Consider the following 72,089-nt stretch of genomic DNA (forward strand, 5'->3'; position numbering starts at 1 on the left):
TCGACACGCGATTGGCAGTACCCCTTCAGAATTCAATGAAACTTTCTGGGTGTGAAGACTATGTGAAACTAAGATACATACTTTTTTTTTTCAAAATCAATCTAGACTAACATTTGGAAAGGGTTAAATTTTTTTTTTTACTTTTTTTTTAAACCCGTCTAGCTCGAAAACGGTAAGACCTACAAAAAAGTGTTGTATGGGGGACTGTCGTAAAATTTCCTATCGTTTTAGAAAAAAAAAAAAAATTGAAAAAATAAAAAAACATTTTCTACTCTGAAAAATAAATGTTCAAAACTTTAAAGTCGATTTAAAAAAAAACGGCAATTTCAAATTTTGATCATCCTTAAGCAAAAAGTTTCGTAATTAAATTTACTAAAAGTCGTCCATACATTGCAAATTGGGCATGTTTTAGGGAAAAAAGTTTTTCTAACATCGAATTTTTTAAGTCTCAAAGCTTTTTTTTTACTTATTTTTATAAACCCGTATAACTTAAAAACAGTGAGACCTACAAAAAAGTGCTGTATGGTCGACTGTCGTGAAATTTCCTTGAGTTTTAGAAAAAAAATTGAAAAAAATAAAAACACATTTTCTACACTGAAAAATAAATATTCAAAACATTAAAGTCGATTTAAAAAAAAACGGCAATTTCAAATTTTGATCATCCTTAAGCAAAAAGTTTCGTAATTAAATTTACTAAAAGTCGTCCATACATTGCAAATTGGGCATATTTTAGGGAAACAAGTTTTTCTAACTTCAAATTTTTTAAGCCCCAAACTGATTTTTTTTTCAAAGATTTTGTTTTAAACCGTTAAATATGATTGCGTTTCCAAGCGATAAATGAGTTTGAATCAGAAGAGAGATTGTATTTTTTATTGAGAATAATTAAAAAACGGAATTTTACAGTGATTATGTTTTTTAAATGCAGGCAATCAATGGACTTCGCCTCTGCCTATGAGAAAATCAACTCCGTCTAACAATCCGACGGATTTTTATGGTTTGAAAGGTATCACAACAGTGTTGCAAACATTGAAAAGTAACAACCTTATCCATATCCCATTAAATTCTCTTCTAGAAAAAGTTTTGTGAAGAAAAAACTTACTAAACGTACCTGCGTTAAACGCCAGATGAATAAGAAATAATTAATATGTTTGTATTGTTATCTACCTAAAAAAAGTTGATAAGCTCATAACTCATGATTTTATTTGCAAATAACAGTCTGCTTTTCTACGAAACAAAAAAGACTCCTTTAAACAAGGTTAAATACTGGTCATTCGCGACTTTTCTGAAAATTATATCGCTGCTCAAGGATATCACTGGAATAATTCCCAAGCAACGATACACCAATTCTAGATTTACCATAAAAAAGATAATAAATTGGAAAATGTTAGTTTTATTTTAATATCAGACCCATGACAAAATAGCAGTTCAGCTATTTATTTCAAAATTGATAAATTTTGTTAAACAAATCAAAAGTTATTTTTAAGTCTGATGGAGCTGCAGCTCATTGTAAAAATAAAAAAAAATCAGCTTATGTAATTTCAAGAAAATGTATGGATTGGAAGCAGAGTGGCACTTTTTTGCCACATCCCACGGCAAAGGCCCCTGTGACGCTATTGGTGGCACTCTCAAGCGAATGGCAAAAAGAGCAAGTCTTGCAAAATACTACAGAAACACAATCGTAACTCCGCGAGAAATATTCGACTGGACAGTGAAACAAACTGATACATGTATCACCGAATTAAATTTCTGTTATATATCTAATGAACAATATGTTAAAATAACAGAGGAATTGGTGGAATTTTTTGATAAGGTTAAAACTGTCCCTGGTACCAAAAATATCATTGTTTTATGCCTATTAGTGATACACAAATTGCAGCCAAACGGTATACCAATTCAGCAGATGAACCAAAAATATTCAATTTATTCAGTAAAGCCTAAAAATAATGTAAATATTCATGCGCAGATACTACGTTTTAGAATGTATAGCAATAATAATAATAAAAAAAAACCACGACTTTTTTCATAAGCATAATATCGACCCTTTCCAGACACCTGTTAAGATTGGCTTTGACCAAATAAGAAATTAAATATTATTGTGATTTCTTTCCAACCATAAAAAAAACCATCGGATTGTTAGACGGAGTTGATTTTCTCATAAGCGGTTCGGTGCAAGATCAATTGAATTTAATTACAAAAAAAAACTCTGTATAATTCCTTTTTATTTTTTTTTAAACTACTCCCAATAAAAAAATATGATCTTTTTTGTGACTAAAACTCACTTATCACTTGAAAATATGATCATACTAGACTATTTGAAGCGAAATGAAAATAAAAAATTCATTTTGGACTTAAAAAAATCGATGTTAGAAAAACTTTTTTCCCTACAATATGACCAATTTGCAATGTATGGACGACTTTTAGTAAATTTAATTACGAAACTTTTTGCTTAAGGATGATCAAAATTTGAAATGGCCGTTTTTTTAAATCCACTTTAAAGTTTTGAATCATTTATTTTTCAGTGTAGAAAATGTGTTTTTATTTTTTTCAATTTTTTTTTCTAAAACGTCAGGAAATTTCACGACAGTTCCCCATACAACACTTTTTTGTAGGTCTTATCGTTTTTGAGTTATACGGGTTTATAAAAAAAGTAAAAAAAAATCTTTGATCCTTTCCAAATTTTAGTCTAGATCGATTTTGAAAAAATAAAATACGCAAAGTATCTTAGTTTTACATACTTTTGACATCCACAAAGTTTCATTGAATTCTGAAGGGGTGCTGCCAATCGCGTGTCGAGTTGGCGTGAAATCCGTCATATAGTTCGTTTATTTATATTTCAGTATACCGGACATTTTTTTTTCAGGTATCTCACTGTAATAAAAAAAAGTAGTCAATTTAATTTCGGATTAAGAGGTCTGATTCAAACCATTTACTTGATTATGCAATCTAGAACAAGTTTGTAAAAAGACATCTTATAGCTCAAATCTATTTCCTAACGCTCCATTTCCAAGAACACTCCGGGTTAGTTTGCCTTGCTTTGCTAAAATATCGGTATTTGAACACCCGCTAAGCCTATATCCAGCTAATGAACCACTATTTACTGATATCACGAGGCAACTACCGGCTCTACGAGGAGTGCAGCTTCCGCAGCACCAATTAACCGGAATCGGATCAGACCGCGGAAAATCATCCTAATTGAATGTTAACTAAACAGCACCGAGTAGACTGATGCTGCTGCTTTACCCGTAGCCACAGAATTATCTCATGTGATTAGCTGAATTCAGCAAACTTCGGACTGACATGCGTTTACGAACAGCGAAGTGTGGTGGTGTTTAGTTTCGTGGAGTCGCACAATTGAACATTTGAGCGTTTACACTCTGGGGGTACCCCCCAGGTTAAACGGATCAAAGAGCAAACGGATCCAGAACGCTTGTCGGAGGTACGGTTCGGTGCAACCAATATTGGCGTCGAGTTAACTATGCTTACACGAAATCGTTGCTATTTTGACGAGCAGTAAATTATCCTCGTCAAGCATTTGAATACTGTTGGAACCACAATGCAAATTTTCGATGGTAGAGAACTTACCGGTTACAGTAGGGCGATTCAAATTTTAGAAATGTTTGAAAATCCAATCTCCCTTATGCTCCTTACCATTCTTACCATTAACATAAAGTTTTGTGAAATTTTCAGTTTTCTAGGTGGTAATTTAAAGGTGGCCCAAAGATGATGTAGGTTTAGATAGAAATTACTATGGAGAAGTTTAAAAAAAAATCTAACCGTTTCTGTACAGTAATGTAAGTAAAAACTTGTTATCCCATATTGAAAACTCATACTACAAACCTAAGAGAAGGATGTCGCTGAAGAAACAAATCCCTTTGAGCTAATTTTGTTTGGAAATTTTGTACATGTTTGCAGAGCTATAATCCCATATTAACCTAAATAATAGCAAACAAACTCATGAATATCTCTTCTGCTATCCGTCGGATTGAATTTCTCTCTTGAGAAAATTTCTTTATAATGGTTTGAAGAATGAGTTTTTACTATGGGTTAATAAGTTTGTACTTACATTACTGTTCTAGCGTGTTTGGAATATATCTCAAAATTTCTCCTTGGTAATTTCCATATAAATCTACTTTGTCTTTAGGCCGCCTTCAAATCATCACCTAGAAAGCTCAAATTTTCACAGAACACTGTTTTTATGGTAAGGATGGTAAGGAAAATATGGGAGATTGGATTCTCAGATATATTCAAATTTTGAACCACCCCTGTCAGCACTGGTCTTACTGACGATCTGTTCCTTAAGATGTGCAAGTTCTTGATTCAATAATTGAACTCTGTGGAAAGTGTCCTGAATTTCTATGTTCAGCAGAGATTTTTGAAAACAAAAAAATGTGCTAAAAAAGTTTCCTATCAATGGGCTTTCCGATACCAGCAGTTGGTGGACACATTTAAGGGTTTGCACGATATCTTACGGAATTACTCCCGTTCTTCGACATTTAAGAAGAAACTCCTTGTGGCTCTGCAGGTTGCCCAATTTGGCGTTGCTGTTTGCGTATGCTTTCATAAGTCGTATTCAGGTCTCTTCATATCTTTCTTGGACGTGTGTGTCGAATGAGGTTCGTAGATTTATCGCCATTACAGATTTTAGTGATCTTGTCGGATATTTTGTGAACCTTTTTTTTTTTATTTCGACTTGCAGTCACAATCGAAAGTTTCATCTTTTAGATCGATACCGTATATTCGTCAATTAACTTCCTCGATTAAGAAAATGTTACAAAACAGTAACATAGCTATAGGTACTAATACAAAATACAGTCGGACGTCAATACAAAACAGCAAAAAGATCCTGTTGCAAATCTGAATAAAAGCATCGTGATATACAAGATGGACTGTAGAGACTGCCACTACAAATATACAGCGGGGACATAGCATAGCATAGCCTAGCATAGACTGACTGTACATGTCAATGGTTGCTACTCCGTGATTGATCGGAACTGGTAAGAATTGCACTACGATTCAAATGAATAAGGGATGGGAGTTTCCGCTTACTCTCGAAGTGCAATTTAGGCAGATCTAGTATTATTGATCAAAACCGGCGCCGGCAAAGTCATTACAGTCAATTGGGATGGGGAAGGAATGTTAGGGTGTAATGATTGTTGCTTCTAGAGACCGAGAATACCTCTGCTTCTCCACAATCACCACGGGAAGGGTGTTTATTAGTGAGGGAGGAAAAGATCTGGGAGTCACCTCTGGTCGATGATGCGATCCATGGACAAGGGGGAAATATACGACTATTTGTATTTTTGTCACGAGAAGGTGTTGGTAGAAGCTTCAAAAAATACGTCAACATCTATAATGTCGAACAATTCAAAAGATAATTTTATTAATAACGAAAACTGAAAATTACATACATATATTTTAAATTATATGAAACAGGAATAATGCGAACACTTGTAGTGATGAACTATACATAGTTTGTTTGAAAATTACATATGAGTATTACTGTGTATTTTGTCTCGCTATGGTAGAAGTTTTAAAAAAATACGTCAACATTCACAATGTCGAACAGTTCAAAAGATAACTATTAATAATGTCAAAAAGAGAAAAATATATGTATATTGAAATTGTATAAGAAAAAGCATGATGCCGACAATTATAGTGACGAACCATACAAAGTGCTAGTTAATTTCACATCAAATCTCTACCAAAACCAAATAACGAACATGTCACTTAATGTAATTACCTTTATGTTTCAAATATTTGCAACTGAGAAATAAGGAATTATTTGGTAATATTTTGTTGCTTCTTAATATTTTTTATTCCCCCAAATTAAATGTTTTTAGCACTATATATATATATATATATTTATATATATATATATATATATATATATATATATATATATATATATATATATATATATATATATATATATATATATATATATATATATATATATATATATATAGATACTGGAATGTCGTTAGATATCTTGTTTTGATGCTCAAAATAAAAACAACAACTATTTCATGTCATTCCTCCCACACTTTGGGAAGTCAAGTCATACATATTAGAATGGCTGTTATACCAATAGTAATCAAATAGGATTTTCTTGTCTCAGCGCCCTCACTAAAACTACTTGTTAAATCAAAATACAATGTTGTATGTGCATTCATATCGAATTGAAGTATGAGTAGTGAAAATTTCATTGTTTTGTATATTCATTCCAGTTAGCTACAAATATACTGGTATGTAATCAATTTTATGAATATTTTTACCATTGCCTTCATTGGTAAAAACTCACAATTTTGAAGGCACACTGCTAACTTATTTGCAAATCTTTGGAGCTAGAATCTTCACAGGTTCATTTTCCTATTCAAACATGATCATTTGGCGGTAGAAGTTTGATTAAATGTGATTAAGAACATATTTAAAAACGTACTTCAAATGAAGTGATGTAGTTACGAAGTGAATATATTCCTATCCTCATTACTCACATCAATACTGACTCATAGTTGTCAAATAACACTCTAAAATGTATGTGAAGTGATAGATATACATCTGTACTAATGTTCTGTAATCTAAACTGATTGAAAAATCAATTGATTTTGATTTGCGAAGACAACAAACAAAGTGCCGAAATTGCTTATTTTTTAACGTTTTTTTCACATATGAAAAAAATACTCAATTATTCGTTGCCTTACTATGCATACCATACAGGAACGTCTATAATGTTTCTGTTTTTACATTCTTGAGATCATAATTGATCCATGAAAAGGTAAAAGAATGACAACCAGGACATTTTGTTTTTCGATTTATGACCTATGGTCGGTACCACTGTGTAATGGTACATTGGGGGTAATTGAATTCGGGATGGTGCCATTCTGGGAAATGGCATTCGGGGTAATGGGGTAGAATCGCCCATAGCATAGCGTAGCATAGCATAAACGACTGTAAAAATCGTGGGTGGCTGTGCAATTCTCAACTCTTTTCGTTTTGAGAAATCCAATAAGTAGTGTCGCAAAAAATCGTTTTGGAGTTAACGCTTTTTTTTTCAACATATTAGAAATTAACAAAACAAGCATCAAATTGTACACCTGGCCACGTCCTCACAATCGCTAAGGGAAGGGAAGGAATGGGAGTTCAACGTCTACTTTAGAAGATACAGGGAACCCAAACTATCTTCATAGACATCACAGGATGAGGTAGTTGTGTTAGTAGGGTAGGGTGGTAATGACGAAGAGCTCTATTCGACAACTTAGGGCATTATTGGTAATATATAATCATAAATGAGTTGACATTGGTTTTGAATTAACCTAATCAATCTGAATCACTTCTGTAAGAGAACATTTTTATTATTAGTAATATGATAAATATAATTAAAAAATAAATGAATAATGGATGTTTGGGTATGAAATAAAGTGAATAATAAAAAAAAACTTCGGAAATTTCTTTTATTTGTCTCTGTATTTGTACATTTGGGAGTTGGTGTAGAATGATTAATTGCGTTTTACGAATGAATTACTGGTTAATACTTATATATACATTTATTTCCTCAAACAACGGTATTATCTTCAATCTTCTGAATCAGTGGATTCCGCTTTTCCATAAATTTCTTCAATTTTGTTTGTAACCTTTTCTCTGTCTCTTGCTAAATCTTCCCATTCCTGAAAACTCAGATCTCCATATATATCAACATTTTGTTTAATAACGTAAAGCCAAGTAAATTATGGTCTTCCTAATTTTCTATAGTCTTTTTTGTACCTAGCAGCTAATTTTAATAAATGATTGTCTTCCATCCGTACTATGTGACTCCAAAATCTCATTTGCCCAGTAAATTTTTTATCTAGCATGAGCCCTAGATACCTAACTTTATCTGACATTTATAGGAACCCCTCTCATCGTGACAACATGTCAAGAAGGTTTCAAATAAAGGGCTTTTGGTTTTTGTGGTAAATTTATAATTTTGCGTTTTGGAAACATAAGGCGAAATCTTCCATTTTTGCAAGAATGAAGAAAAGAAAACCCTTTTCAATCTACTACGGAAAACACGCAGGCTATGTCATCCGCAAACAAAGATTTTTGGCATCCTTGAGGTAGCTCAGGTAAGTCAGATGGAAAAATATTGTATAATATTAGTCCTACAATTACTTTGAGGAACGGCAGCTTTCACATGAAGTCTTAAGTTCTGATAATTAACCTAAATGTACGATTTGACAGATAACTTTGGATTATTTCAACAATGTATTTGTAAAAATTAAAGTTTTTTTTTTAATTTTCAATCAAGCCTTCATGCCAAACACTATCGAATGATTTTTCAATGTCTAGGTGAACAAGACCAGAAGAATAGCCTTCAGATTTGTTGGGACGAATCAGTTTTGTTACAATTAAGAGTTTATGATTGGTTGAACATGTCGGAATTCAAACTGTTCATTGGCAAAAAATGAATTTAATTGAATTTTCATTGATGTGAACCATCAAACTGTTAAAAATTACTTTTTTTATGTTTACTGATGAAAAAAAAGCTAATTGGACGGTAGCTAGAAGCTTCGACTGGATTGTTGATCGGTTTCAAAATTTTGACAACCTTAGATTTTTTCCACTTGTCAGCAAAGTATGCCAACTGAAAACATTGGTTGATTATTACAACCAAGAATGAAAAGCTGTTCTCTATGTTTTTAACAAAGATTAGAAAAAAAACATCATCTTCAGGGGCTTTCTCATTTTTTTAAATTTTCGCAAAGTATAATTTAGGATCGGCTGACGGAGTCCCAAGTAACACAGTTCGTCATTAATTAGGTCAAAATACACCTTAAATACATCGCCGCTGTTTTGGTTCGAATGTACAACACCTAACCCAAGTAACACCGAAAACATAAATCCAATTTCAAAAATATACAGTTTGTCCTACAATGGTTGCTAGAAAGTTTTTGAAACATGTCATTTCTCACGTAAGTCGCTATTTTGTTTTGTTAAACCTTTCAATATTGAACTTGAATGGAGATGTTCTACTAAGGCATATAACACAGCGTAACAAAAATGACACCTTTGCGTGTCTCAAGGATCAAATTATGTGTCTCGAGTAGGTTTGGGGTTGCTGAATCTGATGTCATTTTCAGAATTGTTCCAGCACGTCGCAATTTTTGCCTGCAGGTCGCCAAAGTTGTATGAAACACTGATTTTATTGATGTTTACACAAAATTTAAACTATAATTTATCAAACTTTTTTGTGATCTAATCCACTAAGCATGCTGTCTTGCACATGAACTTTCATTTTGGATTGAATTTGGTTGAAATTGCGCGATTAAATTTAGATTAAACCGATTTTTTCGACATGTTTGCTGTCCCCACACAAAATTCTTCGTTTCTCTTATATGGGAAAATACAATACTTTTTCAAACCATCCAAAAATAACTTTTTCGCATCGAAAGTATTATAAACTTTGCCGATAAGTATTGTTATATACGTAAAGTTTGAATTCTGTGGCAAATTAAGCAAATAAATTGCCTTACAAGCTGGTAAACTTGCATGCAAGTTGGCTGAAATAGCCAATTTTTAAATTTTCAACAGCCAATATCTCAAAAACTAGACGTGCTATGATATTTTTGAAAACGGCAATGAATTCAGCAACCCTTAAATGAGTGAATAGCTATATTTTGGTGCTTGAGACAAAAACGTGTTCCGCAGTGTAATTTGTTTTGCAATACAAATCTACCATTTTGCTGAAAATGTTCTAATTATATTTACTATGTTTCAAACATATTATTTTTTATGTTTGTCTTCTTATGTTTATCAAAACATATGTTTGGTTATATGTCTTATTTCGGTTGTTTTAGACATGTACGACAAATAAACAGTCTTAATATGTCCTATTCATGATACATGTATGTCATAATAGGGCGGTTCAAAATTTAAAAATGTTTCATAATCCAATCTCCCATATGCTCCTTACCATCCTTACCATAAAAATAGCGTTCTGTGCAATTTTCAGCTTTCTAGGTGATGATTTAAAGGTGGCTCAAAAACAATGTAGGTTCATATGGAAATTACTATGGAGAAATTTTGAGAAATGTTTCAAACACGCAAGCACTGTAATGTAAGTACAAACTTATTATCCCATAGCGAAAACTCATTCTTCGAACCATAATAATGAAATTTTACGAAGAGAGAAATTTAATCCGACAGATAGCAGAAGAGATATTCATGAGTTTGTTTGCTATTATTTAGCATAATATGGGATTATAGCCCTGCAAATATGTGCAAAAATCCCAAACAAAATTAGCTCAAAAGCGATTTATTTCTTCAGCAACATCCTTCATTAAGGTTTGAGGAATGAGTTTTAAATATGGGATGATAAGTTTGTACTTACATTGCAGTTCTAGCGTGATTGGAACATTTCTCAAAATTTCTACACAGTAATTTCCATATAAACTTACATTGTCTTTGGGCTACCTTTAAATCACCACCTAGAAAGCTGAAAATTTCACAGAACACTATTCTTATGGTATGGAGCATATGGGAGATTGGATTTTCAAACATTTTTAAAATTTGAATCGCCCTAATGTCATAATATATACTCTTTTCAAACATGTTCTGAATAAACAAATTATGTTTATTTTCAGTCAAATATAAGTTTTTCTAGTTGTCTATAAAACAGATGCAACAAAAGTGACATTTAATACTTTTGATAGCTTGGATAATACACTGCCGGCTAAGAAATTCGCCATATGGTATTCACTGAAGACTTTTAAGCAAATGTTTTGTGTAAATTATTATTTTTAAGGTATGCTCTAAATGCCGATTTATCAATTTATATGAATGAATAGAGTGTGGTGGTTGTTTGCCAAAAAGGTTCAATGGAATTACCTAACTTGCTTACAGTTGTGTTTATGCAGAGCTTACGTGTTTTTTCACTGCCTTGAATGAAACAATGGCAAATGATTGGCAATGAAATGTTTGTCTTATCCCAAAACACTCGTCATGCAGTGTGTTAAGGGGACCATCTTTAATTTTTGAATTTAATTTTGAATATTTACCATAACGATGAGATCCGAGATGAGCCAGCCTCGGGCTGCAAATCTCGTTAATAAAGATAATAATAATAATAATAATAATAATAATAATAACGATGAGATTTTTGTTCTGAAGCTTTGAAAAAAGTAATAATAGTTCAGTAAAAATCAGTGTATTAGTAGAAAACAACATAATGAACTAATTTGCAAAATGTGATGATTCCTTTTTGGAAATATTAACATGGCTTGATGTCGAAAAATGTATATTGAACAATTTATAAGGGCGAATTGATTTTTTCGAAGCAAAAGTGCATATTTCACCATAATTTTTGATTCGCATATTAATTTAGTGTTAAATAACAGTTATCAATCAATAACAATCAAAAATTAAGGCCTGTCAATGTTTGCACTTTTACATTTTTAATTGTCGACCATCCAATGCATTTCCACTACCAAATGTTCTCAGTATTTTGTTGCGTTAATGGTTTGTTGGACAAAGTATAATACATAATTATGTATACCTAAACCCATATGATACATTGTTCCAAACGAAAAGCGTTCAGTGTAGCAGCGCCGACTCGCATCGCCCAATGCTGAACGCAACGATGTGCGTTTGGAAAGGAAGGAGATAAACGCGCGAAAACGACGACAGAACGGAAGAAGGAAAGCGAGGGAAAAGCGAATGCGAACGCCATTATTAGTTCACCCGTCTACCGAACAGGCAACACCGCGACGCGTTCGAACAAGTTTTTCAATAAAGTTAAGTTTAATGTGATTAATTCCGACTCCGATTTATTTCCGACCGCGATCCGAAAGGAAACCCGAAATTCCGCCCGATTAGAACCGTACTCTGGAAGTCCCGAAAATACAGTCCACCGAAACACGATTTTTTCCCGACCGAACAAATGGTCCGAATCGAACCGGATTGGACTTCCCGAGTGCGTGCCGCCCCGAAACCGATTCCCGAAACGTGATCCTGCTGAGGCAGAACAGTGCAAAAAGTGAATTCCTGCTGCGGCAGAAAAGTGCGAAATTCCTGCTGAGGCAGAACAGTGCTAAAAAGAAGATTCCTGCTGAGGCAGAACAGTGAGAAAAAAAAAGGACGAAAACAAAATGTCGGAGAACGAATTCCGTGGTTTCGACGAAAACGAAATGGCTTCCGAAGGAACTGGCAAAGTTGCCAGCCAAATACCCGCCGTAACAGATCCCGCAATAGCAGCTCAGCTCAAATCGCTAAATCGCCAGCGCAATCTGGCAATGAACAAGGTTCTTCGCATCTACGAAAACGTCAACGTCCGGCTTCCGATCGATTCAGCTAACTTGAAAGTGTACGCATCGAAACTACAATCTGCGTATGACGAATACTCGAAATACCACAGCGAAATTATCGCCATAGTCCCGGACGATGCGGTGAGTGCGCAGGAGGACGAGTACATTCGATTCGAGGATTATTATCAACACACTTCCGTCGCAGTCGAATCTCGCCTCATGCGGCAACCTGCCAATCAGGTGGCCCCTCCAGCGCAGGTCATCGTTCACCAGCAGCCATTGAAAGCTCCGATCCCCACTTTTGACGGTGAGTACACCAAGTGGCCAAAATTCAAAGCCATGTTTCAAGACGTAATGGCACAATCCCGCGACTCGGATGCGATAAAGCTCTACCACCTCGACAAGGCGCTGGTGGGAGCAGCGGCAGGAGTATTGGATGCGAAGACCATAAACGAGGGCAATTACACGCAAGCATGGACACTTCTATCCGAACGCTACGAGAACAAACGAGTGATTGTTGAGACTCACATCCGTGGTCTACTTTCACTCAAGAAAATGGCAACCGAATCCCACAAAGAGCTGCGATCCCTTCTAGATGAGTGCATCAACCACGTCGAAAGTCTCGAGTACCTAAAGCAGGAAGTAACTGGTGTGTCCGAACTGATGATCGTCTACCTACTAACTGCAGCTCTGGATAAATCGACCCGAAAGCAATGGGAGCAGACTCTGAAGCCAGGCGAGTTGCCACAATACAAATCCACGATGGCCTTCTTGAAGTCGCAGTGTCAAGTACTGGAGAGGTGCGAATCTGCATACCCGCAGATAACAACGAAACCCGTTCCGAAACAGCAGAGTTCGATACCGAAGGTCACCAGTCAGCGGTCACATGCAGCAATGACAAGCTCCGAGAATTTCATCGAGAAGTGCGATTTCTGCGCAGCCCCGCATCGAAATTATCAGTGCAACAAGTTGAATTCGCTCACCAGCGCTGAAAAGTTCGAGAAGGTTCGATCGGCAGGCATTTGTTTCAATTGCCTCCGAAAGGGTCATCGTTCCAATGCTTGCCCATCTTCGAAATCCTGCCAGAAGTGTAACAAGCGACACCACACACAACTGCACGATGATGAATCAAAACCGAAACCGGAATCCACGACCAGCAACGTAGCAACTGAACCGAAACCAGAAGGTCAAGGACAATCGTCTACAGCGCCAGTCCCTCTGGCAATCCCATCGTCAGAAGCAAACGTCACGACAACTTGCCACGTGAACAACGCCCACGCTCCGAAGACAGTGCTACTGCTAACAGCGGTGATCCTTGTCACCGACAGTAACAACCAAATCCACCAGTGTCGAGCCCTACTCGATAGTGGATCGCAAGCGAACTTCATCACCGAAAGCATGGCCAACACCCTTGGCATGGAGAAGAAGCGAGCCAACGTACCGATTTCCGGCATCAACAACGTCAGAAGTCTAGCACGAGACAAGGTGGAAGTGCAATTCCAATCTCGATGCAGCGACTTTCGTGCCTCGCTGGAGTGCCTGGTGACTCCCAAAGTCACTGGAACCATCCCGACAACCGACATCGATGTTACCAGCTGGGTGCTACCAGACGGTATTCAGTTGGCCGATCCTTTGTTCTTCAAAACGGACAAGGTTGATATGCTGATCGGCGCAGAGTTATTTTTTGCGCTAATGACTCCAGGACTCATCAGACTCGACGACGATTTGCCAGAACTCCGCAACTCACACCTGGGATGGCTGGTCACTGGTGCCTACCGGCCAGTAAGCAACGATGAAGCGATCCAGTATTCCCATGTAGCATCTCTCGATTCTGTCGAAGGAATGATTCGACGGTTCTGGGAGACCGAAGAAGTTCCAAACGCAGCCACCATATCATCCGAGGAGCAGCAATGTGAAGACCATTTTTCGTCCACCTACTCACGAGACAACACAGGACGATTCGTGGTTCGATTACCGCTTAAAGAGAACGCCGACCAGATAGACAGCTGCCGAAACCTAGCATTGCGCCGTTTTTTCATGCTAGAAAATCGGCTCCAACGAAATCCCGAACTGAAAGACCAGTATGTGGAATTCATACGAGAGTATCTGCATCTTGGTCATTGCCGAGAAGTGGATATAGCCAACGACAATCCGAACCTGAAGCCATACTACTTGCCGCACCACGCAGTGATCCTATAACATTTCCCCGAATACCATTACCCCGAAAACCATCACCCCGAAAGTCAATACCCCGAATGGTCAAGTACCCCGAAAACATGTACCCCGAAAACAATTACCCCGAATAGTCCGTTACCCCGAATACCATTTCCCCGAATGGACCATAACCCCGAATTTTCTTGGCACGAAAAATTAAAGATCCGACAAATGAATCCCATATACCTATTTCATAGAATTTTGATTTTCATTTGAATTCATGTTCTTCATGCTATCAAAGATTTATTATTCTTTTAATCAACAGCTATTCTTCATGAGCGAAGTGAGAACCCAAATTTTACTCACAGGCGTGTACTTGATTTTGTGAGAATGATTGTGTTCACAGCAATAAATCATTTTTCGAACTGATGATAATGCTGACATGTTAATATTAGAGACCTTTCCCGCCCTCTTTCAAAAGCGTTATATTATTTGGTAATGCATAATTATATTTTTATATTGCTGGAGGCAATGCGAGTTCAACATATTCTAAAATGTCATTAGACTATGGTTTGAAAAATGTCAGATGAAAATGTTAACTGATATTAAACTGACCACTATTTCAAAAGTACATCGCTAAAGAACAGCCTATGATAAAAGAAGAAAAAATCACTGTTGAAAGCGTCAATGATTATGATGCCAACAATCACTTTGCTAGTGCAACTTCCGAAAGAATGGCCGATAACTAAAAGAAGGACAAATCTCTTGTTGGAAATTGTAATACTGACAAGATGTAATACAGCCAAGTAATGTAGGGGCTTATATTCATTTATTTTTTGAAGTCACTGTCAACTTTGAATTTCGCTCAAGACAATTTTGTCAGTGTATTTTTTTTACCGCTATCGCTCAAACTTCAACTCAAACGGTACAACTCGAAAGAACAGCCTATAACTCAATGAAGAGAAAATCATTGATTAAAATTTTTACACTGCCATTATACAACCTCCAAAGAACAGCCGATGATTTGAAGAATAAAATATCACTAATAGGAATAGTAGTAGTTACTAAGCCGAAAACTTTCAGGCTCGAATTCGCGAGCTTCCTTGAAGAATTTCTTGAAGTGCATAACTGATTTTCGGGGAAGTGTCGTATTAGGGGAACTGGTTTTCGGGGTAATTTACCATTCGGGGTAATGGTTTTCGGGGTAATGTGTCATTCGGGGTAACGTTGCATTCGGGGTAATGGTTTTCGGGGTACTGGTTTTCGGGGAGATGGTTTTCGGGGTAATGGTATTCGGGGAAGTGTTATAGGACCCCACGCAGTACTACGCCCAGGTAGCTCGTCAACCAAGTGTCGAGTTGTCTTCGACGCAAGCGCCAAATCTACTCCGACGAACCTGTCCCTCAATGAAGCCCTGCTGGTGGGACCAGTAGTCCAGAGCGACATCCTCTCGATCATGATTCGATTCCGTCAACATCGATACGTCTTCACGGCGGACATAAAGAAAATGTATCGCCAAATCGTTGTTCATCCCGACGACACGCATAAGCAGCGCATTTTTTGGAGGGAGCATCCGAATGAAGCCTTGAAAATACTCGAACTGATGACCGTTACGTACGGTACAGCTTCCGCACCCTTTCAAGCAACTCGAAGCCTGATACAACTCGCCAACGACGAAGCTGAAAATTTTCCTGCAGCAGCGGAAATAATCAAATTCGACTGTTACGTTGACGACGTTTTGTCAGGGACTGCTACGATCGACGAAGCCATCGAAGCACAGCGCCAACTGAAGGAGATGTTAGCACGTGGTGGGTTCCCAATCCACAAATGGTGCTCCAACGCCCCTCAACTGCTAGCACTCATCCCAGAGGACGAACGAGAATCGTTGAAGCCGCTTGCAGATCGTCATGTCAACGAAGTGATCAAAGTTCTCGGCCTGCTGTGGGAGCCGACCTCCGACGAGCTTTTGATTGCTGAATGTTCCAAGCCAGAAAATGAACGAGACCAACCCGCCACGAAGAGAATCATTTATTCAGAGGTTGCCAAACACTTCGACCCACTAGGACTATTTTCACCCTCCATTCTGGTTGCAAAGCTGCTTGTACAACGCTTGTGGCAATGCAAACTGGATTGGGACGAACCTGTGGACGCAAGAACTCAACTCGAATGGAACGAACTCAAGGATGCGCTCCCCAAACTGCTGCTAATCAAAATTCCCCGCCAAGTGACGTTCCATGGCGCAATCTACTACGAGCTACATGGATTTGCGGACGCTTCCAATGTGGCATACGGAGCGTGCGTGTACATCCAAAGCACACTGGAAGACGGATCGGTCAAGTCTCGATTACTAATCAGCAAGTCCAAAGTGGCACCGAATCACCCACTCACAATACCACGCAAGGAATTATGTGCTGCACTTTTGCTCGTTAGGCTGGTGTGCAAAGTGCTACCCGCCCTCACCATTCCGATTCGAAGAGTTAATTTGTATTCCGACAGCGAGATCGTCTTATCGTGGCTAAAGAAGCATCCTTATCAGCTACAGACGTTCGTATGCAACCGCATCAACGAGATTCAGGTCAACTCGGAAGGGTTTTCATGGAACTACGTTCGCTCACAACACAACCCAGCAGACATCGTTTCTCGTGGGCTACTTCCTAGCGAGCTCATGGTAAGCGAGCTGTTTTGGACAGGCGGTGAGTATATCAATTCACCTGTCGTCAGTACCGGAGCGGCAAACGAAATTCCTGACGGCGAACTTCCGGAATTGAAAGCCAACCTGGTATCAATGCCGGCGCTCATCGAAGAGCCGCTGGAAATCTTCGAGACCTGCAGTTCTTTTCGTCGACTCCAACGAACGATCGCATGGGTTTTGCGGTTCTGTAACAACACCCGCAAACCGAAGGAGGATCGCATCACCAGTAGTCATCTCAACGTTCAAGAACTTCGAAGCTCGATGATCGTTATTGTAAGAGTAATTCAGCACGTCGAGCTTGGAGACGAAATCCTTCGATTGAAAACGAAAACGCCTTGCAAACGAATTGGAAATCTTAATCCGATTCTCACCGACGACGGCGTGCTAAGGGTCGGCGGACGACTCAAGCACTCCAACTTGCCAATCGAATCGAAGCACCAACTGATTCTCCCGAATGCAAGCCCGGTAACACGCTGCTTGATCCGTGATATGCACCAAGAGCTTCTTCACGTTGGACCTGCTGGACTTCTTTCCGCAATCAGACGTCGTTTTTGGTTGCTACGCGCCCGATCAACAATTCGACAGGTAACTGGATCGTGTGTGAAATGCTTTCGCGCAAATCCAACCGACATTACGCAGCTCATGGGGGACCTACCAAAGCAACGTGTAACACCGTCTCCCGCCTTCAACATCACCGGCGTGGACTATGCCGGTCCGATTTTGGTCAAGCAGGGTACTCATCGAGCCAAGGTGGTCAAAGCTTATATAGCTGTGTTCGTTTGCATGGCCACGAAAGCCATACACTTGGAACTGGTGTCCGACCTGACGACCGACGCTTTCCTTGCTGCGCTCCAACGCTTTGTGAGCCGTAGGGGAATAGTATCGGAGATGCATTCCGATAATGCAACAAATTTTCATGGCACGAACAACGAGCTCCATAAGCTGTACGAGATGTTCCGAAACCAGCCCGATGTCGATCGAATCCTGCATTTTTGCCACGTGAAGGAAATCGAGTGGCACTTCATTCCGCCAGATTCGCCCGAGTTCGGCGGCTTGTGGGAGGCTGCAGTGAAGTGCACGAAGACACACCTGAAACGAGTGATAGGCGATAAGACGTTAAATTTCGAAGAAATGTCTACGATACTCTGCGAAATTGAAGCAGTTCTCAACTCGAGGCCGCTTTTTGCAATATCGGGAGATCCAGCTGATCCCGAAGTAATTACTCCAGCTCATTTCCTGATAGGACGCCCTATGACTGCGATACCCGAGCCATCATACCAGGACCTCAATATCGGCCGGCTTGACCGCTGGCAGCATCTTCAACTGCTTCGAGAGCAGTTTTGGAGGGCCTGGTCCCGTGATTACCTGAGCAGCCTACAACCCAGGAAGAAGAATTGGAACACCTCCGCCAACGTTCGACCAGGAATGATCGTCCTGCTTAAGGACAAGAATCGACCACCTCTACAGTGGAAGCTCGGCCGCATCACATCTGTCCATCCCGGTCACGATGGTCTGGTCAGAGTTGTGGAAGTTTTCAGCGAAGGTAAGACTTTTACGCGATCGATTTCGAAACTGTCAATCTTGCCAATCGAGGAAAACCAAGGCCAACCTGATCAACGGGAGAAAGTTGAACCGCGACGCTTCAACCCGGGGGATGATGTTCCAAACGAAAAGCGTTCAGTGTAGCAGCGCCGACTCGCATCGCCCAATGCTGAACGCAACGATGTGCGTTTGGAAAGGAAGGAGATAAACGCGCGAAAACGACGACAGAACGGAAGAAGGAAAGCGAGGGAAAAGCGAATGCGAACGCCATTATTAGTTCACCCGTCTACCGAACAGGCAACACCGCGACGCGTTCGAACAAGTTTTTCAATAAAGTTAAGTTTAATGTGATTAATTCCGACTCCGATTTATTTCCGACCGCGATCCGAAAGGAAACCCGAAATTCCGCCCGATTAGAACCGTACTCTGGAAGTCCCGAAAATACAGTCCACCGAAACACGATTTTTTCCCGACCGAACATACATCATTTTGACAACAAAAATATGTTGCACAAGCTCCACCTTCTGCGCTTTTCCAGTCATATATAAGTATGAATTCCAGTTTTTTCGCTATGAAACAGAACATTCTCATTAGTCATATTGAAGTCATTGTGATTTATATGAGAAATGTTGTGTTACTTGGGAATTTAATACACCTTTATGACCGAAAAAGCGCAGAAACTAAAGGTTTTAAAACATCTATCATTGTTCAATTAGATGTTTTACAATACCTATTCCATACTTCTGATAGCAATCTGATTTTTCATATCAAAGTTATAACGTACATCATTATGACCAATAAGTTGTTATCAAGTTATCGAGATGTAATTTGTCGTGTTCGAATACAAGTGAAAATTGTGTGCTGTTTGGAATGATTTGACAGCTCAAAAAGCAAAACAAAAATATCAATTGATGTCAAGTAGCGCAATGAAGAACAAAACACCAAATTTTGCAAGTATGTTTTTTTATCGAGCTATAAGTTTAAAAATTTAAATTTAAAAATATAAAGTGACCGTTTTGCATGTATGGTGTATTGTTATTTAGGTGCCGAGAAATATTTCTGGTGAAACTAAGTGTTGTACTTCTTGTTTATTGATGCGCCATTTATACGATGCGTAATTACTACTTGTGTTCCGTGAAATATATCCGATTGTGTGAAATTTTCCCCTGAAGGAACAAGCGAAAAACATGGTGGATTCAACCAAATGCGTACAGGGTAGGTGAAAAATCTATGAAAAAGTTTGTGAATTAGGTGCCTACAATTGGTTGATACGTTTTGATTGAAGATATCTGAGATGTTCAAATCACATTAAACTTATTAGTTGGGTCGAACACATTCCTGACCTGCCGTGTTGAAAACCATAATACATCAATTGCTTGTAATGGAAATTCTACATTTATTATTTTTTATGATCGGTGCTGTAACATGACATTGTTTTGGGAGGGATAGAAGACACGGGTGTTGGAAGCAAAATTGTGTTTGAATGAAGTTTTGAATACGTATTAAGTACGTGTTCAAAACAACAAATATAAATAAACAATGCTCTAAAACTTCAAATATCTTCGTTGAAATTAAATGCTTGTTGTCATTGAAAAAAATCACATCTGACGCATTTTCATTTGTGCACTAGTTTCGTGTATACTCTAATTGTTTTTCTCTTCCGCTTGCATAAATTACCATTTTGCTTAGTGGTTCGCTACAGTTTATGCATCCATCTTTGAAGAGAAACTGAGATGTCAAAGAGACAAATGCTAAATTTGTTTTTTAGGTGACTGAAGAAACACACAATTATAACATCCCTATCAAAACAATCAAACAGATATGTAAGAAATATGTATTCAAAAGCAACTTTATAACTAAATGTTTCCAATTGACAGAAACAAGCATAATTATAACATCTTTATCAAAACAACCGAACAGTTATGTATGAAATATGTGTTCGAGCGCAATTTTATAACTTTATTTACGTCGACTGAAGTTTGGTTATAGGGGATGCTTTAATTAAGTAATAAATGCATTTGTCAATCAGAAATATAACACAAGTACGGTTTCTATATTTGCCGAATAGGAAAGTTTTCTTAAACTTCGCAAGAACGCTTTTAAAATAAAAGATGTATTGGATTTTATCTCTAACACCTAAATATAACATCATTTTCAGATAAATGACTGAGAAGATGTTTTCTGTGTTACTTGGGGTTGGTGATCCAATGGCTACCGCTTTTGCTTCATAACATGGGTTCAATCCCAGGCCCATCCCTTTTCTCGTACTTTATAGTTGTATCTTTCACTTGCTTCTATTCGCTCTAACGAAGGTACGGTGCTGCCATCTGGAAAAAGTTTACTCTATGCGTGAAGCGTCGAAAATTTAACCCGGCAAGGTATAGGAAGTGAAATTTCAAATGCTTATATAAAATTAATTACAATAGCTATTTAAATTCTTTTCAGTACATGTTGATAGACTATTGATGGGCTACATTAAAGACACATTATTTTGATTTTTATATTTTTTCCTCAATATTCTGCTGATTCTATAGCTTATCGATTTTTTTTTTTTTTTGATTTTTTTTTTTCGGTTCGCGTGTTGTGCTGGGCAGTGTTTTGGAAAGCCCAAGCAAGACGATTCGTTTTCGGGACGCCGGGAGTTTGGTTTTCGGTTCGCGTGTTGTGCTGGGAAGTGTTTTGGAAAGCCCAAGCAAGACGGTTCGTTTTCGGGGCGCCGAGAAGTTTTGCTGTTCGCGCTGTGTGAGTGCGAAAAGATATTCGTGCTGAGTCGAGGATGGATTACCAACTGGTGAGCTCGTTTCATGCTTATGATAACACATTTTTTCATGAAAGCGTTACTATTTTTGTAATATGCAATCAAACTTTGTATGGTTCGTCACTATTAGTGTCGGCATTATGCCTGTTTTATACAATTCTAATAAACATAAAATTTTTGACATTTCTTAAAATATTTTTTGAATTGTTTGACATCATGAATGTCGACGTTTATTTTAAAACTTCTACCAAAGACTTTTCTTCTTGAGGCATAAATGTTGTAATTTTCAAACAAACTATGTATGGTTCGTCACTACATGTGTCGGCATTATTCCTGTTCCATATAATTTAAGATATACGCATATATTTTCCTCTTTTCGCCATTAATAAAAACTTCTTTTGAATGGTTCGACATTATAGATGTTGACGTTTATTTTAAATCTTCTACCAAAAACTTTTTGAGACAAAACTAAAAACTAGCTTTAAGTATAAATCGTATTTTTCCTCCTTATCCATAGATCGCATCACCGACCAAAGGTGACTCCCAAATCTTTTCCTTCTTCACTAATAAACACCCTTCCCGTGGTGATTGTGGAGATGCAGAGGTATTCTCGGTCTCTAGAAGCAACAATCATTACACCCTAACATTCCTTTCCTATCCCAACTGACTGTTAGGACTTGGCCGGCGCCGTTATTGATCAATAATATTAGATCTGTTAAAATTGCACTCCGAGAGTAAGCGGAAACTCCCATCCTTTATTCATTTGGATCGCAGTGCAATTATTACCAGTTCCGATCAATCACGGAGTAGCAACCATTGACATGTACAGTAGGCCGTCCCTTATTTTTCGAAAATGCGAAATGTTATAAGTTCGTCATTGTAAAGTGCTCGTTTTGGTAAGAAAAAAATCAGGTAAAAATTTGAAATCCGTACGTGGACGCAAAGTGGTCCCCCAACGACCCTAAAGGTATTAGGTGTAAATGACCCCCGTGCGCCAAATCGAGCTCGCTGCTCTCGTGTACGCAACATGAGTACGAAAAGCCACTAGTAACAAATTGATAATCAGCATAGAATTTTAAGTAAAATAATATTTTATACTGTGGATATCTTCATAACACTGTACGCTGACATCAAATTCATAACTTCAAAGGAATCGTTCAAACATTACGAAACGCAACAGGGGGAGGGAGGGGGTCTTCCGTAGTTTTACGGTCCACACAAAAATTGTAATTTTTTCATACAAAAGTTGTTATGTGGGAGAGGGAGGGGTGTCTAAAAATTTTAAATTTTACGTTACGTAATATTTTAATCATCCCAAAGAAAACAAACTTCTATACTGATTATCAACGCGCGCAGAACAATTTGTAACTGTTGGCATTTCGTACTCTTGCTGCGTGCACTAGAGCAGCGAGCTCGATTTTGCGTACGGGGTCATCTACTCCTAATACCTTCAGGGCCGTTGGGGGACCACTTAGCGTCCACGTACGGATTTCAAATTTTTACCTGATTTTTTTCTTACCAAAACGAGCACTTTACAATGACGAACTTATAACATTTCGCATTTTCGAAAAATAAGGGACGGCCTACTGTACAGTCAGTCTAATATGCTAATATGCTGCTGATTCTAGAGCTTATCATAAATCTAACTCCGTACACTTAACAGAATTTAATTAAATTTAGTTTTGAATTTTTTGGAAGCATTTGAAAATTGCCATGCAAAGCAATCGGAGCTTCACGCATAGGGTCAACTGTGGTAATTGCCTCCGTCATCGCGAATCTCCCACTCTTAGTATATCACAGTTTATCTATCACATTTGCATGATAGACAAAAAAAAACCTTTCCCTACGCTTCCCTTCTTCTATCATTATAGCATGTCTTTCCTTAAACCTGATACACAGGCAGTCTGCTTATCAAACAGCGAGCCTCTCTGCCATGAATTTACCACCCCTATACCTTCCCACATGAGCTGGCGTAGATGCAGAAGTACTGTGGAAGCCAGTTTAATGCATCATAGATTCGCAAAACTTAATTCAGGGTTGGAAAACGCGGTCTGCAAATGTTATTTTTATTTGGAAATACGGATGCTCAAGCAAATTGAATCTTGGAACCATAAGAGTTAAATTTTATAATCGATTATATAAAACGACCCTTCTCCGTACCAACTTCAAAAAAGCCCAACCATTTCAAAGTGGACGAAACCAATCCATTCGTTCGCCCGGCAACCATCTCACGGTTGGTTCGGCTCCCGGGTCTATGTGTGATTGACAAACATTCAATTTATCACGATCGATGTCAAACCTAGTGAAAAATTGATGCAATTCGCTGTCGGGCTCGGTTTTGTGGCCAAAGTACCTGTATACATACCGTGTTCTATAGCCCCCGCATCATCATGTCAACCCTAGCTGCTGGTTTTCTTCATTTTGTGTGCTGCTTTCAGTGGAACTGCCCCTGAGCTGCGGGATTGATGCTGGACCATCATGTGGAAAATATGTAGTTGCCTACACGGGAACCGTCATGGAGTTGTACGGTCGGTCGTTTCGTTAGTAGCCAGCGTGGGAAGGTGTGTTTTTGATACTTTTTATGTGGCAAAATGCCCTGCTTCCTTCGTGCTTTGCTTCAGATGCGAGCACAACTCTCTGAACAGATGGGTACACATGGAATGAATGGAATCGTTAGATGGATACAAATTGTTTACAGAAATGTTCAACGACCTGGACCGGCCGATTGACGGGTGTTTTGATGACGGTGTGTCGGTAGGGAATTTTGCCACCGAAAATAAGTAGGAAACATTTATCGTTCAGTGTTCAAGTTTGCAGCTAACTTCTCGGAAAGTTGAACTTTGAAGAAGTTTTAAACAAGGACTTAATAATGCATGTACAAAAGCTCTCAAACAATGTTTCTTTTTCAGTATTTGTATCGATTATGATTACTGGTCTCCTGGCATAGTAAATAATATTTTATGCTATTTATTATGTCCAGTGCTCAAATTAGTCAAATTTATTCCCCTCTCTCAGAAATCTTCCATCGAACACATCACAATCAATCACCACGAATCATGACAGTTGATGTTGCATTTTCCACCAATCTACACTAAGAGCAGACAAAGTAAAAAGCCAACTGCTGTAAAACGGTTCGCAAATTCCATACGTATCCTTTCTCTTACTCAATTTCGTTGAACATTGATTTTCCCTCCTACTAGGACTGTTGACTTCTACGGAGGTTTGCATCTACACGGACAGAGCAGACCGATGGATGTTAACGTAGGTTTGACAGCTGAATGTGTTATGGAAGTGACCGCTCCGAAATCGACGACAGCGTCAAGTCAGTGATGGGACAGGAGAAAAAAAAATTGATGTAAAATTAAAAGACCATCGACGGCTCACACACTACATCCATCCATTATTCAGGCCACAACTTGTGCGTCCGTTTGGCACGAATCTGGTCGGTCACAGTCATATAGTGATTGGGTTCTGGCAGGGATGGATTGATGGGGGGCAGAGGGGCCATTAACCCACATTTTAGGGATCACATTGGTGATAATACTTTGAAAGCGATATGGATGAATAAGGTTGCACTTTAAGGTTTCTCAATTATATCAGAAGGGAAACAAAGCGTTCACAAAAAATCAAATGGAGTCATAAGGGCTTGTCCATCCACTCTACCAGTCAGGCTAAGGCCTGGGTGGCATCTGCTGTACGTAGGAGACGTCTCCATTCGACTCGGTTCATGGCTGCCCATCGCCAGCCACGCATTCTGCGAAGGGTCCGCAGATCGTCCTCAACTTGATCGAGCCATCTTGCTTGCTGCGCACCACGTCATCTTGTGCCGGTTAGATTGTTTTCGAGAATTATGTTCACCGAATAGTTATCTGACATTCTAGTGATATGCCCGGCCCACCGCTACCTTCCAATTTTTGGTTCTTCATAGTTTTCTCATGCCTAGTGACTTGATTTGTGCATGACCCCCAAAAGTTCGAGATCGATTGAGAATTTCAATGGTAAAAATCCTGGTAAGCTAACTGTAAGAATTGTTATAAGAAACTTCTTCAGCCGTTAGAAAAAAATGGAACTATCATCTATGGCATTTTTGAACAAATCAATATATGGTTTCTGGAAAAAAAATCTACAATAGGTCCTATGAGTATAATGGGAAAAATTGCCGTGAGCATTCCTGGAAGTTATTCTTGAGATGCATCTGGAACATCCATCCGAAATTATCACATTATCAAACCAGAGAACTCCAACGCATAAGAACTCCAGTAAATAGATTACCGTGTACCTCCGCTAATTTGAACGGTACCTCATGCAAACCATCGGGACTCATTTTTAATTTGAACCTCTAGTCACCCTAGAACCGTGTTTCTGGTTACCTCTTTCACTGTTTTGTTTTGATTCTGCGTTCTGTTCCACAGCGTTCCATTTCACTACTCTCCGTTCCATTAGCTAAATGACGTTTGAACCATTTTTAATCTGAACCGCTCAGAATGGCCAGGAGGAGGAATTCAGACCGACGATTGGAAAGTTCAGTGCCCACCGGCTGACGAACGAAAACGGCTCACGACTAATTGATTTCGAAAACGGCAACAGCAGACCCGCCTCTTTCGGGAGCAAAAACACCGCCTGGAAGAGACGGAGTGCGAGGAGATGGAACAGCTGTGCCGGTCTCAAGAAACGCGTAAGTTCTATCAGAAGCTCAACGCATTTCGCAACGGCTTCGTGCCAAGATGTTTAGGGATAAGAATGGGAGCATTTTGACGGACGAGCGTGAGGTGATCGAAAGGTGGAAGCAGCACTTCGACGAGCACCTGAATGGCGCTGAGAGCACAGGCAATGAAGGACGGGACAACGGAGGAAATGCCTTCGTCAGTGCTGCGGAGGATGGAAACCAACCAGCCCCCACTTTTAGGGAGGTTAAGGATGCCAATCACCAGCTCGAGAACAACAAAGCTGCTGTTAAGGATGGTACCTGAGCTGCACTCATAAAGATGGGTCCAGAGAGGCTGGTCATTTGTCTGCACCGGTTGATAGGCACAATCTGGGAAACAGAACAGCTACCCGAGGAGTGGAAGGAAGGGGTGATTGTGAGTTAGATTGTGAGAACTTTCGAGCGATCACCATTCAAAATGTGGCCTACAAAGTATAATCCCAGATCATCTTCCGTCGTCTGTCACCTGTAGTAAACGAGTTTAAGAGATGTTATCAAGCCAGCTTCGTTGACGGCCGATCGACAACGGACCAGATTTTCACAGTACGGAAAATCCTCCAAAAATGTCGTGAATACCAGGTCCCATTGCATCATCTTTTCATCGATTTCAAGACGGCATACGATAGTATCAACCGCGTAGAGCTATGGAAAATCATGGACGAGAACAGCTTTCCCGGGAAGCTCACGAGACTGATGAGAGCGACGATGGAAGGTGTGCGAAATTGTGTGAAGGTTTCAGGCGAACGCTCCTGTTCGTTTGGATCCCACCGGGTACTACGACAAGGTGATGGACTTTCGTGCCTGTTGTTCAATATTGCGCTAGAAGGTGTTATGCGGAGAGCCGGGCTTAACAGCCAGGGTACGATTTATACTAGATCCAGTCAATTTGTTTGCTTCGCGGATGATATGGACATCGTCGGCCGAACATTTGAAAAGGTGGCAGACCTGAACACCCACTACGAGCATGAAACGTGGACGATGCTTCAAGAGAACCTGCAAGCACTTGGAGTCTTCGAAAGTCTGGTGCTTAAGACGATCTTCGGCGGTGTGCAGGAAAACGGTGTGTGGTGGCGAAGGATGAACCACGAGCTCACCCAGCTCTACGGCGAACCCAGTATCCAGAAGGTGGCCAAAGCTGGAAGGATACGATGGGCAGGGCATGTGGCAAGAATGCCGGGCAGCAACCCTGCAAAGATGGTGTTCGCTTCGGATTCGGTTGGTACAAGAAGGCGTGGAGCGCAGCGAGCTAGGTGGGCGGATCAAGTGCGTATCGATTTGGCGAGCGTGGGGCAGAACCGAGGATGGAGAGATGCGACCACGAACCGAGTTTCGTGACGTGAAATTGTTGATTCAGTATTTTCTGTCTAGATGTTACTTATATAAATCAAAAAATTAACCATATAGTCGATTTATCAGTAAAATTGTGCCCAAGAATGTTAAAAGGGTGGGGGGAGGAGGGTAGACAAAAAGTCAAAATCAAATTTGTATCGGCTTAATCTTAGCACGTTATGAAGAAAATCTTACGGAGAATATCATCGAGCATCCAGGAGTAGAACTCACGCAAGTTTTATCAGAGCTAACTCAGGTTTTTTTTTTTTAATTTAAAAATAATATGGAAAATTTCTTTAAAATTAGCCTAAAGGCATTTCTGTAAGACTTATTTGAAAAAAAAAAATGGGAAATTTTTCAAACAAATTTGAAGGATATTATTATTTATGAAGTACGGAATTGGAGAAAAACCTAGGAGAATCAACGGAAACGTTTCTGGAGAACTTGGAAGCTCCTGAAAATGTCTAAAACGATCTTTGGATGGATTGCTGGTGAAATATCCGTAGTAATTTCTGTAGCTATCCATAGAAAAAAATCATATAAGTTTAAAAAGGGGGCAGGATTCGTCAGCCATTTAATAGTTTTCGAAACATTTTTTTAACGTTTTAAAATCAACAAAGTTTGAGTGAAAATGTTTTCACTCTATTCTATTCTACTATCGAAACAGCGAGAATATATTTTCAGCGAATAAATTTTAGTCTTGATAAAAAAAAAACTGATTTTGAAAATTCTATGATGGCGATGATTGCGATGACGGATTCTTGAACATTTAAGGTATCTTACTAGAGTTACTAGTGTGTGAAAAATCACTGAATAAACTCCTGAAAAGATCTTTGGATCAATATGCGAAAGAAAGCTACAATGAGACGAGCAATAATATTTGTTGTAATGTCACGAGAAATTAAAAATAATGGTCTCAGAAACTCGCACATCGTGGTTTCTGTTGGGTTTATACTTATATTCAACCTGGCAAAACTTGGGAATTTCAATTCAATAAATGAGTAGGGGGTCTAAAAAGCTTTCTTAGTCTTGTAGTAACGACTGCATTGAAAATGATGGGGTGTCAAAAACAAAAATCTTATTTTGAGAAAATCTACTTTTAACTTTTTCAGCAATTTTTTATTCTAATAATTATGTTTTTTTCTGTTGCTCGGAAAAATTACCTGAGAATAATTTTATTAAGTTTGGAAACAGTAGATTTTTTAAATAATCTCTTCTCAAAACCGACCAAAATGTAACTTACACCTCTTTGCGTTTGGGCCCCTCAAATGTAGTCACTTTCAATTTCCAGTCTAAGGTTCCATAAGGATGAAAAATGGCACCGGATGCGTCCGAATGCAGGTTAATTTGGTAGAGAAATGTCAAGGTGTTGTTTGTTTTAAGACAGCCGTTGAGTCCTCTGCATTTCCACAAGAAAATACTGCAATTTTGAATATGGGAAAGGTTTGAATTCGATTGATTTTAATTCCGTCACTCGCCCCAACAGAGCATGAAACGGATCAAATTAAACCGACTGTCTTTTAAAGAAGAGAAAAAGTTACGATATTTTAGTAATTATCAGCATCTTCTGTATTTTCATAACATAAATACGAAAGATGCTGATAATTACTAAAATCTCGTAACTTCAAAAATGTTTTTTAAAAGAAGGGAAAATTTCTTATAGACCTATTAAAAAGTTTGATCTCAACGATCACTGTAAGAGAATTATGGTACGTTGCGGTGATCAACCAGTTATTTCTCACATAAAAGTCGAAAAATTGTTTGGCGTTATAAATTTCTGCTGACTTTCTAATACTAGCATCTCTAGCCATTCGCTTAATGTCAAATTTCAAAAATGTATGCAACCATGAAAATGATTTTAAAATTAAAGCAAAATAGCACTTTTTCCCAACCTCACATGGAAAAGGTGCTTGTGATGGTATCGGTGGCAACATTAAGCAAATGGCTAGAGATGCTAGTATTAGAAAGTCAGCAGAAATTAATAACGCTAAACAATTTTTCGACTGGGCTGTGTCGCAAAAGGTGAAAGACCAATTTAAAAAAGATTGGGAATTTATCTATGCAAAATGACTATTCAGAGGCTGAAAATTTTCTTCAGGAAAGATTTTCTAACCATGTTCCAATTCCTGGAACAAAAAAATATCATTCATTTATTTCAAAAGACGAACGAAGTATTTTTGCAAGTGAATTCTTAGATGCACATGAAAACCAAGAAAATACAGCATGCTTTGTTCTTAATAATACAAAGAAACGAAAATCTTCTGCACAGAAAAAAATCCGTTCTCGTATCCGTGAACAGCAGACGTGAACTCGTCAACAACAAAAATACACCGTGAACTAGATCATGTTTATGTGACCATTGGTGGTAGTTCATGGTGTATTTTTGACAGTTCACGTTTTCCAGAATTCTGTTTTGAGCGTGTGGTGTTAGCACCCAAAGACAATCTTCCCGGTTGAAAAAATAGATAGTATTAAGATGAAAATTTAAGTTATATACTGAATAATTGAAAAAATAAAATTTAAAATAATAATAATAATAATCTTATTTGTTCCATAGAAAAGAAAGAATCCCATTTCAGTGTAATGAAAAATTGACGCAGAAACATTTTTTTTTTCAGTTTTTCTTAGCGGTGTAATTTTTCATGAAAAATATCATCCATTCCGACTTATACTTCATTAAAACCAATCCCATATCTTTTTTTCAGATGTTTTAGAAAATTTGCAATTGCTTTGATAAAAAATCTTTGTTTTTCCGATGCTTCGATTGAAATATGGGTTTTAAAAGAAAATGCTTATATGGTCATTTTTTATTAAATTGGCCATAACTCAAAAACGAAAAAAAGGACAATTCAAAAATTTCATGAAATTACCTTAATATATTTTTGAAAGTTTTCCACTAATTGGATCATAGTTTTTCCGGCTTTTCTTTACGAATTTTCTCAACGGTGGAAAAATTTGTGGAAAACTGTTTCCAGTTAATATTTTTTTTTATTCCTGAGAAAATTTGCTTTCATTATCATAAAAAAAAAAACTTTGTTTCTACGATGCTTCTTTCTAGAGATATGATTTTTCAAAGAAAAGGCTCAAAATGGCACATATACACATTTTTTAAAAATTGGCCATAACTCAAAAGCGAAAAAAAGTACATTTCAAAAATTTCAGCGATTGAAGCTTTTTTTTGAAAATTTTCCACGAGTTTGAGCATAGTTTTTCCGGCTTTTCTTTACGAATTTTCCCAACGGTGGAAAATTTTGTGGAAAACTTTTTCCAGTTAATATTTTTTTTATTATTGCACGGATATTTTTTTAAACGGCCGTGCAAAAAAAGTTTCCATACATTTTTTTCCGCCAAAACCTTATTTTTGCATGAAACGTCGAGAAATGGTGTTACTTTTTTTGCACGGTTTTTAAAATTTTGAACTGAAATTTTTTTTTGCACGGTACGCATCCCCCGTGCAAAAACAGAATCGGGTGTATAGGGAATATCAACTGATTTTTTGAAGGGCCGAAAAACATCCGTGTCTCTTTAGGTACGTAAAGCCAAGAATTTCTACTTGAAATTCCGTGGCCAGGGAAAGTAAATGAATGTTAAGAGAGCCATCACAAACAATATTCATCACAAGGTTATCGTTTACTCAGTGCGAACTTTTTCCCCGTACAATGAAAAATATTTCTGATTCCAAGTAACATTCCTGAAATAATTAGTGCTAGCAGTTTCAGAACTGTTTGAAGTTTTTGAAAATTGAAAATCTACACATCCAACATCATTAAAAGATACTAGGTAAAATATTTTAAAAAAGAGGGCTAGACTGTTACTGTGGGTTCCAACATTTATAAATCCGGCTCTGGGTCCCGGTCAGTGTCTCTCTCTCTGTATTGAAGTGCCATAAGATGAAAAGTTTCGGAAAGGATGGGGGGCTTTCGGCTGCTGAATTTTCGGAAGTTTTATCCGGATGAAATAACTCAATCAGTTCGTTCGACACGCTGTGTGATCGAAGGCATTCAGAAGGGATCGGAAAAATTCAATTTGATGACCTTGTCTGGCGTTGACTTGGATTTGGATTTTTTTTTATTTGGGTATGGGAACCGTAATCAATCTCATATTCAAGTGGCAGGGTTGATGCGAAATGGTGATGCTAATCAAATATTTGTCGTAGTAAAATTAGGATGAAGACTGTATCCTAAACATTTATTGGAAAATTGTATTCACAGCTTTACTCCCATAAGAGTTTCTATTAGCTTTCGAAAGGAATCGAAAAATGTTGGAGCCGGCAATCCCAAGAAATCTCCGAACGCATCCAAGCGTATTCCCACAACTGGCGAATCCAAACTGCAGCTAAAGTGACCAAAGTCAACGATTCCAATGAGCTTTCCATCTAGTACGATTGGTGCTCCGGTAAATCCCTGAAACAGTTTTTAATCTCAGTGAGCAAATCAAACAAGTGAACATCACCAACAAACCAAACACAATGTCTCATTCCCGCTTGGTTTTAAACACAAGTGTTGATCACTCTGGAACAAATTTTCCATATCATGTTGGCATCTACTCGGTGGCAGTAAATACATTTCTACCGTTCGAGCCTTGAAATACACGGGACGGTTCGTTTCATTCGCGCCATGACTCAAAATTCCGAATCCGTACACATGAACCACTCGATTGAATGCCATTTCGATGGAATTTTGCGATACTTCAGCAATCGAAGAGTTATCTGTAGGATAACGGTCTGAAATGTTTAACACCGCCAAATCATTGCTGAATGACTCTTTGAACCCGGGATGGATCCTGAAGCTTAAAACCGGCACGTAGTTCCTGTCAATCTTAGAATTCAATCCGCTTGTTCTTAATGCTTTGCTCAAGTAGCTGATCTTATCAGGTTTAAGCTGATTCGAGAACACTTCATTCGCATAATTATTGTCGTACTTGGCTCCGAACTTCCGGCTCAATTTCTGCAGGTATCGCCATCTTGAGCTTTTCCCACTGAAAGCTTTTCCACTGTGGAATCGTTCAATGCTATGGGTTTCTAAGGCCACGTGAAAATCACTGGGTGCTCCCAGAGAGTAGGATCCATTTTTCTTCAAATAAAGACAATCGGCTGAGGTAAGAATTTGACCTTTTCCAAGCACAACGGCATTACAGATGAATTTGTTCCGTGGTCCGAACAAGGCTGCCACTGGAGGGTACGGATTTTGGAACTCGGCGGCAACGTAACTCACGACTGCGGTCACAAAGAAAAACAGATGCGGATGATTTCGCATAATTAAATGCACACCGATATAACAGAAAGAACAAACTAAGCTAGAACTACTACCTGATCTCGCTTTAAGTACTATCTAATTGAGGAATGCCATACCAATTGAATCAACACCAGTAATACGGGTATCCGATGCATATTTACGTTGATTTATTGGTATCGCTTTTCCAACTTTATGCATATTTATTGCAGCGCATCAACTATTCAAGCTGCATGACAAGATTTTCCTCATTTTATTGAACTTGGATGTTTCTAAGGCGAAAGCTATGTTAATTGTGGATCTAACTGTTACTATGAAACAGATCATACAATAACGACAAATTGACGAACAGAATTGTTAGCTGTGATGTATTGCTCGAGCGGTTTTGTAAACGGCTACTACCCTAAGGGCATCTGTAGATAAGTTTTATAAGAATGCGATAACTCTGAGTAACAAGCGACATTTTTATTCGGAGAAAGTGTTATCGTACCCAAGAAAAAGGATGTGTATCATTACAGTCGACTCTCCACATCTCGATGTTCTACATCTCGATATCTCTCCCTATGTCGGTGATTTGTACGGTCCCTTCATTCTGCATTCATTTTTACTCCCCATATCTCGATATCCTCCTTATCTCGATATCTCCCCATCTCGATGTGATTTTCGTTCCCAATTTTTTCTCCATATGTCGATATGCCCATTATCAAAGGTTACTAGACTAGATTTTGGAGATTCAAAACAATTTGCGAAGACGAAATGACATCTGTTTGTTTTTAATTTTCCTGGTAACGGACTGATTTTCAATCTAGTATTCGTTAAAAATTTGTTCTATATCTCGATCTCTCCCTATCTCGATGGTCCCTTCGATATCGAGATGTGCAGAGGCGACTGTATTTTATCCAAAAACAGTCCCACGCATACCTGGATCACAAAATTATCAAACATGAATGAACCTAAAATATTTCTTCGCAGGGTTCCTGTTTATGGTCTAACGTTTCAGAAAATCCTTGTCTTAAAATATTCTATCGATGAAAATTTGTAATATTTGTGTTTTAATATTTCATATGAAAAAGTCCTACGTGAATGACTCAGAGTATGGGTAAACCTTTTATTACTCTTAGCCTATGAATATCTTTAAAAATCTAAAATCATGCAAACTTGATTTGAAGGAATCTTAAATCGAACATTTTATTACTTTCAACTAAGGGCTTATTAAGCATATGACATTACGAAGCCGAACAAATTTCGAAATTAATTCTAATTTAAGCATTACAACTTAGCTTTCTTTGTTAGTTAGGAGAAGCACTCGTCTTTGGATCGGTTAGCTAGAGACAAGCTTTAATATGGCTAAAATATTAACGTCCCATAAAAAAATAAAAAATATAAAATTTCCATAAAAAATGCAAAATTTGCCAGTAAAGAAACAAGGGTAAAATCAACAGAAAAGTTAAAAATTTACATAAAAAAATAGAGATGTGCATAGTGCAATTTTCCATAAATAAAAATTTTTTTAACAATAAATAGATTCAAAAGTGCAGTAGAATCGACAATAATCTCACCAAAAAATATCGAATTTTACATTAAAAAACCTCAAAATGTCCCTATTTTCTTCACAAAAAGCAAGAAATAATTATAAATTTTCCCCAAAAAAAAAGCCAAATTTTGCAATAAATAAATAATAATTCGCCCACAATAAACAATAAATAAAAGGAGCAATAGCAGTAAATGCAATGTTGCAATAAACAAACTCAACTGAGCAATTCAAAATGACAATCAATACATGAAAATGTTGTAGAAAATTCCAATATTTAAGTAAAACTTTCCATAAAAATAACGTAATTTTCCAATAATCATCTTTGGTGTAACTGCCCACAGCAGTTGCAGAAATGTGTATACTTCGATGATGAGTTTTTTTCCTAAATATTTATTTTATTTGCATACGAACATAACGCTTTTTAAAGTATCTTCTAATAGGTTCATTTTTAAATCTAATGGGTTGTCTCAGTACTACAAATATGGTTAAGCATGCTGTAACGCTACTTTTGTACCTCATCACCCACTTCATGCAACTACTTCAGTGGTCTAACAACACTGAGCGCGCTCGGCAAAGTTCCAGCATGCCGCATAAAGTGTTGCCACAAATGATGCTTAGTTTGTAAACACCAGTTCCCTGGCTGGTGGGGCATGAGAGCATAAGCTTCTACCATCAATGTAGTTGGACATAACCCAAGCAGTGACATAAGTGTTCCTAATATTGGAAGATTAGATATCCCATGTTCCATGTTTCATTTCAACTTTGCCGAAATAATTGAAATTGTAGCGCCTAACGATGGGGTGTATCAAAAAACATTTTTTGTGATTTTTCGAAACCTCGCCTCCCTTCCATGTATGATTTTTTGTATGAAACATTATGTTTTTCTATATGGCAAGAAATATTTGTTCAATCCCGGCCAATCTCTCCGCTCTCCCCTCCCCTAAATTCGTACGTAATTAATTATCGAACTCCAAAATGCAATTACTACATCTACATACGACGACTAATTAGCTCCAATTGTGAAAACAATGCTTCAGTTTGACTGAAAATTTATGAAATCCATTACACACATTATTATTCATTATTGGAAAATTACGTTATTTTTATGGAAAGTTTTACTTAAATATTGGAATTTTCTACAACATTTTCATGTATTGATTATCATTTTGAATTGCTCAGTTGGGTTTGTTTATTGCAACTTTGCATTTACTGCTATTGCTCTTTTTGATTCTTTGAATGGAAATTTTTGATTTATTGTGGGCGAATTATTATTTATTTATTGCAAAATTTGTGTTTTTTTGTGGAAAATTTATAATTATTTCTTGCTTTTCGTGAAGAAAATAGGGACATTTTGAGGTTTTTAAATGTAAAATTCGATATTTTTTAGTGAGATTATTGTCGATTCTACTGCACTTTTGATTCTATTTATTGCTCAAAATTTTTTTATTTATGGAAAATTTTGTTTTTCCAATGCATTTCTTTATTTTTTTATGTAAATTTTTAACTTTTCTGTTGATTTTACCTTTGTTTCTTTACTGGCAAATTTTGCATTTTTTATGGAAATTTTATGTTTTTTAAGGAACGATTAATTGTCTGCCGCATTAATATGCTTTTGCCATTCAGTTATATTTTGATTATGTAATTTTCTAAAAAAAACGGCTCACTAAGAAAAGTGGACATAATTGCTGACTGTACCGAAACAGTGATCAGCGTTCATTACATTACATTACATTACATTACATTACATTGCATTACATTCATTACATTACATAACAAAGAATGAACACTATACGTGCATTCAACTGATATTTTCAATGGCTTTTTGATAGCAACATGTTGAATATTTGCAATGCAAAACATTGTTGTTAAAGAAATAGCGATATACGAATGTAATATACAATAATATTTAAATCAAGTACTCATATATTTGGCAAGTTAAATTTTCAAACTAAAGAATAAAATAATTACTTAATATTGCTTTAAGGCTGACAAATTGGAATAATCAATTTCGTACCCTAGGAAGTGTTGAAGACTCATACACAAATCTCAATCATTTAGTTCTCCTGCGAGAACTAACTCGTTTGAGATCTGCTTCGTAAACCTCACACATGAGATTTTAATGCAAAATCATTTGCTCACACTCATTCCGTCAAAAATGATTCAACCATAAAACCCATAGGAAATCTGGCTAAACCCAATTTTATTGATCACATTAGAAGTATTTGTTATATTACTAGTAGAAAAGAACAAAGAATAAGTCCTTTGCGTGAAAAAACTGTGGAAATACTAGCCAACTAGTCAAACGGACTTATGCCTGACGGCGCTTGAGCCTATCAAATAAACGAATAAGTAGTCAAACGGATGAGCCAACTCATGCATGATTTATTGACTGTTAAGTTCTTCTTCTTCTTCTTCTTCTTCTTCTTCTTCTTGGAATTAACGTCCTCACTGGGACAGAGCACTACTCAGCTTAGTGTTCTTAGGAGCACTTTCACAGTTATTCACTGAGAGCTTTATTTGCCTAAGGTGCCATTTTCTTTGTCCAGGGAAGTCAAGGAAATTTCCATTACGAAAAGATCCTGGACCAACCGGGAATCAAACCCAGACACCTTCAGCATGGCTTTGCTTTGTAGCCGCGAACTCTAACCACTCGGCTGAGGAAGGCAGACTGTTGAGTTGCGTGAGTTAAAACTCAAGCGTGAAAAAATTCAAGCATGAGGAAAGAGAATATAAGATTTTCGCAACGCTGATCCTAGACAGTCGCCAACAATTGATTAACCCCTCTACCGGCAGCTTCATTTTTTACCGTAAGAAAAAAATTCAAATCGCTACAACTTTTTAGTTTCCTGGTATTTTTGCACCATTTTTTAACAAGCTCTCAAAAAACTCTTCTAGTTTTAGGATCTGTGTCGATATTGATCATCGGTCATCTGGTTTGGAAGATATTCCAAAATTCCTTGGGGAACCGACGCACAGTGGGACGAAACTGAAAATTGACGGTCAAAACCTCTTAGAGGCGTTTTAGCCCATAAGTGTCTTCGGGACATTGTTTTGAATTGGCATCCCGAGTAATAATAAAAAATAATATTTATATTAGACTAAATAGGGCACCCGAGCAAAAATATTTTTTTGAAAAAAAAATTTTTTGGGCGGTCATTACTTCAGCAAAGTTTTAGTTCTTTTTATTTTCAACAGCTTTGCTGAACATACTTGATTTTTTTGACTTCGTTCTCACGGTTAAATTTTTAAATTTAACCTATTTTACCATAAAAATCAGTTTTTTGACCATTTCTATGCTCAATGTGCAATTTACGAACATGACATGTTCTACAACATTTTATATATTACAAAAATACACAAATTTGCTGAATATACCAAAGCTGTGAAATCTTCACATTCCAAGATATAATGAAATTATGTTAAAATTTATATAATTTTCGACCATTTTTCTAAGCAAGTTTCTTCTGAATCGGCACTTTTCGGCAGCCATATTTAGTATACTTTGATGCCTTATTATATTAGTTAAAGCCCCATGGCAACAGAATGATCGGGTCTCACAGGGCTTATTGATTTCAACCATATTTTGAGAAGCATGGAATTTTATTTTGACATCAGATAGTTTTTGACCTTTTGTACGCTCATAGTGCAATCAATAAACTTGGGATTTCTTATATCACAAATCTTAACAACTATGTCGAAGACATCTATATAAGCTGACAAGCTATCAAAAAACAATGTTTTATTAAAATAAATACAATTTTTTGGGAATTTACTAGGTAGGTTTCTCATGTATCAGCAATTTTGGACACAAGTTTACTTCGGCCGGCACAAGGAAATGGTTGAAAATGGTAATGGTTGAAAAATGAGAGGAATTGTGTTTAACAGGCGAAATTATGTTTTGCTCACAATATATTTTGCTTTTTATAATAAAATACACATGATCGGTGTTCAGACAGACTGGACCAGATGATATTTTGGTGTCATAGAGATATGTTGGTAACACGATTTTTGATTTTTCTGATGGTATTTTGATACAGACGTATCATCAAAAAGATAAGTTCCACAACAAATAATGCAAATGTTTTGATATTTTGAATGCCTGGCGTTTTCCTAAAATCATTAAAAAAAAAACACTTGGTTCAGTCTGTTTGAACACCGACCATATTATTATTTGTTCTTAAATTTTCCACGCATTGTGACCGAAGCCAAAAAATCGTCGACAACTACGATTTGATGCTAAAATTGAGCAGTTTTAGTGTGATAAAGGTGTTTTCTAATATGTTATTTTATGATATAACTAATACAGAGTGATGTGAGTATACAAAAGGTCAAAAAACTATTCAAAATTCCAGGCTCTTCAAAAAAATGGTTGAAATCAATAAGCCCTGTGAGACCCGATCATTCTGTTGCCATGGGGCTTTAACTGATATAATAAGGCATCAAAGTATACTAAATATGGCTGCCAAAAAGTGCCGATTCAGGAGAAACTTGCTTAGAAAAATGGTCGAAAATTATAAAAATATTAAAATAATTTCATTATATCTTTGGATGTGATGATTTCACAGCTTTGGTATATTCAGCAAATTAGTGTATTTTTAAAATATATAAAATGTTGTAGAACATGTCATGTTCGTAAATTGCACATTGAGCATAGAAATGGTCAAAAAACTGATTTTTATGGTAAAATAGGTTAAATTTACAATTTAACCGTGAAAACGAAGTCAAAAATATCAAGTATGTTCAGCAAAGCTGTTTAAAATAAAAAGAACTAAAACTTTGCTGAAGTAATGATTGCCCAAAAATTTTTTTTCAAAAAAATATTTTTGCTCGGGTTTCTTATTTAGTCTAATTTAAAAATTATTTTTTATTATTACTCGGGATGCTAATTCAAAACCATGTCCCGAAGACTCCTATGGGCTTAAACACCTCTAAGAGGTTTTGACCGTCAATTTTCAGTTTCGTCCCACTGTGCGACGCGTATCCATAACCCACGTATATATCTCAGGCTACAGATTTTTTATCGCAAGCGGATATTCACTATTCAAAACCAGGGTTCTGAATTTTCGTATCAATGATGCGAAATCTACGATTTTTCGCACGTAAGGAGAACGCTTTTTTCGCTTCCTCGCGTGAACATCTTTTATTGCTCACACTAATTTTCCCTGGAGCTACGATGGACGATAACCGAAAATCACTCCACTCTGTGGATAATTTGTTTTTCACTCCACCATATTTTCGCTCACCTACTGCTCCCGAGAATTATCACTATGTGGATAAACAAAAACTAGTGCCGGCGACGGGATTCGAACCTAGAACATTGCTAAAAACAACCGCGATGCGTGCACGCTAACCATGCTACCACACCAACTTGACGGAAGGAGTGGTTAATTTGGTGCATAAAAGCAACTGCTGCTCGTTGCGATGGATACAGGAAAAATTCTCCATGGATCGGAGAAAAAGAAAACAAACTTCTCACAGCTGCGGAAATGTGCAATTATCTATTTTCGCTTTGTTTTGTGGACGGATAATATCGCTAGGCAGCTGATCGCTGAAAATTGCTGTGAGGGATAAATCCATTATCGTGAGAGTGAGTGAGAATTCGGAAGCCTGTTCAAAACTATACATTTGTGAGGGTATGTAGTGAAAAAATGAAGCAATTTGATTCAGCCGTTTTTGAGTAATGAGCATTTATGTTGTTGATACCACGCTGGCCGAATAAAGATCTTAAAAACTTTAAAAAACCTCATTTCGTATTTTTAGTTATCTCTTAGAATTCTTAACCAATTTGAATGTTTTTTCAGAGTAGCTTCTTATTACATGGTATTGTATAGCCCCCATTTTATTTTTTCGATAAGTTGACGTAAAACAAAATGGCTGCCTTAGACATTTTATATGAAAAAATTCGGTCCCCAAGAAACATTGGAATATCTTTAAAACCAGATCACCAATCATCAATATCGACACAGATTCATAAACTAGAAGTGGATTTTGAGAACTTGTGAAAAAATGGTGCAAAAATACCGACAAATAAAAAAGTTATCGCGATTTGAATTTTTTTCTTGCATTAAAAAATGAAGCTGCCGGTAGAGGGGTTAATCGTGATATCAATGCCGTATGTGGCGGAATTTTTATAAACATCGTCACTATTTGAAAACGTTCGTGGACACACCGTGTTGATCGCATCTCTTCGTGTGCGCTCTCTAGTTAACTCGGTTAATTTTCCAAGTTCCGCGGTTTCCGCGAACAAAACGTGTGTGAATCGGTTGCTCCGGTGATAAAGACAAATTGTGCAGTGAAGGTTTGGTGGAAATCGGTGGTGAAACGGCCGAAAACGGCGAAAACAAGTGCAATCCACGTGCCGGCTCCCCGGCTGATTTCATTCACCGTCTTAGTAGTGTGGGACGTGAAACACGGTGTGCCAGTAGGCAGTCGTTTCAAAAAATAAAAAAAAAGTGCGGAAAAGTTTTGAGGATTTTTTGAAGTTATTGAAAGTGGTTGATTGGCAGCTTGAGCGAATTACAGTGCGCATTGTGTGAGTGTGCTTACAGTGCGGCACAGAATTATCTGAACACCCGATTATTTTCCCACGTTGAAGGAGTAAAGAAGGTAGGATCTCTCCTTTTTTATCTGTTTTGCTCATTTGGGGTAGGTAACGGGTGACCGCTGCCAGTGGGAGTAAGTTCCGACGTGAGGAAACATGGCGGCCGCTAGTAGCGGCGACCCATGTGGGTTCGTTAAACGCAGACTTCCGGAGTATATGAACCCAACGAACCAATTTGGTGAGTTGACGTTCCTCCAGCTATCCGGAAAGAACGGAAGTCCACTTCCGATCAACACGTTTATCACCGGAAAATCAGTAGAGGCATGCGCAGGTGGTTCGATTGAGAGCGCGAAGTTGGAAGCGCAGGGTTCGAAATACACTATGCGAATTCGAGACCCAGCTCAAGTCGCCAAGCTGCTTAAGCTTACAAAGCTTATTGACGGAACCGAGGTGGAAGTTATCCCCCATCCAAATTTAAATGTCTTTAGGTGTGTCATCTCCTGCATTGTTCTGATCCAAATGGAAGAAAAGGACATCCTACAGGAAATGATTAGCGAGAAGGTCATCCGTGTGCAACGGATCACCCGTAACGAAGGTGGCAGAAGAGTGAATACTCCGGCGTTGATCCTTACTTTCTATAAGACAACGTATCCGGAATATCTGAAAGTCGGCTTACTACGCGTTCCCACCCGTCCGTATTTTCCCAACCCAATGTTGTGTTACGGCTGCTTCAGCTACGGACACACTCGCGTTCGTTGTCCTGGCCCACAACGCTGCGCGAATTGCTCGCAGAACTTCCATGGGGAAGAATGCGGTGAAGCTCCGTCGTGCCGCAATTGCAAGGGTGATCATCGGCCGTCAAATCGCCAGTGTGCGGTCTACAAAAAGGAAGTGGAAGTGATCAAAGTGAAAATCAGTGAAAACTTGAGTTTCCCGGAGGCCAGAAAACGTGTGGAGCAACAAGCTGGTAGCTACGCCCAGGTAGCGGCCCAACAGAGCGTTTTTGAGCAGCAACTGAAGGAGCTAGAAGCGGCTATGTTGGCTAAGGATAGAGAAATAGCGAAACTCCATGAAGAAGGCAAACGAAAGGACAAAAGGTTCGAGCAGATGATGGCTTTCACCAAGCAAGTTAAACAACAATCAAGCCAAGAGAGAACCCACCACGAGAGCGAAACCGTCATCGTAGAGAAGCCCCGCCACAGCCGAGAGCAGCGAGTAGTCCAGTCGACGGCTGGCCCAATGACTCGATCTAGGAATAACTCCCCGGCCGTTCAGGAGACCAAGCTCGGAAGACCCCCAAAATTCGTCTACCCAAAACCAGCAACCTCGCCAGATACCAGCCCGCTTCCGAAGAAGACCGCACCCACCTCCTATGACCTGACTCAGATGGAGAACTCCGGCGAAGAGTCTGAGGTATCGGAGACACCTCCTAACCAGCGTCTTCGATAACCCCTCTCTCGAACAACGTTCGAAAAACAACGATGACCCTCGCACGAACACGGACAATGAGACTTTTCGGTTCGGATGTAGGGAAAGTGCAGTACCTCTTCCGACTCAAGTACGGCAGGCTGAAGGAATCATCCGGAACGTCTTACCCCAACCCGTTGATGATGAATTCACCTCCGTAGCCGATGGCACCTTAAACACCACCACGACATCGCAAGTCCACCGATATAAAATCCACTCTGTATCAACATTAAGCACCAATATCGCATCCAATAACCAAATCACGGACAATACTACACAGTCTTTCCCCAGTTTCTGGAAGCAGTCGTGTAGTAGTTTCGGCGGCAGGCACTGTGGGGCAAGACGCCCCACAGGTCAGTGTTATGAATTCTCAACCACAAACAGGTACTGCCGCGCCTGCAATATTTTCAGGCACCCATCGAACCACACCAACCACAGGGAATCCCAATCTACATCAACCAGCATCAACCAATCGCCTCGCTAACAACAACCATATAGCCGATGATACTACACAAAGCCTTTCCCCAGTGTCGGCTGTTGCCGGTGTTTCTGGAAGCAATCGTGTAGTAGTTTCGGCAACGGCTGGCACTGTGGGACAAGACGTTCCACAGGTCAGTGTTTCTACATTACCATCGCAAACGGTTGCTGCTGCGCCCGATTATCTTTCAGGATACGCCGCATCACCCCCACCTCCTGGAGAAGGCCCTTCGAGAGATCACCGCATAAACATTACACAAAGCGCTTCCCCAGTGTCGGCTGTTGTCGGTATAGGCAGATCTTGTGTAATGGTTTCGACTGCAGCTGGTACTGTGGGACAAAGCGTCCCACATGCAAGTGACATACTGGTTTTCTCACCGACAGAGGCTACCGCACTCCCTCTCCCTCTCACAACAGACCCGCCGATCCAAAAAACATCAACCTCGTCAACCACCACACGATCAGCTACTGATAGTCGCTCCGGTGGCTGCTTCGCCCTCCAGTGGATTATCCGTGGTCTTAGGGCCAACATCAGCGAGCTAAAGCTGCTCATCTCCAACCTCGAACCGTGTGTCGTTGCTTTGCAGGAGACCAAAGTGAACCAGACTGTTGTTCCACCAGACTTCGTTGGCAGAAACTATACGTTGCTGCTACAGTCAAGGAACGACAACTACTGGCAACACGGTGTAGGCCTTGCCATCCGGGAACGCATCCAAGTCGATACCTCTTTACATCTCGTTGCTGCTCGCCTTCACGCTCCGACCCAGGCAACTGTTGTGTCGATCTACGTTCCGCCGAGTTCAGCTCAGTGCCAGACCGCACTGGATGAATTGTTCGACCAACTGGAAAGTCCCATTTTGCTCCTAGGAGACTTCAACGCGCAGCACATAGTATGGAGATCGCACCAATCAAGCGCGCTTGGGCGATTCATAGCTGAAACAACCCTGACGAAGCAAATGGTGATCCTGAATGATGGCTCAGCTACCCGCATCGACCCGGCTTCGGGCAATACTTCGGCGATCGATGTGTCCATCTGCTCAGAGAGTCTGGCTCGAAGGTTCACCTGGCGAACCTTATCAGACACACACAACAGTGACCACTTCCCAATTGCGGTGTCCATACCGGGGCGGTCAAATCAGCAAAAAACGCGACGAAAATGGCTGTACGATCGGGCTAATTGGGAGTTATACGAACGGCTTACAGCAGAAACCATCCGCCCAGAGGTTGAAGTGGAATGTAGGAAGCTTCACTGAAAAACTAATCGCAGCGGTTCCACGCCAAATCGGTAAACGATGAAACTCGACTACCTTGGATTCAAATGGAATTTTGCACATAGTTTCGATATAATAGAATAAGTTTTTTCCACTGGTGGAGAGACTATTTAAAAGCAAGAGTAACTTCTGATAAGAGCGTAAGTATTTTTAGCATCACCATTTAAAAAAAAATGTACCTCGGGAACCGTTTCTTATAGAGAAAAAGTGTCTGAGAAGGGATGGTAGACAATCAAATAGGCTGCATGGAGCAACTGGAATAATGTAAGAAACGGGCGTATTTTCTTAAGTTTTATGATATTAATATAATTCCATCCCAAATATCTTGAAGCGGTAACTTATAGGAAGATCATTGATATTAGAATTTTGAATTGTTTTTGGATAAAAAATCATATTGCAGCATCAAAACGCCTTTTCTATAACCAGGATTGGATTTTCAGAAATACACCAAGAGTTGCCCTTAGAAAAACTTTTTTATTTTAAATGGCACCATGTTGAAACTGTCCTTAAAACATGGGATATTAATGTGGAAAGAAATAAACGTAACATTGTTGGTGGAGCATCTGGAGTAACTTATGAAACGGGCGTATTTTCTTAAGTTTTATGATATAAATATAATTGAATCCTAAATATCTAGAAAACGGCTAGTTTTAGGACGATCATTGTTATAAGCATTTTGAATTGTTTTTGGGTGAAAAATCATACTACAGCATCAAAACGTCTTTTCTACGGCCAGAAATTGAATTTTCAGAAATGCACCAAAAGTTGCTCTTAGAAAAACTTTTTTTTATTTTAGATTGCACCATGTTGAAACTGTGCTTAAAATATCTGGTTTTACATTGAAATTTTACAGAAAAAAATTGATAAAAATCGAAGATACCTATTTTTTGCAATTTGTGTTTTAAGGTTTAATTTCGATTTTTTCATGAAAATAAGGGTATTTTTTTTTTCAGTGTATATTTTTTTACAAAGCCTATTTGGTTGTCTACCATCCCTCCTCAGACACTATTTCTCTATAACAAACTGTTTCCGAGGTACAATTTTTTTTAAATGGTGGTGCCAGCAATACATACGCCCTTATCAGAAGTTACTCTCGATTCTAAACGATCCCCAATTATATGAGATAATTTTCGTCTCATATACTTAATTCATCTGCGCAGTTTCATCCAAATCGGAATGGTACATGTCAGATTTCAGCATTTTATGGACGATTTCGCGTGGAACCGCTCAGCGTCTAAGTCCATCCCGCGAACTAGTGGCCGAATCGGACCGAAAGCAGTACCGTGGTGGTGCCCCTAGGCCAAGGCGGCAATTCGTCGCCGATGAAAGTGTCTTCGGTCACTTCGACGTCTACAGCAGGTCAACCCAGATCAACCCGAAGCGTTAGCGGAATTCCAAGTAGCAAGAGCTGCCGTGCGAAAGGCAATCAAAGAAGCGAAGGAGCAATCGTGGGAAAGCTTCGTTGGGAAGATCTCCTCGCAGAGCACGACGTCTGAACTGTGGCGCACGGTTAACACACTGCGTGGAAATCGGCAGAGACGCCCGGTTGTTCTCAAACGGCCAAATGGATTCACGGACAACCCCGAAGAAGTAGTGGAACAACTGGCGACGTACTACGGCGAAAGATCGGCAACGGCTAGTTACGCTCCATCGTTTCAGATGGCGAAAATAGTAGCTGAGGGAGTGTCCATAGGTGTTTCGCCTAATACCGGCGATGTGTACAACACTGACATTACCCTTGCTGAACTTCTGTGGGCTCTCAACAAAGGGCGAGGTGCTTCAACAGGTACCAATATGATAGGGTATCCGCTTCTTCAACGACTTCCTATATCCGTGAAAATGATTCTGCTTGAGCTCCTCAACAAAATCTGGCACAGTGGTGAGTCTCCTTCTCGTTGGCGAAACGCTCTGATCATTCCCATCCCGAAACCGAACTGTCAAGATACTGGGCCGGCTGCCTTTCGTCCAATCTCGCTTACCAGCTGCATGGCAAAGCTTCTGGAGCGAATCGTCAATCGTCGCCTCATAAGCAAACTAGAATCGAGTGGGCGCCTCGACAAGCGTCAACACGCTTTCCGTGCGGGGCATGGCACCGATACAACTTTGCCGAACTAGAGAGATCACTACCAACGGTCGATGAGCACTGCTTGGTAGCATCCCTGGACTTATCGAAAACGTACGATACAACCTGGCGATATGGTATCCTACGCACACTCAAGTCGTGGCGTATTCGAGGTCGCATGATGAATAGGTTGCAAAGCTTCCTCTTGGAGCGAACGTTCCAAGTTTCAGTAGGTGGACATATGTCTGACGAACACGAGCTGGAAAACGGAGTGCCACAAGGTTTTGTGCTCAATGCAGCCCATCTTCCGGGTATTGCCGAAAGGAGTCGATGTTCTCTTATACGCCGACGACATTCTCCTTATTGTGCGTGGAAAGAAAAATTTAAAACTAAACCGAAAATTACAGGCCGCCGTGAAGACTCTAAATAACTGGGCGAAGAGTGTCGGTTTTGTCATATCTGCGGTGAAATCGCACAACTCTTACTGCAGTCCAAATGCGCGTCGAGAGCCGGCACGTGATATCACCATCGACCGAGTCCCCGTACCGAAGACCAACCGTCTAAGTGTTCTTGGTATCACCCTAGATCGAACGTTGACGTTGAACGCCAAGCAGTGAAAAAAGCATGTGAATCTCGGTTACGAATCCTCCAAATGATTGGATCTAAACTTCCTTGGGGCAACCGATCAACCCTCCTACAAGTTGGGTCGGCCCTTGTCATCGCGAAATTGACCTATGGCATAGGACTGTTGAGTCGAGGAGGACAAGCAACTCTGCAGATCCTTGAACCGGCGTATAACAAGATGGTCCGGTTTGCTTCCGGAGCGTTTGTGATAAGTCCGATAAACGCGGTCATGGCTGAATCTGGTACATTCCCCTTTGAACTATCTACAGCCCGAATGGCCATTCATATAGCGCCAAAAAGCCGAAACAACAGCAATCTACCGCTAATCCAGCGAACATCAAATCGTATACTCGACCTCACGGGAACAGCTATCCCTGCTATTGATCAACTTCTTAGCAAAGTGTCGTGTTTCTCATGTACCGTTTTGTCTCAAATTCCGAACAGACTCATATTCCGAACACTCGGTTTTTGTATGGCGATTTGGTTGAAATGTTTCGCTGAAATATGTCACCAAATAACAAGGAAATGGTAGACAATTGTAATTCAATTTTAACGTCTCCAATAATTTTTTTTCCGCGGGAGTGGTGATGATTCTCTAGTTTGAGACCAGTAGAAAAAGCTCAGATAAATTTATTTGCGGAATTATTAATTCGAATACGATTTATTCGTGCTGTTCGGAATTTAAATCAAGGTGTTCGGAATATGAGACACAATGAACACAGTGTTCGGCATTTGAATCAAAATGTTGTTCCATACTTTCACGTAAAAGCAATACTAAAACTAAATAAATCAACATTATTATCGGTACACTCAACTGCTAACAGCTAGACTTTGCGAAGAAATTAAAATTTACAGAAATATCTGCTAATTTATGCCAATCCGATGCATTTGAAGTCACTGTTGGTCTTAAGTGTTCGGAATATTAGTCAAAACGGTATACCTAAATGAGCTAGTGTGCCATGCGATATTTCATATCGCAGCTCACAGAATATGTGTGACACGAGATGTGGATACGTACAAAATATATCTTAGTGAGCGAGTCTCATGAGACATCTCGTGAGGCTCGTCACATGCGCTTACTAGGAGTACTTTTATGCAGTTATGTTTGCCTACTACACTCTCACGGAAGTATACGACTTCGGTCTATACCTATGCTTCTTTAGTGGCCAGCAATTGTTTATCAATTCAAATGCTAGAACCTCAACCGTGTTGAACCACGTCGGTGCTTTCAAACTGGCAACGGGCAGTTTAATTCATAGTTTAATCCCTTTTCCTTGTTTCTGAAACCTTCGCTTGCGAGGCTCAAACGTACTATCACATTGAGATTTCTTATGAGACGCCGCATGATCCAGTGCAGATGTGATCGTTTGAGCTAGTACATTGCTACATGAGATCTTAAAAAATATGTCTCACCATAGCACGTGCTCAAGTGCGCGATTATTTTTGTGCGCTCATGGCAAGCTGATCTCAAGCTCTTGATATGAAGCGCGTATACATGATGTCTGCTTCTTAGACAAAGCGATCGGGTGTTGCACGCACAAATACCACCAATCGTATGGGAAGTGAAGAGAAACGTCCGAGCCGGAGATCCACAGGAAAGGGTTCGGCATGTTGTACAAAAACTACTCTTGACCCGTTTCCATCAATCAACCGTTGAATACACCGACGGCTCTTAGTTCGAAAACACAGTTGGTGCTGCTTTTCACACCGCAGGTCTGGCTGGTACCTACAGCCTACCTGAACAGTGCAGTGTCTTCTCTGCGGAGGCGTACGCTATTAAAATGGCACTTTCAATCCCTAATGTAGGTAGAGAAATGGTAATTCTAACGGATTCTGCGAGCTGTCTACAAGCCCATGAGACAGGTAAATCTAGGCACCCGTGGATCCAAGAAATAGAAAGATTAGCGAGTACCAAACCGGTTCGATTCTGCTGGATCCCTGGACATTCAGGCATCAGTGGAAATAGCGAAACCGACCGCCTAGCCAACGCTGCTAGAAGACAGCCGGCCATCGACATTCCTCTGTTGAAAAAGGTACCGCCACCAACCTGCGTATGCTGCGGAACAGTTCTAGATGTGCGACACTTAATTTTGCAGTGCAGACGATACGACAAGGAGAGACAGGAGAACAACATCAGCACGACAAGCCTGAGTGAAGCCCTAGCAAACGAAGGAAATAACGTAAAGAAGTTGTTGAAATTCTTGCATGAAGCAGGATTGTATAAACAATATAAACATGTAATAACAAATTCAATCTGACACGAATGCACCCTTCTGGTGTGAAGTGTCATAAATACACAACCAAACAAACAACCATTTGAAAAACATGATTGTAATCTAATAGAATATTTGTCATTAGTTTCAGCAACAAAATCGTAAGTGGATTTTTTACTGCTGAATAAAGGCTTTTATTTGTGCTAATATATTACCTGGGAAGCACTTCAATATTAGAAACTTTCCAAAGGAAAACAAGAAATTCAGTTTAAATTTCATAAATACATGGCCATAAACGTACGAAGTAAATGAACGTAGTATTAAATATATAGTTTGTTGATGTAGATTTCAAAAATATTGTAATATTAGCTTAATAACGCTGCGTGCACTAGAGCAGCGAGATCAATTTTGCGCATGGGGTCATGTACGCCCAATACCTTCAAGGCCGTTACGGATTTCAAATGTTTTTCCTGATTTTTTTCTTACCAAAACGATGACGAACTTATAACATTTCACATTTTCGAAAAATAAGGGACAGTCTACTAAGACCGTAGTCCGAACAAGGCCCTATTCGTAGCCGTAATTCGTCTTTTCACTTCACGGGAAACGTCGTTGTCACATGTTTCAAATGTTCCAAAATAAAGAAATTATTCAAAAACTTCAAACACATCCCCATCAAACACCATCTCAGCACTTACACCATCAAGCCTGCCTCTATATCTATCTGCAATCATGGACTTGGTAGAAATAATTATCAGGCCTATCCTCGCTGTATTCCTCTTCAGAGGCACAAAGTCCTCCTCCACTGACCTGCGATCGAATCCAATTAGGTCTATATCGTCCGCTAAGCCATGGAGCCATTTCTCTGCACGCCAGATCTCCTTATAGCACCTTCGAGTGCAATGTTGAACAGTAAATTCGAAAATGCGTCTCCCTGCTTCAGCCTGTCTAACGTCACGAACGAGGTTGACATCTCGTCTGCGATCCGAACACTTGGTTTCGAACCATCCAGCGTAGCACGTATCAGCCTAATTAGTTTCGCCGGAAGACCATGTTCAGACATTATCTGCCACAGCTCATTTCTTCTCACTGAGTTTTACGCCGCCTTGAAATCAATAAACAGATGGTGAGTCTGCAAGTTATACTCGCGGAATTTATCTAGGATTCGAAAGCTAAACATCTGGTCCGTTGTCGACCGTCCCTCACGAAAACCTCTTCTTCGTCCTCCCTTACCTTCAGAAGTACTCGGTGGATCGACTGGTAAAGCTGCTCCCTTCCGTGCTTGTGAAGCTCGACCGGGATCTCGTCCTTCCCAGCAGCCTTACAGTTCTTCAGTTCACTGATGGCCTTTTTAACTTCTCCTTTGGTCGATAGGTTCACAGCTTGATCGTAATCATCAACCATCAGCAAAAGCCATCATCAGCAGCTACCGCAGTTTTATCGGTCAGCATATTCCCTTCTTGATCATTGCACATGGCGGGCACTGGTATTGTGCCGAGTGCCATTGAGCGTTGCATAAAATCTCCGCATACCGTTCCGGTTTATGCTATCTTTTGCGTCAGCTCTAATTGCCCTGTACCGCTCACTGTTCTGTCGGGTACTGGCCACAAGCATACGACTTCTGGCGACATTCTTCATGGCTGTCGGCATCTCTAGCAACGTTGGGTTTTCCTAATTGCTCGTCTAGCTGCTGGCGGTACTGTGCAACTATCCCAATCAGTCGTCAAGCATTGTAGATTGATGCGCAGCGGGACACTGGATAACCACGTCCGAATTTATGCTACAACGAGATAATAATCTGAGTCGATATAAGGGCCACAGAAGGTTCTCCATTCCAATGACGGGTTGGAAAAATTGGCGTTGCCTACAAATATCTTGGCATCTTATGTTGGACACTCTTCGTAGGCCTTATCTAGGCTCTCGCAGAATTCATCCTTCATGTCATCGGGCTTATCGTTCGTTGATGCATATATGCTGAGTTCTAGCTGAAGAACTTACCCTTCAGTCTCAACACACAGATTCGGTCACTTACCGACTGCCAAAGTTGCCACTTTCGCATTTGTCTATCGTGTGGCAGGTACGATGATACTCTATGCCCAGGGAAGTCAAGGAAATTTCCATTACGAAAAGATCCTGGGCCGACCGGGAATCGAACCCAGGCACCTTCAGCATGGGTTTGCTTTATAGCCGCGGGCTCTAACCACTCGGCTAAGAAAGGCTCCTGCAGTTGATGTGGTACTTGAATGAAGTGTTGGCGATGGGATCCACCGCTCGGAGTTTTCGTTCGCTGGTTTTCGGCCAACGTATTTCTTTTGGTCAGCGTATTTCGATAGCTGCCACGTTCAGGCCGACATTCCGTAGTTCACGAGTCAGGAGCCCAACACGCGTTGGTTCATTCAAAGTTCTCACGCACACTGGGGCAGATCGCTGTTTTCGACGGCCAAAACCTCTAGTACTCTAAATATGCACCCTAGAGGTATGGTGTCTTCGACAAAGTGTTTTGGAATAACTTGTGCTATATTTTGACACATTCAGATTTGATCTAGATAAGTGAAAACTGATCTAGATCAGTTTTATCTCTTGATAGGAGCGTCCTAGCAAAAAACTTTCTTCTGCAAAGTTGTTCATTGAGGCATTTTTGACATTTCTTCGGAAGACACTTACACTCTATCACTGACGTGGATTACGATATATGACAATTTAGTAAAAACAGTCAAAAAATCGATTCTCTCCATTTTTTCATTAAAAAAATTATTAAAACATTTTTTGTCATCAAGTATTAGAAGCTTAACAATAACAAAGTAAATTTACATCATTCACTAGCAAAATTTTCAGTATTAAATATTTGTTTTGGTAAAAACAGTCCAAAAATAGTGTTTTACAAAATCCAGAATAACTCATGAAGCGGCAGATGGCGGCAGCTAATTTTTTGTATACGACTAGCCAAGAACATAAGGTTCATTGTCCCGAAGAAAGAAAAGTGGGGCCACGTGGGGCTTTTTTGTTGTTGTGGTTAGAAAATTTGATGAAAATATGTTAAAAAATGCTTATATTTGTGAAACTTTTCATGAATTTATATTTTTAAAATGTGTTTCTGAAACATATTGCATGTTGACGAAGTGTTTTGAAGAAGTCATCTCTAAACTGGTATTCCAATAAACTTTTAAACGGAGTTCAAGATAATTTGTCCCATATGTGTATGTACCTATCTATCTATCCTTTGATTTTTATTAGAGTAATAGTATTGTGTTTAATAAAAGCCATATTATACGATACCAGTTTGGTAATAACTTTTTCAAATCACTTCGTCAACATGCAATATGTTTTAGAAATACATTTGAAAAATATAAATTCATGAAAAGTTTCTCAAATATAAGCATTTTTTAACATATTTTCATCAAGTTTTCAAACCACAACAACAAAAAAGCCCCACTTTTCTTTCTTCGGGACAATGAAACTTATGTTCTTGACTAGTCGTATACAAAAAATAAGCTGCCGCCATCTGCCGCTTCATGAGTTATCCTGGATTTCGTAAAACACTATTTTAGACCTTTTTTTATATAGAACATAATTAAATCTGAAAATTTTGCTAGTAAATGATGTAAATTTACTTTGTTATAGTTAAGCTTCTGATACTTGATGACAAAATATTTTTTTATCATTTTTTTGTATGAAAAAATGGTCTAAATCGATTTTATTGACTGTTTTTACTAAATTGTCATACATCGTAACCCACGTCAGTGATAGAGTGTAAGCGTCTTCCAAAGAAATGTCAAAAATGCCTCAATGAACAACTTTGCAGAAGAAAGTTTTTTGCTAGGACGCTCCTATCAAAAGATAAAACTGATCTAGATCAGTTTTCACTTATCTAGATCAAATCTGAATGTGTCAAAATATTGTACAAGTTATTCCAAAACACTTTGTCGAAGACACCAAACCTCTATGGTGCGTAACTAGAGTGCTAGAGGTTTTGGCCGTCGAAAACAGCGATCTGCCCCATTGTGTCACGTTCCAAGACCCGACTTTTCAATCGTTGTCCTTTATTCGTTTCCAGGTCTGTTGCCGTAAAATCAAGCCGCTTGCTCTACTTTTGCCTTTCTTGGTTGGTGAAGAGTCTTCGATAGGCCTCTTAATCAGGGCAGGTGTAGGTAGCCATCGTGCTGGAGGTGCTACCTCCTCGGTGCACGATACAGCATTGTCCGTTTGTTTTTTACATGATGACTACGGCCATAGCCATCACAACCATCCGCCTTTATCAAGGCTTTGAACCTGTAGTTCTGGCCCTCAATAGAACAGAAAATACTTACGTACATTTCTTGACATATGTATCATCACTCCAACTTAAACGTTTCTTTTCCTTAATAGGAAATATCCAAATCGCCAGCAAAGCATACACTGGATCTACTGAATTCTACTTCAGTATTCTCGAATTGTATTTCCAAGCACAATGTATTATAAGACGCTTGGAAGTCCACCAGCCTATCCTAGTTGTAGCTTTCTATCTAATACATACTTGATTGTTCATCCGATATCTACGAAAGTTTATCGAACATTTTACATTTCGAGAGGTTCTCCAAAACGAAACAGTTCTTTCTGAAGTCTTTTAACTGAATGGAGGATGTTGTTGTGTAGGTAACTTTTAGTAGATGAGTTGAGTCTGTGCATTCAGTTACGGATGTTCCAAAATTCACAAGAACTTTCAACGCTCAGGAAACGCCGAATCTCGCAAACTGTTCTGAATATTCATACCATTTTCTTAAAGTATCTTCTTCCAACACCCGAAAATCCCCCACGCTACTAATCGATAAATAGCATTCCCCTATATCTACAGATACGAGCTCATCGCAACAAGCCACACCGGGTGGCCCGGGTGGTTTGTCACCTGATCAACCGCAAACTTTGATTGGCCAAATATTGATTCGGACCGACCGGAGAGCACACTCTGGTCGGAGTTTGATTTGGTGAAGGCAAAGATTGCACATCAGATGATGCTGCCATTCGGGAAACATCGAGGCATCGCACATTTGGAAGCAATAAACTTTTGCCGGGCTTGTTCCGGGAAATGGGAAAGTTTTCCATTCGTTACGATTATTCATGGAGATCTCACGTACTTTGGCTGCGTGTTTCTTTGGTGGCGAGGGTTGAGGTGGGGATATCTAGCGATTGATAGATACCTGATGAAAATCGCATGGCCCCTCCCAAGTGCAGCCTCATCGTCGTCGTCGACAGAAACTTCCAGCCTCGAATGCGTGCTCCAGTGCGGGAAGTTGATAGGATCGTAAGAGCATGCAAAAGTTATGCTCCCACTTTTTGATGGGTAGAACTGAAGTGGCGGAAACTTTGAGAGTAAATTGATTCAATTGATGCTTTCCAAGGATATAGAAATTTGAATCAATTCCACTAATGAGGCTGATTCTGGCACTGAAACTCTTCTTGAGTGCGCTGACGAGTGGATGGATGTGAGAATTACTTGAAATAGTTTTTGTGGATTTATTGAAAATTGTGTTTGCCTATCTGTACTTATTTCGTTGAGCATGTGGAAGATTGTCTAGAACCCCCTTCCGATTTCAATAAGATCTTTGGAATTCCGAAAGGAGTTTCTCATGATTTCCATAAGATATCGAAGGGATTCTCAAATACTGAATGTTACCATGAAAGTTATGTTTATTACTCAGAAAATTTTGGCTTCTTGGAGTAATTCGAAAGAGTTTCGGTCAACGAAAGTAATTCTCGATATTCACAAATAATCTCCAAATGATTCTTGTTGATTTTGAGCATATTGTGAAAATTGATAGTTGCTGGAAATTCCCAGGTTTTTTCAATATGCCGAAGGGAAGCGTGGAAATTCTGCCAGTGGTTCGAATGATTTATCAAAAGTTAGAAAACAGCTTTTTGATCTGCATTGGGTTTCGAGTAATTTCTCTATTGATCTTGCTCTTCACTATGGTTCGCCTCTTGGCTTAACTTTTCACGTCGTTTACAGCTTACAATTCAAAATCCTCCTATCCTTAATTTGTATATGAAATATTGTTTTTTTATGCATAGGAAAATTATAAAATTGTCCAATCCTGCCGCTCCCTTGCGACGCCTATGCCCTATTCGTTCATCATTGCTTCTATAGAACTCCTTTAGCTTTGAAGTCGCAATGACCGCTATATGGCCATAAAACAATAATTTTTTTTTTAATGGAATTCCGGTCGGCCAAGTCGCAATTTCTGCAACAGCCTTGAGAATTTTCCACCAGGACGGCTAGTGAGTGTGAAACATTTTGGTGTGTGATATTCAAGATCCTCAGCCATTTAGAGAAGATGAACGTCTTTGGTAAAGTTTGTTCAGCTATACAAGAAACTATCAATTTTATCGAAACTAGTTTCATTCAAAATTATTGTCGCCAAGGTGGTGCTAGTAATGTCCTATAAAATTACTCTCCAAGAATTCCTTCGTTAATTTCTCAAAGAACTTCTCCAGGGTTACATCATGGAATTTCATCAGGACTTTTTTCCCATTGATATTTCTACAGAAATTTTTAACAGGAATACTTCCAACGTTATTTCAGCTCGAGGGTTCTCCAGAAGGTTTCTCCAAGTTTTTTTTTATCAATAATTGCACCAAGATTCAGGAATTTCTCAAAGGATATCTCTTCTCCAAAATTGTTCAATAGAAACCACTAGAAATATTCGAGGATTTTATCCAGAAATTCTTCTTGGTATTCAATCCTTAATTCAATCAGGCCATTATTTCATATAATTCATTCATTAAATTTTCAAGAATCTTTCCCAGTAGTTTCTTCAAAAATGTTTACTGAAATTTCTCTAAACATTTCACTATGAATTTCTCCACCATCTGCATAAAAATATCTCCTGGGATTATGATTCATCTCATTTAATAAGTTAACATCTAGACAGATAACACTGAATCAACAATTTCACGCCACAATACTCGGTTCGTCGCCGCATCTCTCCATCCTCGGTTCTGCCCCACGCTCGCCAAATCGATACGCACTTGATCCGTCCACTTAGCTCGCTGCGCTCCACGCCTTCTTGTACCAATCGAATCCCAAGCGAACACCATCTTTGCAGGGTTGCTGTCCGGCATTCTTGCAACATGCCCTGCCCATCGTATCCCTCCATCTTTGGCCACCTTCTGGATACTGGGTTCGCCGTAGAGTTGGGCGAGCTTGTGGTTCATCCTTCGCTGCCACACACCGTTCTCCTGCACACCGCCGAAGATCGTCCTAAGCAACCGACGTTCGAAGACTCCAAGTGCTTGCAGGTCCTCCTCGAGCATCGTCCACGTTTCATGCCCGTAGAGGACTACCGGCCTTATGATCGTTTTGTACATGGTACAATTGGTGCGGGCGTGAATCTTTTTGACTGCAGCTTCTTCTGGAGGCCATAGTAGGCCCGACTTCCACTGATGATGCGCCTCCGTATTTCACGGCTAACGTTATTGTCAGCCGTCAGCAAGGATCCTAGGTAGACGAATTCGTCGACCACCTCGAAAGTATCCCCGTCTATCGTAACACTGCTACCTAGGCGAGTCCTGTCGCACTCGGCCCCACCAGCTAGCATGTACTTTGTCTTGGCCGCATTCACCATCAGTCCAACTTTTGCTGCCTCGCGTTTCAGGCAGGTGTACAGTAGAGTGGTTCAAAAAATCGTTTTTGCTCCACACCGCTAATTCGATTCTAGATCAAATTCTGAGTGTCCTCCAAAAATTTGAGCTCATTTGGATGATAATTGAGACTGCACAAGCCCTTTGAAGTTTATATGGGAATTACTATGAGAAATGCAACCAATTCATTCAATTGGTCATAGTGTTTGCCCATGTGTTCTTGGGGATTAGATCTACTTTGATACTGTGAGATACATGCATCAGCTACAACTTTGCCGAAGACCGTTTTCAAATCGGTCGCCTCAGTAATTAGTTATTGATTTATATCCAGTCATAAATTCTTCAGCAGTGCTCATTTAACTTCTGAACAGGCAACATTGCTGCATCTGGCGCGAAAGATAGCACGCACAAATCATGGCTACTATGTTTTACTGCATATATCCAGTGATGCCTGCAGAACAGCCCAATAATTATAGCCAAAGTTTTACAACTCATTCAAAAATCAATAACTAATTACCGGGGCGTCCGATTTTAAAACGGCCTTTGGCAAAGTTGAAGCTGATTATTGTACCTCACAGTATCAACATAGTTCTATTCCCTAAGAGCACATGGGCAAACACTATGAACAATTGAATGAATTGCTTGCTTTTCCCATACTAATTCCCATATAAACTTTAAAGGACTTGTGCAGTCTCAGTTTTCATCCAAATGAGCTGAAATTTTGGGAGGACACTCAGAATTTGATCTAGAATCGAATGAGCGGTGTGGAGCAAAAACGATATTTTGAACCACTCTAGTGTACAGGTCTGCCACCTTTTCAAATGTTCGGCCGACGATGTCCATATCATCCGCGAAGCAAACAAATTGACTGGATCTCGTAAAAATCGTACTCCTGCTCTCCGCATAACACCTTCTAGCGCAATATTGAACAACAGGCACGAAAGTCCATCACCTTGTCGTAGTCCCCGGTGGGATCCAAACAAACTGGAGTGTTTGCCTGAAACCTTCTCACAATTTTGCACACCTTCCATCGTCGCTCTTATCAGTCTCGTGAGCTTCCCGGGAAAGCTCTTCTCGTCCATGATTTTCCATAGTTCTACACGGTTGATACTATCGTATGCCGCCTTAAAATCGATGAAAAGGTGATGCGTTAGGACCTGGTATTCACGACATTTTTGGAGGAGGAGATAAAGATCTGGTCCGTTGTCGATCGTCCGTTAACGAAGCCGGCTTGATAACTCTCCACGAACTCGTTTACTACAGGTGACAGACGACGAAAGCTGATCTGGGATAGTACTTTGTAGGCCACATTTTGAATGGTGATCGCACGAAAGTTCTCACAATCTAACTTGTCGCCTTTATTGTAGATGGGGCATATTACCCCTTTCTTCCATTCCTCCGGTAGCTGTTCTGTTTCCCAGAGTGTGCCTATCAGTCAATTATGATAGAAATTTCTTAAACAGTTTTCTAATGAATTTCTCCAATATTTCGTTCAAAGATTTCACCTGGAGGTCCTTACGCAATTTTACCAGTAGTGTCTTCAGTGGTTCCTATAATATTTTTGCCACGAATTCATCTATGGATTTTACCAGGAATGTCTTATCGAATTTACCCAGATTTTCTTTAGGGGATTGCTCAACCAGGGATTTCTTCGAGGATTTCTCCATGAATTTTATCCAGGAATTTCAAGAAATCTTCTAAGGTCATCAGAAATTCCTCCAGAAAGTCCTGCAGAGATTATTTCACAAAATTCAACAGGAATTCCTTCATCATTTCTTTCAAAATTAATTCAGAGATTCCTTCAAGAATTGCATCAGAAAGTTGAAATTTCCAAAAGAATTCTTCAGAGATACATTCTTAAATTCCTTTAGAAATGAAAAATATATAGCAATGCCTGCATGAATTTCTTTAGGAATCCCAGCAAGCATAGGAGTGTTTCCAGCAAACCGAAAAAAAACCTGGGAAATTCTTCACGAAAGGTCTTTAACAGTTTCTTGGGAGATTCCTCCAAATCTTTTTTTTTATGAATTTTATCAGGGATAGCTCTAATAATTCCGCTGAAGATGCCTCAAAAAATTCCTCAAGCATTTTACAAGGAACTTCAATAATTTTTTATAATGAATCCATCCAAGAATTCTATCATGAAATACTCCAGGTATCCAACCAGAAATTGTTTCAGGAATTTCACCAACTGTTCCACCAGAACTACCCCAAAGAATATTTTCTGGGACTTCACCCAGAATTGTTCAAGGGGTTCCAACATTAATTCCTCCAGGCATTTTACCAAGAGTTCTTCATGGGATGTCAACAGGATTTTTTTTATGTTTTTATCAGGCATTCTTTCCAGGATTCCACAGGAATTATTTCAGTGAATCCACCACGAATTGCACTAAAAACTTTTCAATTTATAACACAGGGCATTATCCCAAGGATTCCATAAAAAATTAATGCCAGTAGTTTTTTTTCACGAATTTAATGAATTTTTCATGAGAATACACCATTTGTCAAAGAATTCCGCCTGGAAATCATACCGGGGATTTCAGCATAATTTCCACAAGAAATTCTCTAAGGCATTCCAACAGCTATTTTTTGTTTGAGGATTCCATTAGGCATTCCTTCAAGAATTCCGCTATAAGTTCCTTTAAACATTCTACAAGGAATTCCTCCACCAGACATTACACCGGGAATTCCGTAAGAGATGCCACCAGTAATTACTCAAAAAAAAATCATATATATTTTATAAAAGAATTTCACACTTGACATATGACTTTGAATTCGTATCAATAGAAATTTATAGCTTTCAATAGAAGTTTATTCAGCGATTGAACCCGCAATATTTTTTCTTAAGAAACTTCTTCAGTGATTCCAATAGGAATCTTCTCAGGAATTCCTTCAGGAATCGTTCAATAAAATCTTGCAGAAATCGTCACAAGTAGTTTTTTCAGAAATTTCTACAAGATTATTCCAGATATTTAACCTCTATTTTTTCACTATTTCTTTCAAAGTTCACAGCAATTTCTTCAAGGATTTTTTTTTTCAGGAATGCCTCCAGGAATTCTTTAAACGATGACATCAAGACTTCCAGATTTTTTAGTAATTATACCAGAAATGTCTTCAAGGGTTCACCCTAAGATTCCATCATGATTATTTCCAAGAATTCTTCTACGGATTCCTATAGAGATTCCATCAAGATTTTTTCTAGATATTCTTCAGAATACTCTCCAGGAATTTATTGGAGGGTTCCTTCACGATTTGAGAAATATCTACAGTGACATCACTAATAATTTTGCCACCATTCCCTTTTCATTTTCTAATAAAATTTCTGTAGGCATTCTTCCAGGTAATCCGTTAGGAACATCTGTAATATTTCAACAGGATTTCTTTGGATATTCTTCTAGGAGTTTTGACATGACTTTTACCACGAATTCCGATAGGCATTCCACCAGGAAATCCATCACAGACTCCTCCAGTAAATTCCTTTAGGATTCTAGAAGAAATTTCTTGTTGGATTCAACGAGAAATTCCTTATGAAATTCCACAAGATGGATTTCAACAGTAGTTGCTTCAGGGAGTCTACCAGGAATTCATGAAAGAATTCCACCAAGAATTTCTACAAGAAGAGCACCAGTGTTTCCTTCAGGATTTCCATCTAGGAATTCTTTCAAAGATTCAGGAATTCCACCAGAGATTCCAATTCGGATTCATCAGAGGTTCCGCCTAGAATTACATCAGAAAGCCCCTCAGGGGTTTCTCTATAAATTTCCCAAAAGATAACGCCATAAGGCCACTGTGGAAATCACTGGAAGAATTCCTGGAGGAGCCCTTTGAAGAATTTCTGGTCTAACCCCTAACTCTTCAAAAAAAAAAAACAATCTCCATCAAATCTGTGCTCACCAGTCGTTTTCCATAGCTTTGTTGCATGTCTGAGCAAAATTTTGAATAAATCGTAAGGCCCGTTTTGAAGTTACGCCCTTTTGATTGTATAAGTCTACTAATTCAAAGCCGTGACTATCAGAAGAAATATACCATCAAAATTTAATTCAAAGTTGGTTCGTTTAGTTATTTGTAACCACATTGTGCTGTTCTTAATGAGAAAATAGACGAATCAGCAGTTACGCCTGTTTGAGGTGTAACCATTGAAAACACTTATTTCAAATAGATTATTTAGGCAATCTAATACCGATAAGGATATTCAAATAATTTAAATGACAAATTACACTTACATGTCGCCAAAGTCTTTCACAATTGATTATTTTTTCAAAGGCTCAAGCGCTGTAAGGCATTACGGAGCCATTTATTGATTCACCCAACTAGATTCCCTGTTCCGACTAACTTTGTACTGCCCTAGAACTTAAACTTCAATTGCTGAGTAACGGACTATTTTTCAAACTATAGAACTCTTGACTACTGTGATCATTAGTAGCATACATACATTACATTTAGATTTTGCACAAATGTACTATTTTCCTTTGGGTTTCTCGTTTTTTTTTCGACAATACAATCACATAAGAGCCTAGGATAAATACAATAGAGAATGAATTGTATAAATCAATTAACTCATTCTCAAATTGACTCGTGAAGAGAAAGCATCAGTACTTGGAATACGCTTAAGAGAAGTAAGAAAAATGCGTTATTATTTGGTTTCATTTATTTTGAAATCATAACATATGCAAAGCTTAATGTTACATGTCTTCCTTAAGTATCTAAATTCTCTTGAGAAGATTCCAAAACCCCGAATTTCTTTAACCCGAGTGTCATCACACTGAACGCACTGTTATGCTAAATGCTTTAATTTGAAAAAGTTATATTAAATATGATAAAAATAGAGATCTTTCTGGATTCTACGTAAATTCCTGTTTTAATTACCGGGAAATTGTAAATTGATCTGTGGTCTTGTTGAAAACTTGCTGGTCTACCTACCATTATATGGTTTGAATCCTACACAAACTGAAGATTTATATGTAAACTTTTTTTTCGATCGTGAACTGGGCTTGTTAAGTAAAGACACATCAGCTGCTATGACCCTTACTTTATATTAACATATAAAGCGCTCAAAAGATGGCACTTGTGGACAAACAATTGATTTTCTTTTTTTTTTTTTCTTTCTTAATTCTTATACATACATGTACATCTTGTTTTTGAATAGGGAAAAGCCGATGGGAGTTTAAGTCCAGTAGTCAAGTACCGTCTCGAATCGAAGTGCCCGGATGCTACGAATCCCGGACACTGGCATTAAATAAATTAAAAACTATTTTTTCGACAATTTTTATGCTTGGACAATGTAGAAGACTTTTTAATTATTAATTCTAGACGAAAAAAAAATAGAAATCGGTCCTGAAACATTGTGAAAAAGGTCAGTGTCCGGTTTTCGAAGCGATCGGCAATCAGATGCAGCACGGTTTTTAAGGTGAGGATGAATCGAAGCCAAACCTCAAATTTCCAAGAGCACGATTCTGGAGAACCAAACATCCGTTTAGGCTGAAAACTTGATCGATTGGTCACTAGCTGGTGGTGCCCAATCGATTAAGTTTTCAGCTCAAACGGGTGTTCGGTTTTCCAGATTTGTGCTCTTGAAAATTTGAGGTTTGCTTTTTTTTCCTTACTTAAAACGTGTTTATTTCCATTATTTTGTGATTTGTTAAATGATTACAATTTTCTGTTTTACAAAACAAGCACCTGATCGTGTATTCATCTATTTATATATAACCCTATATATTGCAATTCATAATGAATTTCAATTCTTCTACAAATACATCTTCTCTATAATTTGCAATAGCATACCTTAAAAAATCTAAAAACATTTTCGATGCGATCTTTCTTTCTAACTGATTGTATGTTCTCAAAACTGGAAATTTAAAATCATCAAAACTAATATTTCTTAATTTACGCCTGTTTAACAATTTAATTTGTGTTACGGTAAACCACCAACAGTTTCTAATTTTGGGGCATGTAGAAAACCTATGCTTCAAATCCTCAATTTCTTGAGGACAATAAACACAGTTTGGTGATGCTCGACTGCCAAACCGAAACTGTTTTTCAGCACAAATGATTTTCTCACTGATTAAGAGAAACCATGTTACTTGATGGTCTGAAGAAATCTGTCTACTGAATACATTCTTCCAAATAATGTCCCATCTAAATTGTGGATATTTCTCCGTTATATGTGGTTTAGGTAAGTTAGAACAGAAATGATTATAAATGCTATGAGATGTTGGATTATTTTTTATGTTTTCGGAAATATACGCTTGTTCTAAATAAACAGTTTTGAGAAAATGTGCATTGCACGGTAAACCTTTCATGTTTGGAGGATTTTCAATTCGATCAGTATAATTATGTAAGAAAGGTGAAAATTGACGCAGTCGAAGAAATCTGTTGATAAGCAACGATTTACACTTATGTTCTGGTGAAATGAGACCTAAACCTCCTCTTTTATTTGGCAAACACAGTTGATTGAAAGAAATTCTTAAAGAACTACGATACCATAAAAAATTTCCAAAGAGCGATTTTATTTTTGTTAGGGTTTTCTTATGGACCGAAACCGTTGATACCACATACGCGATGACGCATAAGTGTTCAGGAAAATGATTTTTTGAATTAAATTTAAATTTCTGAATTGACTATTCCAAAGCATATACCTCAAATTTTGTAAAATTTCGTCCCAGTTCTTTTGAATCATCGCATTGCTATTATTATAGAACCAAATTCCCAAAATCTTCAAATACTCTTCGTGCTCCAACCAATCAGGTAAAATGAAATTATTATTTGATCCTATCCTCATTGCTTTTGTTTTATTGTAATTAACCTTCGCCCCAGCAACTAATTAAAAATTATCGAAAATTTGTTTCACTACACTCAGTTTCCTCACATCAAAAATGATCAAACTTATGTCATCTGCATAACCTACCAGTAAGTCCATTTCATCTTCACAAATATTCTGGATCTTTTGCAAAAGAGGCTCAAGATAAAAGCAAAACAGAATCATTGCCAATGGATCTCCCTGTCGTACTGATCTTTCAATTCTAATCGTTTCAGACAAATTACCGTTAATAAGAATCCTTGAATACGTGTTATTCTGGCATAACCTCACAAAACCAACAAATCTGTTATTTATTCCCATTTTTGATAAAGTCGCTAAAAGATACTCGTGATTTACCCTATCAAACGCCTTTTCTAGATCGAAAGAAATGAGCCACCCCTTTTTTCTTTTCAAATATATCTCCACAATTTTATTTCTTATGCCACAAGTGGCTTCAAAGATAGTTCTGGAACCATTGGAACACTTCTGTGTATTTGATAGTAAAGCTTCATTCAGTTTAATTAATCTGTTTTTGAGGATTCTTGAAACTAACTTGTAGTCAAAGCTCAACAATGTTATTGGTCTAAATCCGCTAATGTCATTGTTTTATTTTCTCTCTGATCAATACTATTACTCCTTCTAAAAATTTGGTTGATATTTTTCTGTTAATCACTTCATTTACCACTAACAGAAGCTCTGTCTTGATGATTTCCCAACATTTAATATGAAAGTTTTTTGTTAATCCATCTTTTCCAGGACATTTTCTTGACTGGCTCGTTTTAATAGCTTGAAACAACTCTTCTTCTGAAATGGGATCCATTAACCTACTATTTGCTGGAAAATTATCTTGTATAGTCTTTTGCGGTTCGAACAAATTTTCGATAACTACATTACTTTTAGTATACAAAGTTTTGAAAAATGTGGTGATTTCTTCAGTGACAATCTCTATATCCGCTTCATCTTGACCATTGATACGAAGAGTTTTAATATGAGTTTTTTCTCTACGTTGTTTTTGTTCTCCTAACTGAAAATCGAAGAATTTTCTCCACTGATGAAGGTTTCAGAACGACCGTAAAAGTTGTTTGACATTTCTTTTTGCAGCGCGCGAAGATGCTCGCTTTAACTTTGTTGATTTCACTCAAAACATCTGGATTAGTCAAATAATCGTTGTATAAAATGTTCAACGCCGAATAAAAAAACTTCATGGTATCGCTATAACGTCGTTTCAATGTACTATATTTCCGTTTGAAAAATGACACTGTTTAAATTTCCGCATACTCATTCCACCAGGAAAACCATGAATCGTAATATCGCTTCTGCCTTACCCAATATATCCACTTTTCTCTAAACTCAGCTCGATTTTCATCCGTCAAAGCCAAATCGTTCAAACGCCACAACCCTCGGCCAAATGATCTACCCAAATCTGGCAACTTAAGCTTCAAAATTACAATTCTATGATCGGAGAATGCACAAACATTTGTCCGCACGGATAAATGCATTTTTGTGTACTATTTGCCAAACATCATTTAATTTTAATGATTGCACAACACAATTCAACGACTGACTAAAATTCGAACCGTGGTTAGCATCTCTTTTATCTATTACCGAATTGAAATCACCACCAACAATTAACCTTCCGTCTCCATTATTAACGAAGTAGTGAATAGTGTCTGTAAAAAACCGCTCTCTGAAAGATTTTTGAGCCATTTCGGAAGGTGCATAAATATTACATATGGTTGTGTGATTCTCGATCTTTAAGCTTATTACTCTGGAGTCAATACTTTTCTGTACATGTGAGGTGTTGATATGAGATTTAACTTGTATTGCTGTGCCGCGTTTATTGAAATGTGCTCGTGTACTTCCTGCAACATCAAAATATCCAAATCCATCAAATAGATGAACGATCTCAGAGCATTTATTTTGTTTTCATTTGCAATTCCGTTGATGTTTAGAGTACCAATATTATACGAGAGCATATCCATTTAATGATTATCCAGAAGAATCCACCGATAGACCAATCTTCTTTCTAGATGGTGACTTGCAACCACTTGCATGAGTACCATCCATATCATCATCCGAGATATCGAGACCTTCAAATTTGTTCGAAACCTCAATACCAGAGGCGATTGGGTTCACAGCCATTGAACCACGTGCTAGTTTCGATGTGGCAGTTTTGGCAGCCGAGCTTTCTGTGTTTTCGCTGAGCGCCGTGTTCGACGTGTTAGTGTTAGTAGACTTGATCGCTAGTTTTACGTTTGGTTCTACGGTGTTAGTAGTTATTTTCTTTCTATCTTGACCTTGACTTGAACTCTTGTTGAATAATTGTGTTAGGTTGGTGTAGTTCGGGTCTACCCTGCTTCACTGCTAACCGAATTACGAATTTCCTGACTATTCCCTGACTGATTAGAAGTTTTCAATACTCCTGCATAATCGACACCTGATGCTCTAAGCCTATCACTGATATTACCTCTATTCAATTGCATTTCCATGTATCCAGCTTCGATGCATTTCCGCCCCCGATGAACTGGTTTTCCGCAGTGCCTGCACGTTTGTTGTTGGTGTTTGTATGTGACGAGGGTGACTTCTCCATTGATGTTGATGTATGATGGAATCGCAGTATGCAGTCGGATACGAACCGACCTTATACCATTCGGAATACCCTTCAGAACGGCTGGCTCTGTCCACATCACCTCCTTCAACCACACAATGTCCCCATATCTTTCCAATTCCTTTTCAATCGATGAATTTTCTGTTTGCGGTGAAATATCGTGTACTCGAACTGTAGTTGCCATCCTCCATGAATACGTTGACCTTGTATTTGACATTGTCGCTGATCTCATAGTTTCCGTCAATACGCTCGGTAACGGCTATGGCTAGCTCTTCCGTCTGACACTCGATGAAAACCAATGACTTTCCTAATTGAATGCTCGAAAACTGAATTCTCAACTTGTCGTGGATGAACTTGGCAATCATTTCCATGTTGATCTTCTTGGCTGGCAAATTTGCAAGATCGATAACCAACGTGTTGTTAACACGTGGTCCGTTCGACGTTAGATGATACGGCGATGAAGCCATTGTTTCGTGTTTGTTCTGTGGTTTATTGTTTGTCGTACCAGCCGAAACTGGACAAAAGATCACTTTTGTTTCACACTCCGCATAATAGAAAGACGTCCTCTCTGAACGATAGCTAAAACGGAACTCGACTTCGATTCATCTTTATCTTTATTGGGAATTGACTCTATATGTGAAACATCAAAGAAACAACCAATCAAAACTTGGTCCACCTTGAATACTTACTATCGAATCGAGCAACAATATTTATAATATTTGGAGTGCATATAGCTCCATTACAATTTTTGAATGAAACGTTACACTTTATATGAATTGTCTTGAAAGCTAACAAAAATAAACACATATTTTCTAGTCATCGTTACAATCAAGTGTGATAGTGTTTATGTTTGTGCCGGTTATGGTTATAAATGTGTATGTCTACCTAACGTGATACAGCAGAAAATTGGATTGAGGTCACTAAATGATTTTAGCTCTGGTATGTATCCATCGATACCGATCTTTTTATTCTCTATGTTTCGATTTCCTTATCGAGGAACGTCACGCAAAATTTGATCATATTCATCCTCCTTCCATCCCGCTATGTCACATTTGTTTAATGGACTTCAATTGTTTATATGGTTCGTCACGTTTCCCTGAAACCCCCTCCCTCTCACTGAGTATGTGGCGTAATATTTAAACGACCACTCACCTGCAGTTTTATTTTTCATCTTCTGCACAATATATTTGGTAAATCGTGAAAATAATCTTATTAGACGACACACTTTCAAGATTTTATTTGGATCTCCATCATAGACATGATTTATTTTTTTGTGAAATAAAGTTTAATTTATTGGAAACAACTATGAATAACAAAAACGGAGTTTAATTCCAATTGTGAGACTCCTTGGACTTCAATGCGTTAACCAACCTATATAATGAACGAACCCCTGATCTTTTTTTTAACATTAAAACATTTCAAGGACGTTCAGCACTCAACAAGGTTCATAAGCGAAAAACATGCATTATATGCTCCAGAAATAAAACAAGCTCTTGATCAGGTGTTCAAAAATACCCTGCACAAACGAACTATATTTTGTAATTCGTAATATTGATTGTCTGTATTCAATAACAAACATTCTGTAATTTATTATTAGATTTATATTATTTGTTACAGAAAACATTTAAATTTATGAAAACAACAAAGGGCTGACAAATTACATTCAATGAAATGGAAAATTGAAGTACTGATTTCTTAAACTGTTCACTTATTGTTTAAATTCATGTAAAAAAAAAAACATGAATTCAGTTCAGGTGCTGATTAATAAGAGTACACAGTAGGAAAGACTCGTTTTATGCCATGGTAGGTGTTTAATGCTATTTTTTGTGGTGTAAAAAGTTGATGCCAATGAACTTCTTCATAAGTTGTTAGAACAACTCACTATGAAGATTAACATTTCCTTTGAGTGATACTATTTCCAGTCAGTTGTAATCTCAACATTTTATAAAGTAAAACTAAATCTTAAATACTTAGTTAACCACACCATTTGGTAGCATATTTTAGCCACTAGTGCAGATTACAGATTATTCGCGAAATCGACCGCCGACTTCCACGGTTCCTCCTTAGACGAAAGATCAAAATAGAATGCGGTCTTTTGGTTCCTGTCCCGTATCACCGCTACTAAACTGTCAGCTCCTTTGTCTCTCAGACAGTTGTAAAGTTGTCTTGCGCCAGCTTTCACCGATCCACAATAATCGGCCATATCAGCAGCTCCCTTACCAGCCGCCTCATAGTCACGACGAATTTCATTGACCTGTACCAAACAGCAACGAATGCATGCGATAAGTTAATCAAGCCTTTTAATCAACTCAAACAATACTCACATTCACTTCGCCTTCCTCGGTGATCCAGCGGAAGCCTCTGAAAACGCAATCAAGAAACGCTTCCGGTGGACAGCTGTTGTCCTCGTTCCATTTGAAATCCGTTCGCTTCTCGCAGAAGTCCACAAACATTTGACCGATCTGTTTGACCCCATTGCCGAGTTTGGCGTAGGTATTGCCAATATCTCGGTAGTCGCCGTGGAACATGCGCAGAATTGTGCTGTGATGGGTAGCGTAGAAGGTTGCGTACTTGTTGAACACAGATTCGCATGAATTGTCCGCTAAGACACCGGCCAGCATCGGTTCGGCATTATTCTTCAGGGCCTGCAATTGCTCCGGATCTGCATGGAAGAATGACTCTGCCTGTAGAACAAATCTCTCCGGACGGAATCGTTTCTCCTTAGGGTCGTACAGTCGCAATTCTTCGCTGACACACTTCACGTAGCACTGGCTTTCGTAGGTTGTATCCGGGTGCCATTTGACCCAATTTATTTTCTGTTCGATGCTGGCAGATGAGTCGTTGAGGCATCGCACATAAGCATACAGAGTCTGCTCCGGAGTTCGTGGTTGCCATTCTCCGCTGGCCGCTGACGCTGGTTCAGCATTCTGTCCCTCACATGGAATGGCTGATCCGGAAACGGACAAAACCAAAGATCCAACCAGTAGCAACAACGTCCAAAACGGCGATAGCGCAAGGGCCATGATTGGTTGATTGTCCGGTCAAAAGGGCGATAGAGCGAACGTGATCTGTTCTTTGTCGATGCTCAAATGGAACTAAACGTGCCCGATCGTGAATGCAGGCGCCGCTTTCTCTGTCCGTCAAAGTGTTGAAAGCGGCATTATTCACTTATCAACATAATCTTCTACTCTAACGGGGCCGATTAACTACTGGTCGGCGTTGAGTCAGAGTGGAACAATTGACATATTTATTTATATTTATTTATTCGTATTTTATTGACATAAGGGATTAATAATAAAATACGCAACGTTTTAGGAAGAAAACGTAAATGTAAGGTTATGTCACATCGCATTTAATTTTAATTGAAGATTCCTCACTGAAAACGTAAAGAGGTATAAAACATGTTCAAAATGTGTCATTTAGAAGTCAATCGAAATGTAGCATGTAAACTTTCAATAATTTACGAATTTTTTAAATGTTTTATTATTATTTGTTATTACTGTTATGCATAGCGAAAAACCACTTAATGGGATGGAACTGTTTCTCGCACCTACTGAATTTGGTAGAAATATCAAATAAAGTTCAATAAAAATAGTAAAGTTATCGTTCTCATGTTTGTTTGTTTGTTTATTACCGACACTTTACACCTTCTTTGCATTCGTGTCGAATTCAATGATTGTATAACCTAATTTAGTAACAATTTCTGTTTCATTCCCCTTCTCCGCTTTCTACCATTCTGAAATTTTTCCTATTGTTATATTCTAGATCATTTTTAGTAGTTGAGTATCGTTCAGAAATTTTAATAATTTTGTTTCGCTATTGTTGTCGTTTGATTCCGTGCGTTCTTCGCTCGGTTTCATATTTTCGGCATTCCAGAATCATGTGCCTGACGTCTACAGCCGTTCCACAGCATTCGCACGTGGGCGGCAATTCTCTTTTCAGCAGGAAGAAGTGCGTTAGTCTCGTGTGCCCTATTCTCGATCGCGTTAAAGTACGCTGCTCTGCCGCGTTGTCTCTGTCTCTCCATCTGCCGGTGTCGTGTTTGATTTCACGAAGCTTCGCATCCCTTTTTCCATACCATTGGTTTTGCCAACAGCGACGTATGGCTTTTTTTTACCGATCTCAGAGCATCTTCTCCTGGAAGGGGGATATCCATGGCCGGTTGTCTTCTGGCCTCGTTGGCTAGTCTGTCGGCTTCAGTATTTCTGTTGATCCCTGCATGCCTAGGGATCCAATAGAATCGGACCGGCTTGGACCTCGCTATACTTTCCACTTCTTGGATCCACGGGTGCTTCGATGCTCCTTTTTCTAACGCTTGCAGACAGCTCGCAGAATCCGTAAGTTTTGCGATTTCTCGTTTTACGTTCGGTATCGAAAGCGCCATTTTGATGGCAAATGCCTCTGCAGAAAAGACTCTACATTCTTCTGGTAGGCCGTATGTGCCTGCAAAACCTGGTGCATAGAAAGCGGCTCCTACAGTATCCTCACATTTGGACCCATCGGTGTATACCACGGTGGATTGATGGAAACGGGTAGATAATAGCTGCTGTACTACTGGGCGGACTCTTTCTGGTGGGTCACCAGCTCGCACACTTCTCTTGACATCCCAAATGATTGTTGCCTTTCGTGCGTGCCATGCACGATCACTCATTCTCACGAGTTGGCCGATAGTGGGGAGTGCCATGCCAGTTAATTCGGCAAGACGGTTCGAAGTTCGCAGAATCAGCGGGAGACTGGTATTGTCTTTATGTTTCCCATGTATTCGAATGGCCGTTCGTGCTGTCGATTGGACTGCCAGAAACTCGAAGGGTAAAGTACCCGGCCATGACCGAAATTATCGGACTGGTCACAAACGCTCCAGAAGCGTAACGTATCATTTTATTATAGGCCGGCGCGAGGATCTGCAGCGTTAGCGATCCTCCTCGGCTCACTAGTCCAATGCCGTAGGTAAGCTTAGCGGTGACTAGGGCCGAACCGACTTGCAGTAGCGTTGTTCGATTACCACGTGGAAGTTTGGCTCCTATCATCTGCAGGATTCGCATGATTTTTTTACAGCCTGGCAGTGTGGCTTGAAAGTGAGCGTTCGATCTAGCGTAATACCAAAGATCCTCAGACGGTTAGTCTTTGGGATGGGTATCCGATCAATGGTAACATCGTTTGACGGCTCCCGGCGCGCATTTGGGCTGCAATAGAAGATATGCGACATTGTTGCTGATATTGAAAAACCCACGCTCATTGCCCATTTATCGACAACCTTCACAGCGGCCTGCAGTTTCCGGAGCAGTTTCCGAACTACAAGGAGGATATCGTCAGCGTATAAGAGTATTTCTACTCCTCTCGGTATCAGCCGGAAAATCGGCTGCATTGCGACAAGAAACAGTGTCACAGATAGAACGGAGCCCTGAGGTACACCATTTTCCAGCTGATGTTCCGATAGGAAGCTCCTCAGCATATTAAACATGCAACCCCGTATTCGCCAAGCCTTCAGTGTTCTCAGTATCCCGTGCCTCCAAGTCGTGTCATATGCTTTCGACAGATCTAGAGATGCAACAAGACAATGCTCGTCGATATTCGGAAGCGTTCGCTCCAACTCCGCAAAGTATGTATCGGTGCCACGCCCTGCACGAAAACCATGCTGGCGCTTGTCAAGCCGTCCACTTGTCTCTAGTTCGGTGATTAACCGTCGGTTGACGATCCGCTCGAGTAGCTTTGCCATGCAATTGGTAAGGGAGATTGGTCGGAAAGCAGCAGGTCCGGTGTCTTGGCAGTTTGGTTTCGGTATTGGGACGACGATGGCATTTCGCCAACTAGCGGGAAACTCACCATTTCGCCAGATTTTGTTCAGTAGTTCAAGGAGTGTCATCTTCACGGCCAGAGGGAGACGTTGAAGCAGCGGGTACCCTATCAAATCGTCACCTGTAGAGACACCTCGCCCTTTGTCGAGAGCCCACAGAAGTTCAGCTAGGGTGATATCGATGTTGTGGACTCTCGTTCAGCTGCCATTTTCGCCATCTGGAACGATGGAGGGTAGCTTTATGTCGCCGATCTTTCGCTGTAGTGGGTTGCCAGTTCTTCCGCTACTTCTTCGGGATTGTCCGTGAAACTGCCTGCTCGCTTGAGAATAACTGGACGTTGTTGCCGGTTGCCACGCAGTGTGTTGACCGTACGCCATAGTTCGGTTGTCGTGCTGTTC

The 72,089-nt window shown here is 39.1% G+C and overlaps 2 protein-coding genes across 2 annotated transcripts; both read right to left on the reverse strand.

Moving 5' to 3' along the window:
- Nucleotides 1-31,602: 31,602 nt before the first annotated feature.
- LOC5570845 (kallikrein 1-related peptidase b3) lies at nucleotides 31,603-32,763 on the reverse strand. The gene is made up of 2 exons (XM_001659323.2): nucleotides 31,919-32,763; nucleotides 31,603-31,861 (listed from the first exon to the last, which is right to left on the reverse strand). Exons 1-2 carry the CDS (start codon nucleotides 32,711-32,713, stop codon nucleotides 31,664-31,666), a joined length of 993 nt encoding a protein of 330 aa, XP_001659373.1. The 5' UTR covers nucleotides 32,714-32,763; the 3' UTR covers nucleotides 31,603-31,663.
- A 34,345-nt stretch (nucleotides 32,764-67,108) lies between these two features.
- On the reverse strand, nucleotides 67,109-69,002 carry LOC5570847 (37 kDa salivary gland allergen Aed a 2-like). The gene is made up of 2 exons (XM_001659324.2): nucleotides 68,221-69,002; nucleotides 67,109-68,150 (listed from the first exon to the last, which is right to left on the reverse strand). The coding sequence occupies exons 1-2, from the start codon at nucleotides 68,917-68,919 to the stop codon at nucleotides 67,914-67,916; spliced, it is 936 nt and encodes a 311-aa protein (XP_001659374.1). The 5' UTR covers nucleotides 68,920-69,002; the 3' UTR covers nucleotides 67,109-67,913.
- Between the last annotated feature and the right edge of the window lie 3,087 nt (nucleotides 69,003-72,089).

The sequence above is a fragment of the Aedes aegypti genome, chromosome 2, assembly GCF_002204515.2.
Source record: "Aedes aegypti strain LVP_AGWG chromosome 2, AaegL5.0 Primary Assembly, whole genome shotgun sequence".
Lineage (NCBI taxonomy): Eukaryota > Metazoa > Arthropoda > Insecta > Diptera > Culicidae > Aedes > Aedes aegypti.

Coding starts and splice junctions, on each gene's coding strand:
- LOC5570845 (XM_001659323.2), bottom strand. CDS start 32,713: ATGCGAAATCATCCGCATCTGTTTTTCTTTGTGACCGCAGTCGTGAGT. Junction 31,862..31,918: donor GGAATGAGACATTGTGTTTG/GTTTGTTGGTGA, acceptor AAACTGTTTCAG/GGATTTACCGGAGCACCAAT.
- LOC5570847 (XM_001659324.2), bottom strand. CDS start 68,919: ATGGCCCTTGCGCTATCGCCGTTTTGGACGTTGTTGCTACTGGTTGGA. Junction 68,151..68,220: donor CCGAGGAAGGCGAAGTGAAT/GTGAGTATTGTT, acceptor TGTTTGGTACAG/GTCAATGAAATTCGTCGTGA.